The 72089-nt window shown below is 43.9% G+C and overlaps 4 protein-coding genes and 1 long non-coding RNA gene across 6 annotated transcripts in view; 2 read left to right on the top strand and 3 right to left on the bottom strand.

Annotated features, from left to right (window-relative positions):
* Positions 1-21984: 21984 nt before the first annotated feature.
* On the top strand, positions 21985-40980 carry LOC118234237 (mucin-5AC-like). The gene is made up of 2 exons (XM_035430646.1): positions 21985-23273; positions 40864-40980. Exons 1-2 carry the CDS (start codon positions 22023-22025, stop codon positions 40978-40980), a joined length of 1368 nt encoding a protein of 455 aa, XP_035286537.1. The 5' UTR covers positions 21985-22022.
* Positions 40981-41046: 66 nt separating this feature from the next.
* On the bottom strand, positions 41047-49075 carry LOC118234306 (endothelin-2-like). The gene is given in 7 exon segments (XM_035430750.1): positions 41047-41531; positions 41887-41979; positions 43147-43260; positions 43982-44084; positions 44086-44148; positions 45687-46002; positions 48447-49075. Coding segments are annotated over 6 exon segments (519 nt in total). The 5' UTR covers positions 45751-46002; positions 48447-49075; the 3' UTR covers positions 41047-41449.
* A 5296-nt stretch (positions 49076-54371) lies between these two features.
* On the bottom strand, positions 54372-62179 carry LOC118234300 (serine incorporator 1-like). 2 transcript variants are annotated; one of them, XR_004766644.1, is made up of 11 exons: positions 62023-62179; positions 60206-60367; positions 59666-59853; positions 58988-59067; positions 57292-57429; positions 56962-57131; positions 56038-56128; positions 55752-55902; positions 55110-55322; positions 54694-54885; positions 54372-54391 (listed from the first exon to the last, which is right to left on the bottom strand). XR_004766644.1 is itself a non-coding variant. In XM_035430741.1 (10 exons), exons 1-10 carry the CDS (start codon positions 62059-62061, stop codon positions 54747-54749), a joined length of 1371 nt encoding a protein of 456 aa, XP_035286632.1. In that variant the 5' UTR covers positions 62062-62179; the 3' UTR covers positions 54692-54746. The 2 variants fall into 2 exon arrangements, 1 of the variants encoding a protein (XP_035286632.1); XM_035430741.1 differs by lacking the exon at positions 54372-54391 and having other exon boundaries at positions 54692-54885.
* An 809-nt stretch (positions 62180-62988) lies between these two features.
* LOC118234308 overlaps positions 62989-72089 on the bottom strand; it is a 25162-nt gene continuing 16061 nt past the window's right edge. Inside the window, exons 4-5 of the long non-coding RNA XR_004766647.1 lie at positions 64131-64189; positions 62989-64021 (exon numbers count right to left, since the gene is read on the bottom strand). This is a non-coding gene — a long non-coding RNA (uncharacterized LOC118234308). The remainder of the gene's footprint in view (positions 64022-64130; positions 64190-72089) is intronic.
* The window catches only part of LOC118234305 (cAMP-dependent protein kinase inhibitor beta-like), an 18021-nt gene continuing 9927 nt past the window's right edge, over positions 63996-72089 (top strand). Inside the window, exon 1 of the mRNA XM_035430748.1 lies at positions 63996-64132. The gene's annotated coding sequence lies outside the window, so the exon portion shown is untranslated. The remainder of the gene's footprint in view (positions 64133-72089) is intronic.

Raw genomic sequence — 72089 nt, 5'->3', positions numbered from 1 at the left:
CTTTGTGTGGGACTTTTCTGAAATGGCAACAGTTCCCTACAGTCCAACCACTTCACAAACTCCAAAAATAACAACAAAATTGACATCCGGCACAGATACAGAAACAGATGCAAAGACACATTTTGTAACAGAACAAAATGACTTTGTGTGGGACTTTTCTGAAATGCCAACAGTTCCCTACAGTCAAACCACTTCACAAACTCCAAAAATGACAACAAAATTGACATCAGGCACAGATACAGCAACTGATGCAAAGACACATTTTGTAACAGAACAAAATGACTTTGTGTGGGACTTTTCTGAAATGGCAACAGTTCCCTACAGTCCAACCACTTCACAAACTCCAAAAATAACAACAAAATTGACATCCGGCACAGATACAGAAACAGATGCAAAGACACATTTTGTAACCGAACAAAATGACTTTGTGTGGGACTTTTCTGAAATGGCAACAGTTCCCTACAGTCCAACCACTTCACAAACTCCAAAAATGACAACAAAATTGACATCAGGCACAGATACAGAAACAGATGCAAAGACACATTTTGTAACAGAACAAAATGACTTTGTGTGGGACTTTTCTGAAATGGCAACAGTTCCCTACAGTCCAACCACTTCACAAACTCCAAAAATGAGAACAAAATTGACTTCAGCCACAGAAACAGCAACTGATGCAAAGACACATTTTGTAACAGAACAAAATGACTTTGTGTGGGAATTTTCAGAAATGGCAACAGTTCCCTACAGTCCAACCACTTCACAAACTCCAAAAATGACAACAAAATTGACATCAGGCACAGATACAGCAACTGATGCAAAGACACATTTTGTAACAGAACAAAATGACTTTGTGTGGGACTTTTCTGAAATGGCAACAGTTCCCTACAGTCCAACCACTTCACAAACTCCAAAAATAACAACAAAATTGACATCAGGCACAGATACAGCAACAGATGCAAAGACACATTTTGTAACAGAACAAAATGACTTTGTGTGGGACTTTTCTGAAATGGCAACAGTTCCCTACAGTCCAACCACTTCACAAACTCCAAAAATAACAACAAAATTGACATCCGGCACAGATACAGAAACAGATGCAAAGACACATTTTGTAACAGAACAAAATGACTTTGTGTGGGACTTTTCTGAAATGCCAACAGTTCCCTACAGTCAAACCACTTCACAAACTCCAAAAATGACAACAAAATTGACATCAGGCACAGATACAGCAACTGATGCAAAGACACATTTTGTAACAGAACAAAATGACTTTGTGTGGGACTTTTCTGAAATGGCAACAGTTCCCTACAGTCCAACCACTTCACAAACTCCAAAAATAACAACAAAATTGACATCCGGCACAGATACAGAAACAGATGCAAAGACACATTTTGTAACCGAACAAAATGACTTTGTGTGGGACTTTTTCTGAAATGGCAACAGTTCCCTACAGTCCAACCACTTCACAAACTCCAAAAATGACAACAAAATTGACATCAGGCACAGATACAGAAACAGATGCAAAGACACATTTTGTAACAGAACAAAATGACTTTGTGTGGGACTTTTCTGAAATGGCAACAGTTCCCTACAGTCCAACCACTTCACAAACTCCAAAAATAACAAAAAAATTGACATCAGGCACAGATACAGCAACAGATGCAAAGACACATTTTGTAACAGAACAAAATGACTTTGTGTGGGACTTTTCTGAAATGGCAACAGTGCCCTACAGTCCAACCACTTCACAAACTCCAAAAATAACAACAAAATTGACATCCGGCACAGATACAGAAACAGATGCAAAGACACATTTTGTAACAGAACAAAATGACTTTGTGTGGGACTTTTCTGAAATGCCAACAGTTCCCTACAGTCCAACCACTTCACAAACTCCAAAAATAACAACAAAATTGACACCAGGCACAGATACAGAAACAGATGCAAAGACACATTTTGTAACAGAACAAAATGACTTTGTGTGGGACTTTTCTGAAATGCCAACAGTTCCCTACAGTCCAACCACTTCACAAACTCCAAAAATAACAACACAATTGACACCAGGCACAGATACAGCAACTGATGCAAAGACACATTTTGTAACAGAAAAAAATGACTTTGTGTGGGAATTTTCTGAAATGCCAACTGTTCCCTACAGTCCAACTACATCACCTATGATTGTGAAGAGTACAAGAGCCGCAACGACCACATGGATATCCGGTAAAACTACAGGCCCCACTAAAAGAAATGATCAAACAACTACCGCAATAATCAGTACAGCAACAGAAACAAAAAGCACAACAATAGCTGGGACAACAAATCTTGTTTCCACTACAACAGCTGCAACAACTATGACAACTCCCTCAACTACAACAAATTCTATGACTACCATAAAAACCGTATCACCCTCATCTGTACCCACATCCACAGCCATTGACACAACCACTGCTAAAACCACTACAACTACTGGCCTATCTACAACACCGGAGGGAACAACAACTGCTGTAAGTACCAAAGGAGCACAATCAACAAGCAGAACTTTACCAGGGACAACATATCCTGCAACTAGTACAACAGTTGCAAGAACAATGACATCTCCACATCCTACAACTGATTCTGGAACCACAACAAGAACAGCATCAACCACATCAGTGCCCACCACTAGAGTATCATCGACAACAACTGCTTTTAGCACAACTACAACTGAACCGACTACAAGTCCTACCCAAACAAAAACAAGTGAAACAACAGGACCTTCTGTTAGCAGTACAGGAACTGCAATAACAACAATGACATCATCTGGGACAACAAATCCAGCATCCAGGATAACAGATACAACAACAAGTACACTTGCCCCACATACAACAGTATCTGAAACTACGACAACAATTGTGCCATCCACGTCTGTCGACACTACAACGACATCTTCCAGAAGGACAACTATTGGGAGAATGACTGCAGAAACAACCACAAGTCCTGCGCCCACCACAACATCTGAACTACCTACTACTGCTATAAGCAGTACAGCAACAGAAACAAAAAGCACAACATTACCTGGGACAACAAATCTAGCTTCCACAGCTGCAACAACTATGACAACTGCACCAACTACATCAAATACTATAACTATGACAAGAACCGTATCAACCACATCTGTACCCACATCCACAGCCATTGACACAACGACTGCAAAAACCACTACAACTACTGGCCTATCTACAACACTGGAAGGAACAACTACTGCTATAAGCAGTACAGCAACAAAAACAAAAAGCACAACATTACCTGGGACAACAAATTTGGCTTCCACAGCTGCAACAACTATGACAACTGTACCAACTACATCAAATTCTCTAACTACCACAAAAACCGTATCAACCACTACAACTACTGGCCTATCTACAACACTGGAAGGAACAACCACTGCTATAAGCAGTACAGCAACAAAAACAAAAAGCACAACATTAGCTGGGACAACAAATTTGGCTTCCACAGCTGCAACAACTATGACAACTGTACCAACTACATCAAATACTATAACTATGACAAGAACCGTATCAACCACATCTGTACCCACATCCACAGCCATTGACACAACGACTGCTAAAACCACTACAACTACTGGCCTATCTACAACACTGGAAAGAACAACCCCTGCTATAAGCAGTACAGCAACAGAAACAAAAAGCACAACATTAGCTGGGACAACAAATCTTGTTTCTACTACCACAGCTGCAACAACTATGACAACTCCCTCAACTACAACAAATTCTATAACTACCATCAAAATCGTATCACCCACATCTGTACCCACATCCACATCCATTGACACAACTACTGCTGAAACCACTACAACTACTGGGCTATCTACAACACCGGAAGGAACAACAACTGCTGTAAGTACTAAAGGAGCACAAACAACAAACAGAACTTTACCTGGGACAACATATCCTGCCACTACTACAACAGTTGCAGGAACAATGAAATCTCCACATCCAACAACTGATTCTGGAACCACAACAAGAGCAGCATCAACCACATTTGTGCCCACCACTAGAGCATCATCGACAACAACTGCTTTTAGCACAACTACAACTGAACCGACTACAAGTCCTACCCAAACTAACACAGGTGAAACAACAGCAGCTTCTGCTAGTAGTACAGGAACTGCAATAACAACAATGACATCATCTGGGACAACGAATCCTGCATCCAGTACAACAGATACAACAAGCACACTTGCCCCACATACAACAGTATCTGAAACTCCGACAACAATTGTGCCATCCACGTCTATCGCTACTACAACGACATCTTTCAGAAGCACAACCATTGGGACAATGACTGCTGAAACAACCACAACTCCTGCGCCAACCTCAACATCTGAACTACCTACTACTGCTATAAGCAGTACAGCAACAGAAACAAAAAGCACAACATTACCTGGGACAACAAATCTAGCTTCCACAGCTTCAACAACTATGACAACTGCACCAACTACATCAAATACTATAACTATGACAAGAACTGTATCAACCACATCTGTACCCACATCCACAGCCATTGACACAACGACTGCTAAAACCACAACAACTACTGGCCTATCTACAACACTGGAAGGAACAACTACTGCTATAAGCAGTACAGCAACAGAAACAAAAAGCACAACATTAGCTGGGACAACAAATCTTGTTTCCACTACCACAGCTGCAACAACTATGACAACTCCCTCAACTACAACAAATTCTATAACCACCATAAAAACCGTATCACCCACATCTGTACCCACATCCACAGCCATTGACACAACTACTGCTGAAACCACTACAACTACTGGGCTATCTACAACACCGGAGGGAACAACAACTGCTGTAAGTACTACAGGAGCACTATCAACAAGCAGAACTTTACCTGCAACAACATACCGTGCCACTACTACAACAGTTGCAAGAACAATGACATCTCCACATCCTACAACTGATTCTGGAACCACAACAAGAGCAGCATCAACCACATTTGTGCCCACCACTAGAGTATCATCGACAACAACTGCATTTAGCACAACTACAACTGAACCGACTACAAGTCCTACCCAAACTAACACAGGTGAAACAACAGCAGCTTCTGCTAGTAGTACAGGAACTGCAACAACAACAATGACATCATCTGGGACAACGAATCCTGCATCCAGTACAACAGATACAACAAGCACACTTGCCTCACATACAACAGTATCTGAAACTCTGACAACAATTGTGCCATCCACGTCTGTCGCTACTACAACGACATCTTTCAGAAGCACAACCATTGGGACAATGACTGCTGAAACAACCACAACTCCTGCGCCAACCTCAACATCTGAACTACCTACTACTGCTATAAGCAGTACAGCAACAGAAACAAAAAGCACAACATTACCTGGGACAACAAATCTAGCTTCCACAGCTTCAACAACTATGACAACTGCACCAACTACATCAAATACTATAACTATGACAAGAACCGTATCAACCACATCTGTACCCACATCCACAGCCATTGACACAACGACTGCTAAAACCACAACAACTACTGGCCTATCTACAACACTGGAAGGAACAACTACTGCTATAAGCAGTACAGCAACAGAAACAAAAAGCACAACATTAGCTGGGACAACAAATCTTGTTTCCACTACCACAGCTGCAACAACTATGACAACTCCCTCAACTACAACAAATTCTATAACCACCATAAAAACCGTATCACCCACATCTGTACCCTACATCCACAGCCATTGACACAACTACTGCTGAAACCACTACAACTACTGGGCTATCTACAACACCGGAGGGAACAACAACTGCTGTAAGTACTACAGGAGCACTATCAACAAGCAGAACTTTACCTGCGACAACATATCCTGCCACTACTACAACAGTTGCAAGAACAATGACATCTCCACATCCTACAACTGATTCTGGAACCACAACAAGAGCAGCATCAACCACATTTGTGCCCACCACTAGAGTATCATCGACAACAACTGCTTTTAGCACAACTACAACTGACCGACTACAAGTCCTACCCAAACTAACACAGGTGAAACAACAGCAGCTTCTGCTAGTAGTACAGGAACTGCAATAACAACAATGACATCATCTGGGACAACGAATCCTGCATCCAGTACAACAGATACAACAAGCACACTTGCCCCACATACAACAGTATCTGAAACTCTGACAACAATTGTGCCATCCACGTCTATCGCTACTACAACGACATCTTTCAGAAGCACAACCATTGGGACAATGACTGCTGAAACAACCACAACTCCTGCGCCAACTTCAACATCTGAACTACCTACTACTGCTATAAGCAGTACAGCAACAGAAACAAAAAGCACAACATTACCTGGGACAACAAATCTAGCTTCCACAGCTTCAACAACTATGACAACTGCACCAACTACATCAAATACTATAACTATGACAAGAACCGTATCAACCACATCTGTACCCACATCCACAGCCATTGACACAACGACTGCTAAAACCACAACAACTACTGGCCTATCTACAACACTGGAAGGAACAACTACTGCTATAAGCAGTACAGCAACAGAAACAAAAAGCACAACATTAGCTGGGACAACAAATCTTGTTTCCACTACCACAGCTGCAACAACTATGACAACTCCCTCAACTACAACAAATTCTATAACCACCATAAAAACCGTATCACCCACATCTGTACCCACATCCACAGCCATTGACACAACTACTGCTGAAACCACTACAACTACTGGGCTATCTACAACACCGGAGGGAACAACAACTGCTGTAAGTACTACAGGAGCACTATCAACAAGCAGAACTTTACCTGCGACAACATATCGTGCCACTACTACAACAGTTGCAAGAACAATGACATCTCCACATCCTACAACTGATTCTGGAACCACAACAAGAGCAGCATCAACCACATTTGTGCCCACCACTAGAGTATCATCGACAACAACTGCTTTTAGCACAACTACAACTGAACCGACTACAAGTCCTACCCAAACTAACACAGGTGAAACAACAGCAGCTTCTGCTAGTAGTACAGGAACTGCAATAACAACAATGACATCATCTGGGACAACGAATCCTGCATCCAGTACAACAGATACAACAAGCACACTTGCCTCACATACAACAGTATCTGAAACTCCGACAACAATTGTGCCATCCACGTCTGTCGCTACTACAACGACATCTTTCAGAAGCACAACCATTGGGACAATGACTGCTGAAACAACCACAACTCCTGCGCCAACCTCAACATCTGAACTACCTACTACTGCTATAAGCAGTACAGCAACAGAAACAAAAAGCACAACATTACCTGGGACAACAAATCTAGCTTCCACAGCTTCAACAACTATGACAACTGCACCAACTACATCAAATACTATAACTATGACAAGAACCGTATCAACCACATCTGTACCCACATCCACAGCCATTGACACAACGACTGCTAAAACCACAACAACTACTGGCCTATCTACAACACTGGAAGGAACAACTACTGCTATAAGCAGTACAGCAACAGAAACAAAAAGCACAACATTAGCTGGGACTACAAATCTTGTTTCCACTACCACAGCTGCAACAACTATGACAACTCCCTCAACTACAACAAATTCTATAACCACCATAAAAACCGTATCACCCACATCTGTACCCACATCCACAGCCATTGACACAACTACTGCTGAAACCACTACAACTACTGGGCTATCTACAACACCGGAGGGAACAACAACTGCTGTAAGTACTACAGGAAGCACTATCAACAAGCAGAACTTTACCTGCGACAACATATCCTGCCACTACTACAACAGTTGCAAGAACAATGACATCTCCACATCCTACAACTGATTCTGGAACCACAACAAGAGCAGCATCAACCACATTTGTGCCCACCACTAGAGTATCATCGACAACAACTGCTTTTAGCACAACTACAACTGAACAGACTACAAGTCCTACCCAAACTAACACAGGTGAAACAACAGCAGCTTCTGCTAGTAGTACAGGAACTGCAATAACAACAATGACATCATCTGGGACAACGAATCCTGCATCCAGTACAACAGATACAACAAGCACACTTGCCCCACATACAACAGTATCTGAAACTCTGACAACAATTGTGCCATCCACGTCTATCGCTACTACAACGACATCTTTCAGAAGCACAACCATTGGGACAATGACTGCTGAAACAACCACAACTCCTGCAGCCAACCTCAACATCTGAACTACCTACTACTGCTATAAGCAGTACAGCAACAGAAACAAAAAGCACAACATTACCTGGGACAACAAATCTAGCTTCCACAGCTTCAACAACTATGACAACTGCACCAACTACATCAAATACTATAACTATGACAAGAACCGTATCAACCACATCTGTACCCACATCCACAGCCATTGACACAACGACTGCTAAAACCACAACAACTACTGGCCTATCTACAACACTGGAAGGAACAACTACTGCTATAAGCAGTACAGCAACAGAAACAAAAAGCACAACATTAGCTGGGACAACAAATCTTGTTTCCACTACCACAGCTGCAACAACTATGACAACTCCCTCAACTACAACAAATTCTATAACCACCATAAAAACTGTATCACCCACATCTGTACCCACATCCACAGCCATTGACACAACTACTGCTGAAACCACTACAACTACTGGGCTATCTACAACACCGGAGGGAACAACAACTGCTGTAAGTACTACAGGAGCACTATCAACAAGCAGAACTTTACCTGCGACAACATATCCTGCCACTACTACAACAGTTGCAAGAACAATGACATCTCCACATCCTACAACTGATTCTGGAACCACAACAAGAGCAGCATCAACCACATTTGTGCCCACCACTAGAGTATCATCGACAACAACTGCTTTTAGCACAACTACAACTGAACCGACTACAAGTCCTACCCAAACTAACACAGGTGAAACAACAGCAGCTTCTGCTAGTAGTACAGGAACTGCAATAACAACAATGACATCATCTGGGACAACGAATCCTGCATCCAGTACAACAGATACAACGAGCACACTTGCCCCACATACAACAGTATCTGAAACTCCGACAACAATTGTGCCATCCACGTCTGTCGCTACTACAACAACATCTTTCAGAAGCACAACCATTGGGACAATGACTGCTGAAACAACCACAACTCCTGCGCCAACCTCAACATCTGAACTACCTACTACTGCTATAAGCAGTACAGCAACAGAAACAAAAAGCACAACATTACCTGGGACAACAAATCTAGTTTCCACAGCTTCAACAACTATGACAACTGCACAGACTACATCAAATACTATAACTATGACAAGAACTGTATCAACCACATCTGTACCCACATCCACAGCCATTGACACAACGACTGCTAAAACCACAACAACTACTGACCTATCTACAACACTGGAAGGAACAACTACTGCTATAAGCAGTACAGCAACAGAAACAAAAAGCACAACATTAGCTGGGACAACAAATCTTGTTTCCACTACCACAGCTGCAACAACTATGACAACTCCCTCAACTACAACAAATTCTATAACCACCATAAAAACCGTATCACCCACATCTGTACCCACATCCACAGCCATTGACACAACTACTGCTGAAACCACTACAACTACTGGGCTATCTACAACACCGGAGGGAACAACAACTGCTGTAAGTACTACAGGAGCACTATCAACAAGCAGAACTTTACCTGCGACAACATATCGTGCCACTACTACAACAGTTGCAAGAACAATGACATCTCCACATCCTACAACTGATTCTGGAACCACAACAAGAGCAGCATCAACCACATTTGTGCCCACCACTAGAGTATCATCGACAACAACTGCTTTTAGCACAACTACAACTGAACCGACTACAAGTCCTACCCAAACTAACACAGGTGAAACAACAGCAGCTTCTGCTAGTAGTACAGGAACTGCAATAACAACAATGACATCATCTGGGACAACGAATCCTGCATCCAGTACAACAGATACAACAAGCACACTTGCCTCCCATAAAACAATATCTGAAACTCCGACAACAATTGTGCCATCCACGTCTGTCGCTACTACAACGACATCTTTCAGAAGCACAACAATTGGGACAATGACTGCTGAAACAACCACAACTCCTGCGCCAACCTCAACATCTGAACTACCTACTACTGCTATAAGCAGTACAGCAACAGAAACAAAAAGCACAACATTACCTGGGACAACAAATCTAGCTTCCACAGCTTCAACAACTATGACAACTGCACCAACTACATCAAATACTATAACTATGACAAGAACTGTATCAACCACATCTGTACCCACATCCACAGCCATTGACACAACGACTGCTAAAACCACAACAACTACTGACCTATCTACAACACTGGAAGGAACAACTACTGCTATAAGCAGTACAGCAACAGAAACAAAAAGCACAACATTAGCTGGGACAACAAATCTTGTTTCCACTACCACAGCTGCAACAACTATGACAACTCCCTCAACTACAACAAATTCTATAACCACCATAAAAACCGTATCACCCACATCTGTACCCACATCCACAGCCATTGACACAACAACTGCTGAAACCACTACAACAACTGGGCTATCTACAACACCGGAGGGAACAACAACTGCTGTAAGTACTACAGGAGCACTATCAACAAGCAGAACTTTACCTGCGACAACATATCCTGCCACTACTACAACAGTTGCAAGAACAATGACATCTCCACATCCTACAACTGATTCTGGAACCACAACAAGAGCAGCATCAACCACATTTGTGCCCACCACTAGAGTATCATCGACGACAACTGCTTTTAGCACAACTACAACTGAACCGACTACAAGTCCTACCCAAACTAACACAGGTGAAACAACAGCAGCTTCTGCTAGTAGTACAGGAACTGCAACAACAACAATGACATCATCTGGGACAACGAATCCTGCATCCAGTACAACAGATACAACAAGCACACTTGCCTCACATACAACAGTATCTGAAACTCCGACAACAATTGTGCCATCCACGTCTGTCGCTACTACAACGACATCTTTCAGAAGCACAACCATTGGGACAATGACTGCTGAAACAACCACAACTCCTGCGCCAACCTCAACATCTGAACTACCTACTACTGCTATAAGCAGTACAGCAACAGAAACAAAAAGCACAACATTACCTGGGACAACAAATCTAGCTTCCACAGCTTCAACAACTATGACAACTGCACCAACTACATCAAATACTATAACTATGACAAGAACTGTATCAACCACATCTGTACCCACATCCACAGCCATTGACACAACGACTGCTAAAACCACAACAACTACTGGCCTATCTACAACACTGGAAGGAACAACTACTGCTATAAGCAGTACAGCAACAGAAACAAAAAGCACAACATTAGCTGGGACAACAAATCTTGTTTCCACTACCACAGCTGCAACAACTATGACAACTCCCTCAACTACAACAAATTCTATAACCACCATAAAAACCGTATCACCCACATCTGTACCCACATCCACAGCCATTGACACAACTACTGCTGAAACCACTACAACTACTGGGCTATCTACAACACCGGAGGGAACAACAACTGCTGTAAGTACTACAGGAGCACTATCAACAAGCAGAACTTTACCTGCGACAACATATCCTGCCACTACTACAACAGTTGCAAGAACAATGACATCTCCACAACCAACAACTGATTCTGGAACCACAACAAGAGCAGCATCAACCACATTTGTGCCCACCACTAGAGAATCATCGACAACAACTGCTTTTAGCACAACTACAACTGATCCGACTACAAGTCCTACCCAAACTAACACAGGTGAAACAACAGCAGCTTCTGCTAGTAGTACAGGAACTGCAATAACAACAATGAAATCATCTGGGACAATGAATCCTGCATCCAGTACAACAGATACAACAAGCACACTTGCCCCACATACAACAGTATCTGAAACTCCGACAACAATTGTGCCATCCACATCTGTCGCCACTACAACGACATCTTACAGAAGCACAACCATTGGGACAATGACTGCTGAAACAACCACAACTCCTGCGCCAACCTCAACATCTGAACTACCTACTACTGCTATAAGCAGTACAGCAACAGAAACAAAAAGCACAACATTACCTGGGACAACAAATCTAGCTTCCACAGCTTCAACAACTATGACAACTGCACCAACTACATCAAATACTATAACTATGACAAGAACCGTATCAACCACATCTGTACCCACATCCACAGCCATTGACACAACGACTGCTAAAACCACAACAACTACTGGCCTATCTACAACACTGGAAGGAACAACTACTGCTATAAGCAGTACAGCAACAGAAACAAAAAGCACAACATTAGCTGGGACAACAAATCTTGTTTCCACTACCACAGCTGCAACAACTATGACAACTCCCTCAACTACAACAAATTCTATAACCACCATAAAAACCGTATCACCCACATCTGTACCCACATCCACAGCCATTGACACAACTACTGCTGAAACCACTACAACTACTGGGCTATCTACAACACCGGAGGGAACAACAACTGCTGTAAGTACTACAGGAGCACTATCAACAAGCAGAACTTTACCTGCGACAACATATCGTGCCACTACTACAACAGTTGCAAGAACAATGACATCTCCACATCCTACAACTGATTCTGGAACCACAACAAGAGCAGCATCAACCACATTTGTGCCCACCACTAGAGTATCATCGACAACAACTGCTTTTAGCACAACTACAACTGAACCGACTACAAGTCCTACCCAAACTAACACAGGTGAAACAACAGCAGCTTCTGCTAGTAGTACAGGAACTGCAATAACAACAATGACATCATCTGGGACAACGAATCCTGCATCCAGTACAACAGATACAACAAGCACACTTGCCCCACATACAACAGTATCTGAAACTCCGACAACAATTGTGCCATCCACGTCTGTCGCTACTACAACGACATCTTTCAGAAGCACAACCATTGGGACAATGACTGCTGAAACAACCACAACTCCTGCGCCAACCTCAACATCTGAACTACCTACTACTGCTATAAGCAGTACAGCAACAGAAACAAAAAGCACAACATTACCTGGGACAAAAAATTTAGCTTCCACAGCTGCAACAACTATGACAACTGCACCAACTACATCAAATACTATAACTATGACAAGAACCGTATCAACCACATCTGTACCCACATCCACAGCCATTGACACAACGACTGCTAAAACCACAACAACTACTGGCCTATCTACAACACTGGAAGGAACAACTACTGCTATAAGCAGTACAGCAACAGAAACAAAAAGCACAACATTAGCTGGGACAACAAATCTTGTTTCCACTACAACAGCTGCAACAACTATGACAACTCCCTCAACTACAACAAATTTATAACCACCATAAAAACCGTATCACCCACATCTGTACCCACATCCACAGCCATTGACACAACTACTGCTGAAACCACTACAACTACTGGGCTGCCTACAATACCAGAGGGAACAACAACTGCTGTAAGTACTACAGGAGCACTATCAACAAGCAAAACTTTACCTGCGACAACATATCCTGCCACTACTACAACAGTTGCAAGAACAATGCTATCTCCACAACTAACAACTGATTCTGGAACCACAACAAGAGCAGCATCAACCACATTTGTGCCCACCACTAGAGTATCATCGACAACAACTGCTTTTAGCACAACTACAACTGATCCGACTACAAGTCCTACCCAAACTAACACAGGTGAAACAACAGCAGCTTCTGCTAGTAGTACAGGAACTGCAATAACAACAATGACATCATCTGGGACAATGAATCCTGCATCCAGTACAACAGATACAACAAGCAGACTTGCCCCACATACAACAGTATCTGAAACTCCGACAACAATTGTGCCATCCACATCTGTCGCCACTACAACGACATCTTTCAGAAGCACAACCATTGGGACAATGACTGCTGAAACAACCACAACTCCTGCGCCAACCTCAACATCTGAACTACCTACTACTGCTATAAGCAGTACAGCAACAGAAACAAAAAGCACAACATTACCTGGGACAAAAAATTTAGCTTCCACAGCTGCAACAACTATGACAACTGCACCAACTACATCAAATACTATAACTATGACAAGAACCGTATCAACCACATCTGTACCCACATCCACAGCCATTGACACAACGACTGCTAAAACCACAACAACTACTGGCCTATCTACAACACTGGAAGGAACAACTACTGCTATAAGCAGTACAGCAACAGAAACAAAAAGCACAACATTAGCTGGGACAACAAATCTTGTTTCCACTACAACAGCTGCAACAACTATGACAACTCCCTCAACTACAACAAATTCTATAACCACCATAAAAACCGTATCACCCACATCTGTACCCACATCCACAGCCATTGACACAACTACTGCTGAAACCACTACAACTACTGGGCTGTCTACAATACCGGAGGGAACAACAACTGCTGTAAGTACTACAGGAGCACTATCAACAAGCAGAACTTTACCTGCGACAACATATCCTGCCACTACTACAACAGTTGCAAGAACAATGATATCTCCACAACCAACAACTGATTCTGGAACCACAACAAGAGCAGCATCAACCACATTTGTGCCCACCACTAGAGTATCATCGACAACAACTGCTTTTAGCACAACTACAACTGATCCGACTACAAGTCCTACCCAAACTAACACAGGTGAAACAACAGCAGCTTCTGCTAGTAGTACAGGAACTGCAATAACAACAATGACATCATCTGGGACAACGAATCCTGCATCCAGTACAACAGATACAACAAGCACACTTGCCCCACATACAACAGTATCTGAAACTCCGACAACAATTGTGCCATCCACGTCTGTCGCCACTACAACGACATCTTACAGAAGCACAACCATTGGGACAATGACTGCTGAAACAACCACAACTCCTGCGCCAACCTCAACATCTGAACTACCTACTACTGCTATAAGCAGTACAGCAACAGAAACAAAAAGCACAACATTACCTGGGACAACAAATCTAGCTTCCACAGCTGCAACATCTATGACAACTGCACCAACTACATCAAATACTATAACTATGACAAGAACCGTATCAACCACATCTGTACCCACATCCACAGCCATTGACACAACGACTGCTAAAACCACAACAACTACTGGCCTATCTACAACACTGGAAGGAACAACTACTGCTATAAGCAGTACAGCAACAGAAACAAAAAGCACAACATTAGCTGGGACAACAAATCTTGTTTCCATTACCACAGCTGTAACAACTATGACAACTCCCTCAACTACAAAAAATTCTATAACTACCATAAAAACCATATCACCCACATCTGTACCCACATCCACAGCCATTGACACAACTACTGCTGAAACCACTACATCTACTGGGCTATCTACAACACCGGAGGGAACAACAACTGCTGTAAGTACTACAGGAGCACAATCAACAAGCAGAACTTTACCTGGGACAACATATCCTGCCACTACTACAACAGTTGCAAGAACAATGACATCTCCACATCCTACAACTGATTCTGGAACCACAAAGAAGAGCAGCATGAACCACAATTGTGCCCACCGCTAGAGTATCATCGACAACAACTGCTTTTAGCACAACTACAACTGAACCGACTACAAGTCCTACCCAAACTAACACAGGTAAAACAACAGCAGCTTCTGCTAGTAGTACAGGAACTGCAATAACAACAATGAAATCATCTGGGACAACGAATCGTGCATCCAGTACAACAGATAGAACAAGCACACTTGCCCCACATACAACAGTATCTGAAACTCCGACAACAATTGTGCCATCCACGTCTGTCGCCACTACAACGACATCTTACAGAAGCACAACCATTGGGACAATGACTGCTGAAACAACCACAACTCCTGCGCCAACCTCAACATCTGAACTACCTACTACTGCTATAAGCAGTACAGCAACAGAAACAAAAAGCACAACATTACCTGGGACAACAAATCTAGCTTCCACTGCTGCAACAACTATGACAACTGCACCAACTACATCAAATACTATAACTATGACAAGAACCGTATCAACCACATCTGTACTCACATCCACAGCCATTGACACAACGACTGCTAAAACCACTACAACTACTGGCCTATCTACAACACTGGAAGGAACAACTACTGCTATAAGCAGTACAGCAACAGAAACAAAAAGCACAACATTAGCTGGGACAACAAATCTTGTTTCCACTACCACAGCTGCAACAACTTTGACAACTCCCTCAACTACAACAAATTCTATAACTACCATAAAAACCATATCACCCACATCTGTACCCACATCCACAGCCATTGACACAACTACTGCTGAAACCACTACAACTACTGGGCTATCTACAACACCGGAGGGAACAACAACTGCTGTAAGTACTACAGGAGCACAAACAACAAGCAGAACTTTACCTGGGACAACATATCCTGCCACTACTACAACAGTTGCAAGAACAATGACATCTCCACATCCTACAACTGATTCTGGAACCACAACAAGAGCAGCATCAACCACATTTGTGCCCACCACTAGAGAATCATCGACAACAACTGCTTTTAGCACAACTACAACTGAACCGACTACAAGTCCAACCCAAACTAACACAGGTGAAACAACAGCAGCTTCTGCTAGTACTACAGAAACTGCAATAACAACAATGACATCATCTGGGACAATAAATCCTGCATCCAGTACAACAGATAGAACAAGCACATTTGCCCCACATACAACAGTATCTGAAACTCTGACAACAATTGTGCCATCCACGTCTGTCGCCACTACAACGACATCTTACAGAAGCACAACCATTGGGACAATGACTGCTGAAACAACCACAACTCCTGCGCCAACCTCAACATCTGAACGACCTGCTACTGCTATAAGCAGTACAGCAACAGAAACAAAAAGCACAACATTACCTAGGACAACAAATCTAGCTTCCACAGCTGCAACAACTATGACAACTGCACCAACTCCATCAAATACTATAACTATGACAAGAACTGTATCAACCACATCTGTACCCACATCCACAGCCATTGACACTACAACTACTGGCCTATCTACAACACTGGAAGGAACAACTACTGCTATAAGCAGTACAGCAACAGCAACAGAAACAAAAAGCACAACATTAGCTGGGACAACAAATCTTGTTTCCACTACCACAGCTGCAACAACTATGACAACTCCCTCAACTACAACAAATTCTATAACTACCATAAAAACCATATCACCCACATCTGTACCCACATCCACAGCCATTGACACAACTACTGCTGAAACCACTACAACTACTGGGCTATCTACAACACCGGAGGGAACAACAACTGCTGTAAGTACTACAGGAGCACAATCAACAAGCAGAACTTTACCTGGGACAACATATCCTGCCACTACTACAACAGTTGCAAGAACAATGACATCTCCACATCCTACAACTGATTCTGGAACCACAACAAGAGCAGCATCAACCACATTTGTGCCCACCACTAGAGTATCATCGACAACAACTGCTTTTAGCACAACTACAACTGAACCGACTACAAGTCCTACCCAAACTAACACAGGTGAAACAACAGCAGCTTCTGCTAGTAGTACAGGAACTGCAATAACAACAATGACATCATCTGGGACAACGAATCCTGCATCCAGTACAACAGATACAACAAGCACACTTGCCCCACATACAACAGTATCTGAAACTCCGACAACAATTGTGCCATCCACGTCTGTCGCTACTACAACGACATCTTTCAGAAGCACAACCATTGGGACAATGACTGCTGAAACAACCACAACTCCTGCGCCAACCTCAACATCTGAACTACCTACTACTGCTATAAGCAGTACAGCAACAGAAACAAAAAGCACAACATTACCTGGGACAAAAAATTTAGCTTCCACAGCTGCAACAACTATGACAACTGCACCAACTACATCAAATACTATAACTATGACAAGAACCGTATCAACCACATCTGTACCCACATCCACAGCCATTGACACAACGACTGCTAAAACCACAACAACTACTGGCCTATCTACAACACTGGAAGGAACAACTACTGCTATAAGCAGTACAGCAACAGAAACAAAAAGCACAACATTAGCTGGGACAACAAATCTTGTTTCCACTACAACAGCTGCAACAACTATGACAACTCCCTCAACTACAACAAATTTTATAACCACCATAAAAACCGTATCACCCACATCTGTACCCACATCCACAGCCATTGACACAACTACTGCTGAAACCACTACAACTACTGGGCTGCCTACAATACCAGAGGGAACAACAACTGCTGTAAGTACTACAGGAGCACTATCAACAAGCAAAACTTTACCTGCGACAACATATCCTGCCACTACTACAACAGTTGCAAGAACAATGCTATCTCCACAACTAACAACTGATTCTGGAACCACAACAAGAGCAGCATCAACCACATTTGTGCCCACCACTAGAGTATCATCGACAACAACTGCTTTTAGCACAACTACAACTGATCCGACTACAAGTCCTACCCAAACTAACACAGGTGAAACAACAGCAGCTTCTGCTAGTAGTACAGGAACTGCAATAACAACAATGACATCATCTGGGACAATGAATCCTGCATCCAGTACAACAGATACAACAAGCACACTTGCCCCACATACAACAGTATCTGAAACTCCGACAACAATTGTGCCATCCACATCTGTCGCCACTACAACGACATCTTTCAGAAGCACAACCATTGGGACAATGACTGCTGAAACAACCACAACTCCTGCGCCAACCTCAACATCTGAACTACCTACTACTGCTATAAGCAGTACAGCAACAGAAACAAAAAGCACAACATTACCTGGGACAAAAAATTTAGCTTCCACAGCTGCAACAACTATGACAACTGCACCAACTACATCAAATACTATAACTATGACAAGAACCGTATCAACCACATCTGTACCCACATCCACAGCCATTGACACAACGACTGCTAAAACCACAACAACTACTGGCCTATCTACAACACTGGAAGGAACAACTACTGCTATAAGCAGTACAGCAACAGAAACAAAAAGCACAACATTAGCTGGGACAACAAATCTTGTTTCCACTACAACAGCTGCAACAACTATGACAACTCCCTCAACTACAACAAATTCTATAACCACCATAAAAACCGTATCACCCACATCTGTACCCACATCCACAGCCATTGACACAACTACTGCTGAAACCACTACAACTACTGGGCTGTCTACAATACCGGAGGGAACAACAACTGCTGTAAGTACTACAGGAGCACTATCAACAAGCAGAACTTTACCTGCGACAACATATCCTGCCACTACTACAACAGTTGCAAGAACAATGATATCTCCACAACCAACAACTGATTCTGGAACCACAACAAGAGCAGCATCAACCACATTTGTGCCCACCACTAGAGTATCATCGACAACAACTGCTTTTAGCACAACTACAACTGATCCGACTACAAGTCCTACCCAAACTAACACAGGTGAAACAACAGCAGCTTCTGCTAGTAGTACAGGAACTGCAATAACAACAATGACATCATCTGGGACAACGAATCCTGCATCCAGTACAACAGATACAACAAGCACACTTGCCCCACATACAACAGTATCTGAAACTCCGACAACAATTGTGCCATCCACGTCTGTCGCCACTACAACGACATCTTACAGAAGCACAACCATTGGGACAATGACTGCTGAAACAACCACAACTCCTGCGCCAACCTCAACATCTGAACTACCTACTACTGCTATAAGCAGTACAGCAACAGAAACAAAAAGCACAACATTACCTGGGACAACAAATCTAGCTTCCACAGCTGCAACATCTATGACAACTGCACCAACTACATCAAATACTATAACTATGACAAGAACCGTATCAACCACATCTGTACCCACATCCACAGCCATTGACACAACGACTGCTAAAACCACAACAACTACTGGCCTATCTACAACACTGGAAGGAACAACTACTGCTATAAGCAGTACAGCAACAGAAACAAAAAGCACAACATTAGCTGGGACAACAAATCTTGTTTCCATTACCACAGCTGTAACAACTATGACAACTCCCTCAACTACAAAAAATTCTATAACTACCATAAAAACCATATCACCCACATCTGTACCCACATCCACAGCCATTGACACAACTACTGCTGAAACCACTACATCTACTGGGCTATCTACAACACCGGAGGGAACAACAACTGCTGTAAGTACTACAGGAGCACAATCAACAAGCAGAACTTTACCTGGGACAACATATCCTGCCACTACTACAACAGTTGCAAGAACAATGACATCTCCACATCCTACAACTGATTCTGGAACCACAAAGAAGAGCAGCATGAACCACAATTGTGCCCACCGCTAGAGTATCATCGACAACAACTGCTTTTAGCACAACTACAACTGAACCGACTACAAGTCCTACCCAAACTAACACAGGTAAAACAACAGCAGCTTCTGCTAGTAGTACAGGAACTGCAATAACAACAATGAAATCATCTGGGACAACGAATCGTGCATCCAGTACAACAGATAGAACAAGCACACTTGCCCCACATACAACAGTATCTGAAACTCCGACAACAATTGTGCCATCCACGTCTGTCGCCACTACAACGACATCTTACAGAAGCACAACCATTGGGACAATGACTGCTGAAACAACCACAACTCCTGCGCCAACCTCAACATCTGAACTACCTACTACTGCTATAAGCAGTACAGCAACAGAAACAAAAAGCACAACATTACCTGGGACAACAAATCTAGCTTCCACTGCTGCAACAACTATGACAACTGCACCAACTACATCAAATACTATAACTATGACAAGAACCGTATCAACCACATCTGTACTCACATCCACAGCCATTGACACAACGACTGCTAAAACCACTACAACTACTGGCCTATCTACAACACTGGAAGGAACAACTACTGCTATAAGCAGTACAGCAACAGAAACAAAAAGCACAACATTAGCTGGGACAACAAATCTTGTTTCCACTACCACAGCTGCAACAACTTTGACAACTCCCTCAACTACAACAAATTCTATAACTACCATAAAAACCATATCACCCACATCTGTACCCACATCCACAGCCATTGACACAACTACTGCTGAAACCACTACAACTACTGGGCTATCTACAACACCGGAGGGAACAACAACTGCTGTAAGTACTACAGGAGCACAAACAACAAGCAGAACTTTACCTGGGACAACATATCCTGCCACTACTACAACAGTTGCAAGAACAATGACATCTCCACATCCTACAACTGATTCTGGAACCACAACAAGAGCAGCATCAACCACATTTGTGCCCACCACTAGAGAATCATCGACAACAACTGCTTTTAGCACAACTACAACTGAACCGACTACAAGTCCAACCCAAACTAACACAGGTGAAACAACAGCAGCTTCTGCTAGTACTACAGAAACTGCAATAACAACAATGACATCATCTGGGACAATAAATCCTGCATCCAGTACAACAGATAGAACAAGCACATTTGCCCCACATACAACAGTATCTGAAACTCTGACAACAATTGTGCCATCCACGTCTGTCGCCACTACAACGACATCTTACAGAAGCACAACCATTGGGACAATGACTGCTGAAACAACCACAACTCCTGCGCCAACCTCAACATCTGAACGACCTGCTACTGCTATAAGCAGTACAGCAACAGAAACAAAAAGCACAACATTACCTAGGACAACAAATCTAGCTTCCACAGCTGCAACAACTATGACAACTGCACCAACTCCATCAAATACTATAACTATGACAAGAACTGTATCAACCACATCTGTACCCACATCCACAGCCATTGACACTACAACTACTGGCCTATCTACAACACTGGAAGGAACAACTACTGCTATAAGCAGTACAGCAACAGCAACAGAAACAAAAAGCACAACATTAGCTGGGACAACAAATCTTGTTTCCACTACCACAGCTGCAACAACTATGACAACTCCCTCAACTACAACAAATTCTATAACTACCATAAAAACCATATCACCCACATCTGTACCCACATCCACAGCCATTGACACAACTACTGCTGAAACCACTACAACTACTGGGCTATCTACAACACCGGAGGGAACAACAACTGCTGTAAGTACTACAGGAGCACAATCAACAAGCAGAACTTTACCTGGGACAACATATCCTGCCACTACTACAACAGTTGCAAGAACAATGACATCTCCACATCCTACAACTGATTCTGGAACCACAACAAGAGCAGCATCAACCACATTTGTGCCCACCACTAGAGTATCATCGACAACAACTGCTTTTAGCACAACTACAACTGAACCGACTACAAGTCCTACCCAAACTAACACAGGTGAAACAACAGCAGCTTCTGCTAGTAGTACAGGAACTGCAATAACAACAACGAAATCATCTGGGACAACGAATCCTGCATCCAGTACAACAGATAGAACAAGCCCACTTGCCCCGCATACAACAGTATCTGAAACTCCGACAACAATTGTGCCATCCACGTCTGTCGCCACTACAACGACATCTTACAGAAGCACAACCATTGGGACAATGACTGCTGAAACAACCACAACTCCTGCGCCAACCTCAACATCTGAACTACCTACTACTGCTATAAGCAGTACAGCAACAGAAACAAAAAGCACAACATTACCTAGGACAACAAATCTAGCTTCCACAGCTGCAACAACTATGACAACTGCACCAACTCCATCAAATACTATAACTATGACAAGAACTGTATCAACCACATCTGTACCCACATCCACAGCCATTGACACTACAACTACTGGCCTATCTACAACACTGGAAGGAACAACTACTGCTATAAGCAGTACAGCAACAGCAACAGAAACAAAAAGCACAACATTAGCTGGGACAACAAATCTTGTTTCCACTACCACAGCTGCAACAACTATGACAACTCCCTCAACTACAACAAATTCTATTACTACCATTAAAACCATATCACCCACATCTGTACCCACATCCACAGCCATTGACACAACTACTGCTGAAACCACTACAACTACTGGGCTATCTACAACACCGGAGGGAACAACAACTGCTGTAAGTACTACAGGAGCACAATCAACAAGCAGAACTTTACCTGGGACAACATATCCTGCCACTACTACAACAGTTGCAAGAACAATGACATCTCCACATCCTACAACTGATTCTGGAACCACAACAAGAGCAGCATCAACCACATTTGTGCCCACCACTAGAGAATCATCGACAACAACTGCTTTTAGCACAACTACAACTGAACCGACTACAAGTCCAACCCAAACTAACACAGGTGAAACAACAGCAGCTTCTGCTAGTACTACAGAAACTGCAATAACAACAATGACATCATCTGGGACAATAAATCCTGCATCCAGTACAACAGATAGAACAAGCACATTTGCCCCACATACAACAGTATCTGAAACTCTGACAACAATTGTGCCATCCACGTCTGTCGCCACTACAACGACATCTTACAGAAGCACAACCATTGGGACAATGACTGCTGAAACAACCACAACTCCTGCGCCAACCTCAACATCTGAACGACCTGCTACTGCTATAAGCAGTACAGCAACAGAAACAAAAAGCACAACATTACCTAGGACAACAAATCTAGCTTCCACAGCTGCAACAACTATGACAACTGCACCAACTCCATCAAATACTATAACTATGACAAGAACTGTATCAACCACATCTGTACCCACATCCACAGCCATTGACACTACAACTACTGGCCTATCTACAACACTGGAAGGAACAACTACTGCTATAAGCAGTACAGCAACAGCAACAGAAACAAAAAGCACAACATTAGCTGGGACAACAAATCTTGTTTCCACTACCACAGCTGCAACAACTATGACAACTCCCTCAACTACAACAAATTCTATAACTACCATAAAAACCATATCACCCACATCTGTACCCACATCCACAGCCATTGACACAACTACTGCTGAAACCACTACAACTACTGGGCTATCTACAACACCGGAGGGAACAACAACTGCTGTAAGTACTACAGGAGCACAATCAACAAGCAGAACTTTACCTGGGACAACATATCCTGCCACTACTACAACAGTTGCAAGAACAATGACATCTCCACATCCTACAACTGATTCTGGAACCACAACAAGAGCAGCATCAACCACATTTGTGCCCACCACTAGAGTATCATCGACAACAACTGCTTTTAGCATAACTACAACTGAACCGACTACAAGTCCTACCCAAACTAAAACACGGAAAACAACAGCAGCTTCTGCTAGTAGTACAGGAACTGCAATAACAACAACGAAATCATCTGGGACAACGAATCCTGCATCCAGTACAACAGATACAACAAGCACACTTGCCCCGCATACAACAGTATCTGAAACTCCGACAACAATTGTGCCATCCACGTCTGTCGCCACTACAACGACATCTTACAGAAGCAAAACCATTGGGACAATGACTGCTGAAACAACCACAACTCCTGCGCCAACCTCAACATCTGAACTACCTACTACTGCTATAAGCAGTACAGCAACAGAAACAAAAAGCACAACATTACCTGGGACAACAAATCTAGCTTCCACAGCTGCAACAACTATGACAACTGCACCAACTACATCAAATACTATAACTATGACAAGAACCGTATCAACCACATCTGTACCCACATCCACAGCCATTGACACAACGACTGCTAAAACCACAACAACTACTGGCCTATCTACAACACTGGAAGGAACAACTACTGCTATAAGCAGTACAGCAACAGAAACAAAAAGCACAACATTAGCTGGGACAACAAATCTTGTTTCCACTACCACAGCTGCAACAACTATGAGGACTCCCTGAACTACAACAAATTCTATAACTACCATAAAAACCGTATCACCCACATCTGCACCCACATCCACAGACATTGACACAACGACTGCTGAAACCACTACAACTACTGGGCTATCTACAACACTGGAGGGAACAACTACTGCTATAAGCAGTACAGCAACAGAAACAAAAAGCACAACATTACCTGGGACAACAAATCTAGCTTCCAAAGCTGCAACAACTATGACAACTGCACCAACTACACCAAATTTTATAACTACCACAAAAACCATATGAACCACATCTGTACCCACATCCACAAGCATTGACACAACGACTGCTAAATCCACTACATCTACTGGGCTATCTACAACACCGGAACGAACAACTAATGCTGTATGCAGTACAGCAACAGATACAAAGAGCACAACATTACCTGGGACAACAAATCTTGCCTCTACTCCAACTGCTGCAACAGCTACGACAACTACAACAGATTCTAAAACTACTGCAAAAACCTTATCAACCATATCTGTACCCACATCCACAGATTTTGTCAGAATTACCGTTTTATAATCTATGACATTTGCCCATTTTACAACACATTCTGGAATGACAAGAACAGCATCAACCTCATCTTTTCCCATCGTGCGTGTCAGGCACATTCCTTGCCATTTTGCACTAGGTATTCTATTGGGGGTCCAGGCTTGAATATATCTGAGGCTGCTTTGTGACAATTCTCTCTTTAAAAAATCATTAACTGTATACAAATAACCATGAATTGAATTGAACTGAATAACTGATAGCTTTGGTAGTTTTCACTGGGGCTTTTTTCAAGATAAAATATGTTTTTTAGAACTACAAGGCCAATATAATCTCTCCTCAAACTGAAATGAAAAGTATGATGATCTGACCGATGGCCCGCATCACACAAAATGTTTATCACATTTTTAACACACTGTTTTAAAATCAGCATACCTGTTTAATCAGTTGCTACTGTGGCCATGAATTATGTTTTCACAAATTTGTCCAGTTACTTTTATGTCTCTCATTGTTGACTAGAGGTTTTGTTTGCAATGCCTGTTCTGTGTGATGTAACATCTTTCCTTCATCACATTTACATATCAAATCATTGGTTTTTGTCCTCCATGACATAATCAAGTCTTACACATTTAATTTCACTGGCCAACATTGTTCAGTCATTCCAACTTACTGAAAATCTACTTCCTGCCATGTAGTCAGACAGAATGTCGGCATAGTTAAGGGAGCGCCTCCAAGCAAGTTTACACATTTGAAGGTTAATGGCAGTCCCACGGGAGGCTAGAGTGGGGTGTTGTTAGCACAGTTCATTTTGGTGTCAAACTTCATTAATCTATTTTTATTGGTATTAGTTAAAATATTAGATTATTATTATTATTATTATTATTATTATTATTATTATTTGGATTAAGTAATAATCAATTTTGCTTTATCTTACCTGTCATTTCATGGTAATTGTTGTTGTACAAGTAATGTAGGTGGGGCCTGGCTATTTAAGTAGCTCAGTTAGCAGTGACAGAAGGAGAGACTAGTGAGAGGTAGTAGGGCTACGTTCAACTGCAGCATTGAACTGCCCAGGCTGTGAAAGCCCTTTGAAAGTTAGACCAGTCTGTGCCTATTTTGTCAGTCTTTGTTTATGTTTTTCTCCATTTTTGTTTTCTAATTTTATTTGAACTCTTTGGGGTCTTTATTTGGGGTTTATTTCATTCACATTTTTTGATCTCCCTCAGTTTTTTAAATTAATTAACTAATTATTTTTTTTGCTATTAACACTGTAAATAGCTTTCACTATCTGTACTTGCTTGTGAATAAATCCAGTTTAACATCATCTGTTGGCATCTCGAGTCTTCCTGCAATCCCCCTTGACTGTGTGACAGGTTATAGCTATCAAAATACCATTAAGGAGGGCAAATGAGTGTGCTGTATTGAAGCCAGAGGAAAGAGACTCTGCTGTCATCACTGTCCCCACATAACATCCCTTGGTCTGCAGATACTGCTGGATTGTTCTCATCTCCTCATTTTCACTCAGAAACTTATTTTTATGATTGGTGTTATTCTCACTCGCTCACTCAGTGTTGTGACACACTTGAAGAAATATTAGAAGATTTAACTGTTGCAGCAGTTTATTTATTAGTCAGACTAGTTGCCTTTTGCTTTTCAGATGATCGAACAACTCGGATAACTAAACCGAGATATTGGTTATTGCACTTGACTTATTGATAGCGTTTTTGTTAAATAGCTGCCAGGTGATGATTCCCAGCTTCTGTTAAATCAATGTTATGTTCAACTCTAACAGTGTTTGTGTAAATCCAAGAATCCAAAAGGGATCAATCTGCTCTATCAGTGTAAAATTCACTGCAGTTCAGACCAAATCACAGGTTCCCTTATTGCATTTCTAGTATAAATCAGGATACTGGGATGATTTAAATACTGACCCCCCCCCCCCCCCCCCCCCCATTTAGCAGATACCCCTCTGCAAACCAATGAATGTATCACTGATGTTTAACAATCAATTTATGAGTCATTCTACTTAAAGCCATATCAAGGCTGCGGCATTAACATCAAAAAGCTGAGGCATAAACATCAAGTATCTTATCTTAATAGTAATGAAACTGTGGAACGATCTTATCAGAAAGTGGCTTTTAATGGCCTTAGCAACAATGGAATGGTATCACCAAGTGCCATTTTGTAACCTTAGCAACAATGGAACTAACTGAATGACTCTGTAGAATGTAAATACATTCAAAAATGTATTAAAACTAACCACGAGAGGGAGCCAGCTGCCTACGGATAGTGTAGAACAAAAGCTATTACAATGTACGACTGTTATTGTCAACACAGTGTTGCATTCCACTGAACTTAGGCCAATTGTTTAAGAGCTTGTTTAATTAATGAAGATAAGATAAGAAAACTTTATTGTCCATTACATTTACATGAAATGGAAATTTGCCTGTGGCATTCTGGCAACACAGTGTACAACAGACAGAAAGAAGCTGCTATAATTTTTCTGACTTTTAAAGCTCATTATACCAAGGTTTTTTTTTTTTTTTTACCACCTATGGACTGCAACAATGAGTTCTCAGGCCAAAAAATATCAGGAGAGCCCCCCGTATTTTTTGTAACAGATTAAAAATAATTACACTCCATATCCTGGGCCCCTTTCAGGCTCAGACCTGGGACAATGTGTTCCAGTTGCCCCCGCACTAGAAAATGGATGGATGAATGGATGGATAAATAGGTTTTATTTGACAAAAATGGATCATTCCTAAAAAACATTTTTTTAAATGTTTGCATGCTGCACAACGTTGCTTTTTTGTGAAATATTTAAACACGAACGATGAAAATCCACTCATTTAAGTTTGTTAGAGTTCAATGTTTATTATAATTGAACCCAGAAAAAGAGGTTTGAATAGAAAAAAAAACAGATAATTTCAAAGAAAAAATAACAATTTTCATTGTCGCCCATTGTTGCTGTATGGCAAAATATCATAATGTGGGCAGTAGAGCGTGGAGAAAGAGAGGAAGGCCTTGATGTATCACTGATTACTGTCCGCGGAACTCCAGCGGATACAGTGCAAGATGTGAACCACTAGTTATCCACAAAAACAGGAAGGCCAAGTTAAAGTTTGCACCTAAATGAGCCTGCAATGTTTAAAAAAAAAAAAGGTCCTGTGGACAGATGAGACCCAGATTGACTTGTGTAAGAGTGAGGGCAATAGCAAAGTGGGGAGGCCTAAATGGACTACCCAAGATCCAAAGCACCCCCCCCCCTCATCTGTGAAACACGGGGGTGGGGGTGTTACGGTTTGGGCACGCATGGCTGCCACAGGTACTTGCTCACTTCTCTTCAGTGATGATGTCACTGCTGATAGCAGCAGCAGAATGAATTATGAAGTGTACAGAAGCATCCTATCTGCTCAGGTTCAAGTGAACGGCTCCAAACTCATTGGACGGTGCTTCCCGCATCTCAAAGCCAAAAACAGGAAAATCTTTGAGTGCCCTAGTCAGCCGCTCGATCTCAATCCAACTCAAAACGTGTATCATAAGCTGAAGAGAATCACTGAAAAAGGGTTATGATTGAACCAAAAAGAGTTAGTTTCTGAATTAAACAAATGGGCATTGTTTTATCACTACTGTAAAGCAGTACAATGTAGGAAACTGATCTGCGTTTGAATGGAGTGTACCAAACCTGACAGAAATGATGGGCTCCCGAAAATTAGATGCCGTATATTGTTTGGGAAGGCAATATTGAAAAAGGTAATGCTCTAATGATTGCCACTAGTTTACATTCTAATTAAAGTTTATAGCTGAAAAAGAGAGTTACCTATTTATCATTTCCCTCTCAAAGTCAGGAATATTTCAGAATTCCAAACAATTTATATTCCGGATGTGTATTTAAAATGAGTTCTCAATCACAGGGGGAAAAACTTTTAATAAAATAAAAAGAGTTGAGTTGATTCTAAATTTTTAGAATTTAGATGTTCTACAACAATTATTTCTATATTTTCTTTTCTTTTTCCGTGGAACTCCAGGCGTTGGTTTTCTCTTATTTTCGTACAATTTTTTGAAACACTTCCTGAACGACTTGCAATTTAGACTGCAATTTAAAAAAAACAAAAAAAAAAAAACAATTCCATATCTATGCCAGTCGTGATAAGAGCACTATGGAGCCATTCCGTCGGTATTCACCGAGGGCTCGAAAAGATTTATGGGCCCTTTGTCTGGTGGGCACAGAGAAACAAAGCCAGGCGCTTCGGCCGCGAGAGTAACGCCGAGAAACGCGATCATTGTTTACGCAAACGCTCGCCTCCCGTGGCACCAGCGCTGGCATTTGGCGGGGGGGGGGGGGGGGCGGTGGGGTGGGTGATTGGGGGGACGGGGGGTGGTGGGGGAGGGGGCAAATCTCTGTTGTTAAACTGACAGGGAGGAAAAAGTAAAAAAAATGTGAAATTTCTGGGAGTGCTGTTCCACCCGCTCGGCCCGCTGGCTTCCTCGCCGAGATACGGAGACCTATTCTAGGCCGTCTCCAGCGACTGGCTGTGACCCCGCCCTGCTCAACGCCCCCCCCCCCCCCCCCCCAAAGCGCCCGAAAGAGCGGTGAGGGCAGCACGTAGGAGCGGGCGCGGGCGGCTCTATTATTAGACTTCGATTGTCTGCTGGCGGCAAGGGATACCGGGTAACATTTTTTTGGGCGGGTCCATCAGCGAAGGAGTAGGCTGGGGACACACTTGTGGCAGGTTAGGCCACATACCTGCGCTATGCTGGTGCGGCAGGACGGGGAAATGGTCCGTTTGGTGACACAATGTGACAAGCTGTTTTGCAAAAACCGCACGTCGCCATCCCATTTTTTTGGTCTTCTTTGAAGATATTTGAAAAGCTATCCGAATCAAGGCCGTGAGTCGCTGTTTCTTTTAGGGGTGATTTTAAAATGCACCACGTGCGTGATCAAGCACCGTCCACAGTGCAAGAATTTACCCACCTGTGAAAAGCATAACAGATACCTGTAACGTGGGCAGTTGCCAGTCAGACCCCCCACAGGGGTGTAGTATCCCACCTCCGCACAAAGTAAAATGTCTAGTGTTCATTGAACTCTAACAGAGTCCATACGAGTTCACTCTGCCCATAGTGGACTCATATAAACGCTGTAAGAGATTGGTTGATTTAACACTGAGCATTTTACTCTGTTGGTAGCTTTTGAGAGGTCACAGGGAAGGGCGTGTTCTTCTGACCGGGCATCGCTGCATGTAACTCAGGATAGTCCTCATTTCTCGCCCAGTTCACAGTGGAGAAACGTCGACCCTGAAACTGATGGAAAGCTGACGAAATTGTTTTTCACCGGTTCTGTTTGCATCCTGACGTTCGACACGACAGTGAATGGTGAACCTTCAGAACGGACCTGTTCTCTTCTCGAAACAGAGCACCGCCCGAATATGGTAAATGAAGAATATCGCTTACTCGGTTACCATTCCACAATGGTTTTTGAAACACTAATAACTTTCATGTTATTAGTATTTTAAGAAGGCTGAGCTAATTATTATCCCAACAGAATGGTGCAGTGCACTATGGGATTCAAGCAGTCATTGCAGTACTAAACATGACTACTCTCATTTGCATAACATTAATATGTCCCAAACATTATTATGCCCTGAAATGAGGGGGACTATATAAAAGTGCTGTTATTTCTACATAGTGAAACCAAATTGTTTTTGTTTTTTTTGAATCTGCACTTTAATCACATGTAAATTGTTTGATTACAAATATCAACAATTGTGGAGCGCAGAGCCAAATTAAAAAAAAAAATGTATTTGTGCCAAACATTATGGAGCTCACTGAATTTTCGGGAAGAGATTTTTTTGTACTCAAGATCACATCTGTCCAGGTGACCGTCTCAAAAAAGATGGTTCAGTTCTTTGAATTTATTTTTACCTATGCTGCTCAATTTACCCGATGACTGGAAGTTCAGTTGGAAGGGCTTTCTCCAGTTAGTAGGCTTTAAGGACGATTCGCATTAAATATGCAAACACAAGTGCTGCTGGGTAACAGAGTGGTTTTATTTTTACAATAACCCGGCAATGGAGTGTGCCAGTTCTCACCTTAGTGGGCAGTGTGCTTGCGTGATTGACAGTGCACTGCTGTTTCCCTGCAGTTTGCCTCAGGAAAAATACAAACATGCAACTACAATTCGCATTCTTCTGAGATATAAGGAGGAACAGTGGCTGTTATGCATTTGTGTTTAGGGTTTTGGGAAATGGAGCATAATTTCAAGAAATGTGTCTTGGCAATAAAAAAAAACTGTAAACGAAAATGAAAGTTTGACTTTTTTCCTAGTTTCTGTTGATACTGTGGATGTTTTCTTGATGTCTTGGAAGCTACGTGTCTACTGTGAATCACAGTTTTGATATATGTGAGAAAGAAAACCAGTGTGCGCAAACCCAAATATAGACCATTTAAAAAACCTGGCTACACTTGGTTGAAAAAAGGTTAAAGTTTTCTAGCCAATTGGGACATAGCCAGGCTATATCCCAATTGGCTAGAAATTTTTTCGGCATGGCGGGGGAAGGTCTATGACCGAGACCCCTACATCCGTGTTCACCTCCTCCAGACCATGGAGGAGGCTTGTTTAGATATTACAGTTGAGGCTTGCTAGGGGTGGATAAGGCATGCAAGGGGTTTTTCCCCCCTGCTGCCTGGCTGGGGCTAATATTGTCTGTGATGTTGATGAGAATCTCTGGCCTGACCCAGACCAGAGACAGGAAACTGAGGCAGAATAAATGTGATTTCTTTCTTTATGTACAAACAGTTTTTTTTTCATTGGTTTATTTTGGTAAATACATGGAAATTATTTTACTGTATTCTACGTTCTTTATGTATCAGTTGCATATTTTTACAGAACATTTACTTTTTCACTCAATTTCAGTTCATTTTACTGCAGTACATTGATGAAGTAAATTTTTTTGCAAATTTATACATGTGTTGTGTCTTTATATTGTGTTCAACATGTAAAGAGGTTGTTCTAGCGGAAAACCATAAGCACCATTATTCATTGCAGTTACAGGTTATTACGGTAGTGTATTGAATTGATCTCACCAGTGTGTAATGGCTATTTTGTAGTGTATGTGTATTTGATGGCTTTTGTGTGATGTCTGAAGGCAAAGTTTGGTTTAGATGTAAGATTACATGGTTTTGAGTGGAGAGTTTGGTTTTGACATGGAAGTTTGAAGTTTGTGAAGATGATTGTGCAGTTATGCATTTGTGTTTAGAGTTTTGGGAAATGGAGCATAATTTCAAGAAATGTGTCTTGGCAAACAAAAGAAAACTGTAAACGAAAGTGAAAGTTTGACTTTTGTCCTATTTTCTGTTGATACTGTGGATGTTTTCTAGGATGTTTTGGCAGCTACGTGTCTACTGTGAATCACAGTTTTGATATATGTGAGAAAGAAGACCAGTGCGCACAAGCCCAAATATAGACCATTTAGAAAACCTGGCTACACTTGGTTGAAAAAAAGTTAAAGTTTTCTAGCCAATTGGGACATAGCCAGGCTATATCCGGGTAAATTGGAGGTACCCTGAGCTAACCTAGTCCGTTTATGTCAAAACCTCTCAACCTAGATTTTCACCCCTCTGGACGTCTAAATACCGTCTAGATTTGGGCGTGTGCTCACTGGAAATTGCAAAGTCATCGCTGAAACCGAATGGTTGTTAGTGTGTAACCCGTTCGCTTCTAATTCTTCTGAACCCTCTGAGTCAATCAGTCAGCGATGATTCCCAGGGGTTCTGCAGACAGACCGACTCACGTGCTTAATCAAAACACAGAATTAACCGATAGCTTCAGCAGACAATAAAGATGCTTCGGTCTCTATTGCACCAAATAGTACTTCGGTGCATTTCAAATACATCATTGCAGTTCAAGTAAAAGAGAGATTCTTTTTTTTTTCTTTTTTCTTTTTTGCCATTTGTAATCATCATGTCAATGTGGTCTAGACAATGATTTACTGAAAACTGAGCAAACAGGCACACACAAGTAGAAGTGGATTTCTAAACTGAGTGTGACTAGTCATGTTATAGCTGAATGGTTCATTAAAAAAAACATTTCCTTTTGGAAAATGACCAAGGCAAAGAAAAAAAAAAATTTCACAATTTTTATCTAATGATCAAATTCTCAAACAAAGGGTCCTTTAAGGGGTGGCCAGGGCGCCCACAGAAGGTTAAAAATAGAAACTTACTGTGTTCAGAACTATCAGCAATGAGGAGTAAACTTCCACAGAATGGGAGGAGAGTGTGTGTGTATGTGTGTGCGCGTATGTGTGTGTGTGTGTGTGTGCGTGAGTGTGTGCGTGTGTGTGTGTATGTGTGTGTGGTTGTGTATGTGTGTGTGTGTGCATGTGTGTGTGCGTGTGTGAGTATGTGTGTGCATGTGTGTGTGTGGTTGTGTATGTGTGTGTGTGTGCATGTGTGTGTGCGTGTGTGAGTATGTGTGTGCATGTGTGTGTGTGCGTGCGTGTGTGTGTGTGCGTGTGTACGTGTGTGTGCGTGTGTGTGTATGTGTGTGTAATCAGATGTGTGCTGAGGCCCATCCTTTCAATGCATGTAGTCTTCTGAATGCCTTCTTCTAATTCCCAGCTGTGTGTTCCCTATGTCCAGTCTTTAAGTTAGCAGTGCTCTTCTCTATCCATCTTCTTCAACAACAAAAATGTACAGTAAATGTTTAGTGTAAAATCAACACTCATCCTTATATCCTGTGTGGACTCATATAAACTGTTAGAGTAGACTAACACTGAATCCCACTGAAGTCCATATGAAACAATACTTAGTAGATTTAAGCCTCCTTTAGCACATCAAAGCACTTTATAATAGAATGCCGGTGTAAAAAACTGGGTCTTGAGACAGCGTTAAAAAAATGAAAAAAAAAGAGTCAATGTCTCTGACACTGGAAAAAAGCGTCACCTCAGGAATGATAGCTGTCTGCTTGCCGCAGGCTCCCGGTTGAGTTTGGGGTTTTCGAATTCACGTGTGCCTGAAGTTCACGATGACAGAAATGTCAGGCCCTTTCCACTCCGTTAATTACGACTTTGGCTCAAAGGACAAAGGACGCGATCGATGACGGTGCACCGTCACTGGAAACATCGTTTTTGGAAGTTCTGCGCAAGCACGGTTCATCTGATTGACAGCTTAACTAGACACCTAAGCTGCCTTGAGTATGTGCTGAGTACTTTCTTTATCCTCTGCTGAGAAGCCTTCTCAGGAATCGCTGAACTCTGGTATCGAAATTAACTGCTTTTATTTTTTTTTCAAACATTTTTTCCCCCCGCCTTCTGGTCATGTTGGCAGGCTCATCTACACCAGGCAAGACCAACAGAGCGCAGAAAAGCATTTGAATCCAAAACAAATACGTATTTGACCTCTCTCCTGGAATCAGAGCATAATTAGCCCTGGTTTCCTCACACCCTGCACCAGTGTTCGTTGCTTCTACATCATGTGTGATTCTGTGGCCCCAGAGATCTTTCGCCTAGCTTTCCCCCCACCCAAAACCCCCCTCCCCATCACCCACGCCGATCCATCCCCTCTATCCGCAGCCCGTATGGATACAGGATCCTGATCCTGTTCGTTTGAGGGGAACAAGGCCCAGAGTCTTATTTTCCTTTTTTGATTGTTTTTTTTTTTTTTTTTTAAACAGGATAGCCTCTTCCCACACAGCAACATGGAAAAAGGGATAAGAGGCTATTTTTGCTTTGAATGGAGGGTTAAAAAAAAGACCACCTCTGGGGAAAACTTGCCGAAAATAAACACAGCGGCATTTTTTGTAATATAATAATATATATATAACAACAAAGTTCTGAATATTTAGGGAGACACTTAATCAGCATGCGATGCAAAAACGCCTAAAACCTGCTACAAAATATTTTTTCTCACAAAATAAGAACACGTTTTGAATCAAATTTTCTTCATTCTTCTTTCTGTATAATCCTATGAGAAAAGATACTATTTAAAAGGGACTCTTCACCTCAAATTCTCATTTCACCATTCTTCTGAATATGAAACTGAAAGATGACATTTTTTGTAGTTTTGATATGAGGTCAGGTCTGGGTTAAAAAAAACCCAGATGATTCAGGTTGTCTCTGCTCACAAGTACTAGTTCAAATAAAGCCCAAATGATCACTTGTGAGATTTAAATCTTGCTTGAACATGTGGTCTGTTTGGGACAATTCATTCTCCTCTTGGTTTAAAATGGATTTCCCTCCGTGGGTTTAGTGTTGAAAAAATCTGGTGTAACACGTCTTCAGAGATAAGATACATGCAAAAATATACTCAAACTGGATTTGTCAGTTCTGACAGAAGGCAACTATAATTTCAGAATGGATTCTTTGTGCCTGATTGAGTACGTTCTGCTACTGTACCAGTGCTAATGTTGGAAGCCTAGTCATTGTGTGAATACACAACAAGGTCTATGTTTCTAAAGTCTCCAGTGTGAAGCAGGGCATGCAATAGAGAGGGCAGCAGTTCGTTGCAGGACCACGTGAGTTGTTAAAATAATTTTATTATAACCCTGGTCATTGGAATATTAATTTGCCTGAAGAAAGAAATTAACAGAAATAACTCACTGAAACACATTTGCTTTTCCTTGTCTTAGGAAAACAGACCTTCAAGAACCAACAGTTGTAACAAATAAATAACAGAAGAATGAAAAAATATGCATTCATTGAGCGTTCAGCTGGAAATAAAGCCAGCAGTTATGAAGCAGAACCAGGGCATAGAGAAACAATGAATCAGGCCAAGGGAAGTATTTCCTGTTGATAACACTTCGGGTCAACAGCATTCTTAAAGATGATGTGCTTTTCTGAATTAAACACCTTCCCCCCTTATCAGCCATTAATGCGAAAGTCGTCAGGGTTCAGCAACTACCCATTATGGAGAGAAGCAGCCATGCAATGGTCCATTTCCAAGAAGAATTTAAAGTATTGCCGCTATTGCACATGACCTGGTATGACTGACTAAAGAAAGATTTCCAGAAAACTCTGGAGATTAAATGCTGTTTTTATTCTGTCTGTCATTTGCCTGTGGCATTGAAGACCAGAATGCTAGTAGATCATGAGACACTTCATGCAGGAAATAAATTATCTTTGATTGTATCTTGGCTGCCAATCAAAACAAGCAAACCACATGAACGACAAACAAATAAACCAGTGGTTCCAAGCTGTACGCCCCAGAGTTTTCAATATGGGTACAAATTTGGATACAAATTTCTCACATCTTTGGTCCCGCCCACCGCCCCACTCCAGTCCACTCCGCTTCTTGAGCATATCAAAACAATGTCGTTGGCAACGGGGCTGAAAACAATGACCACACACGATCTCAACAAGGAGGAGGAAGAAATGTCGAATAAGTTACTGAATGCAAGGTCCCCTGCATTGCCAGACCAAAGGCTCGGCATGACTGCGGGGGGCTGGAATGGAGACTGCAGGTCATGCCAGGGCTCCTATCGTGCACTTCCCGTCTGAAAAGGGCATGTGCACACTGGTTGCGAAAAGTAGGGTTCTGCTGGTGAGACGCCTTGTGCAATACGTAGGCGCATTGTTAAATATTGCGTTATTCACTTGTGTGATGCCTTATAGCACATTAAGAAGAAAAAAACAACAACAAAAAAACCCATTATGCCAAAAACCAAAAAGGTAATAAACCAGGTTTTTGATACTTTAAAGAGGATATAAGCTGGCATTTCCTGGTCTGCCATCAAAGGTACTGTATTAATGGGGCATTTTTGGGGATTTCAGCGCCTTATCTGGTACTTTGTATCTGCTCATACTCTCTCTAAACAGCACCCAGTGTCTCTACTGAGAGCTTGTTTTTCTTATGTCTGCATTGGGGCATGCCTATCTAGGCTGTTCCATAACCACAGTCATTCCTACCCCTCACAAGCCCGTACAGCTATCTCCATATCCACCGGACAAAATCTTCACAAGAATTTCAATCTAAACACATGAAGACATTTAGTTATTCTTAGCTTTCACAAAACCCTGTATTTAGCGTGTTGGATTTCAGTCAGTTGTCATGGCCTTGTAATTGTTGAACAGAATGTGTAATGCGTTAAGCTGTATTTTGTGAGACCTTGATGTTCCAGTTGGGGTGCTCAAAGGAGGGTTTGAGAACTGGTAATACAGCCATAAGGTGACGCATTGGAATATTGGGGTGGTGTAAAAGATAAATGCACTTACCTGGGATTGCTTTAGGAAATGTCAAACTGAATAAATTATGTATGGATTATACACAGCAACGATACACTACCAGACAGGGTGGGTTGTTTCCAGACCTGGGTCAACCTGGGTCTTACCTTGTTTTGGATTCAAATACTTTTCTACACTTTGCTGATCTTGTCTGGTGTATTGGAGCCAATGAAATACTCTCAAAAAGTGCAAATCCCGCCTTCCGGTCAGATTGGCAGGCTCAATTACATCAGGCAAGATCAATAGAGCACAGAAAAGTATCTGAATCCTAAACAAATACGTATTTGACCCAGGTCTAGTTGTTTTCCACTGTATTGTACATATCGTTGAAGGTTTGTTTATTTCAGTTTACAGTGTATACTTATCAAACCTATGGAACAGGATTGTGGAGATAATGTCAAAAGATTACCATTTTACCCAAGAGACAAAAGCACGTCTCTCACGCAGCTGTACAAAAAAAATAAAGGAATTAATACGCATACGCACGTACACTCATGCCGACACTCACTCTCACACACAAACACACGCGCACACACGCACTCACATGCAATAACACACATAAACACGCACATTTGCACACATACCGTACACATTCATTCGTGGAGCAGTGCACCTTTAGGGACAGAACGAAAACAAACCCGAGACAATTTGGTCATTAATCACCCCATTATCAGCCCCCCATCAAAGGCGTATGGGTTCCCTCATTACAGCACCAAGAGCCCCCCGTCCCGCCGTTTCCCCAACGTTTTTCCTTTCTCTTCTTTTCGGCAGGAACGCGTCAGGAATGCTGAAACGGCATCCTGTTTTTCGCCCGATAGCCCCCGTCGGAGAGCTCTGAGAATGCGAGATTGCGGGGACCTTTTGATGCGGGCATACTGGACAGCACAGCGCTGACAGGAAGCAGGCACGCAGGAATGTCCCCTGCTTCTGAATGACCTCATCCTTCAACGTTTTCCTGGGGGACAGCGGCGAAAAAACACTCGCCTGGTTTTCTTAAAGGGGGGGTTGGACATTTATGTCTGTCTTCACAAAAAAAGGAAACTGGGCTTGTGGATGCAGTGACAAAGTTTATAATGTGCTATAATGTGATCTACTGTACGCACAAGGTCATTCACCAAATAAATACATTGTTTAACTCTGAGCTTAATTTTCCTAAGACGTTCCACTTTTCCACAGAAACAAAAAGTGCATAGTTGAATTTACCTGACACTTATCACTCAAGTTTCCCTGGCAAGGCTGATTGTTAAATGTTTAGTATGTAAATACAAATGCTTTTCGTGGGGTTCCCCTTCTCGGACATGGACATAACTTGGACTCAGTGGACACAGATACGGGTAGAGCTGGGATAAAATTTAACGGTAGCGACTGACAAGAATTTGCAGTTTACAGTAATGGCAACAGCGATTCCTGAAATGAAACCCTGTGTTCTCAGAAACACCCCCCCACCCCTAGCAAAAATGCTAGGTCGACAAAAGAGGTTGCATACCTGAAGAAAAGTATACCGTGAGAAGTTAACACCTGATTTTTTCGTAAAAACATTCAAAAGAGGTGCATGTAAACAGTCACAGGCTTGGTGTATGTAAATAGGGGTACACACTGTCCCCAGTCTGTTGATGTTCTTCCTCATGTGGTTTAAAAAAATGCACACATCTGATTTTACGTACACTTGTGAGGACTTAGCATTTTGGTTCTCTTCTGAGGTGTTGAAATCCTCAGGCTGGGACCACCACCACTGGGATTAATGGAAATGGAACAATGTCATCTGATACCGACGTATTTTGGCCTGAAATGTATGTAGCTATGATTTGTTTTTAGGTGAAAAGAAAACATTGAACTGACAAAATCTGTGAGTTGTAGGCAATTGAGTTTGATGTGTGTGAACAGATGCATTAAATGTTAAGCAAACCACACAAGACAATCATAACGCAATAATTTAATTTATTGATAAACAGCATAAAAAAATTGTCACAAATATGTCTTTTTGACAAATATACAACTAATACAAACATAAGTTAACATAACATAATGTAGAAAAATAAATATTAATATAAACATAAATTAAAGAGCACTGGAATGAGACGAGGATAAATAAACCAGACGAGACTGAAGAAAATCGCTTTGAGCTGCCTTGTTGCTTCCCCTGTGTAGTGACAGCAACATCAAATAAACAACTTAAGCAAACCACGCCAAAATACGTTTGCGTCCCGACAGACTTCGCATGCATGTGCAGATTCATTCGGTAAAACAAACATGGCTGCTTACGAAAATAGTTTTTCTTCTGACTGTAATAAGGATCATCCTTGCATTTTCTTAAATGCCATTGGGTAATTATTGTTAAGCCAGAAAAAAACGCCTTTTGTTGGGAAAAAAAAAAAGAAAAAAAACCTCGGTTTTTAAAAAATGTTGGCACCGCTGAAATATGACGGCGAACAGAAAAATGATCTTAAAAATATTACAATATGTAATAATATTTAATCTGTTTATTTTATGTTCTGACTGTTGTGTGTTTACAGCTGCTCACTAACAAAAAACCTCACGTGAACCAGCTTCAATCGCAGATTAAATCTAATGACTTTCGAGGTTGACTTCCTGTGCCAGTGTGCCTTCTGTAACCCTTCGCCCGTAACACAGACCAGAGAGGACCTTGGACCTCGAGGGGGCAGCGTGTACTGAGGACGCTGCCCCCTCGAACCCAGCTATTCGCACACAGCCGGCAGGACTCCCCACTGGGGATCCGGCTCTCTCCTCTGATACAGAGGAACTGAAGTAAAGAGCATTCTGAAAAAAAGCCCTGTGCTGGAACTCAGCCGATTCCAACAACAGGGGAAAAAAAAGGTGCTTGACAGTTAAATAAATAATCACACAGAGACACAGAACCTCGGCTAGTTTCGTCAGCGCAAGTCTGGACGCCAGAAACAGCGCAGCCGTAATGCAGCATAAACCCGCTGCCCTTCGCGTATCATGCTTAGATCACCCTGAGCCACAGCGTTCGATGCCAGTGCAGCTCGCGCATCGAACACCTCGATAATAAAGTCGACCGTCTTCGCAAAGATGTGTTCGCAGGTATGGGCGGGCTGAGGCTCTGAAGCTCTCCGTGCGGAAAGCTGCAGAATAATTACGTTCTTCGGCGCCGTGGATAAAAGGCGAAGCCTCAAATCCCCAGCAATGCAGCTTGTCTGCATTTCCTCCTCTGCTATTTTTAACTTGACGTCAAAGTAGCTGTGAGGGGGAATGTCTTCACCTGTCACCTTTATGCACGTCTATGCCAGGTCCAGATTCGTGGGAACTGGCAGTGCAGTCTGTAATGGGGGATGCCCCCCCCCCCCCCATTCATGACACCCCAGTTCCTCCGTTAAAAAAAATTCCAGTTTGGGACAGGCCAGTCTGTCCTCCAGTCTGCCGCCTGTCCCATTTGATGAGGATGCCCCCTCCTCCTTCCAGAGGGAGGCACTTCTCTCGACCTCTGCCCGGCGACCTCCTCCTCCTCCTTCCCCGGGACGTTTTTGATCGGATGCCCGCTCTTTTTCGGCTCTGCCTCCTCTCTCTCTGAGCTGGTTACCGGCCAGGGGCCCCGGAACGTTTTCTCTTGGGGGCCACAGCCCGCTCCAGGGCCTGCATATTGGCCTGGACCGCCTCCCTGAGGAAAACAGCACAACCTCCGTTAGACCTCCGTGCACACACACACACACACACACACGCTTGCATATGCACGCACACACACTCTCACATGTACACACACACGCACACACACACACACGCACACACACACACACTTCCATATGCATACACACACTCTCTCTCACACACACACACACACACACACACACACACGCTTTCGTATGCACGCACACACTCTTACACACACACACACACACACGCACAGGCTCACACGTCTCACGTTCACGCGCACGTGCTCACACATGCCCGCACACACCCACCACACATGCGCGCACGCACACGCACACGGCTTCTAACCTGTCTCCTGCTCTTACCTGAGAGAGGTCAGCAGTTTAGCATTGGTTCTGTCCGTGTGGCGACTGGACCGCGTGGACGGGTCGACCCGCGCCAGTTGGGGATTCTCAGAGCTGTGAAACAAAGCGCACGAACACGGAGAGGTCAGAGGCGTGTGTGTGTGTGTGTGTGTGTGTGTGAGGTGTGAGGCTGCTGCCGCTCTTTGGAAGGAGCTGAAATGCAGGGAGAGACCAAGCAGGGTCCCCACACCACCCCCTCCCTAGTCTCTCCCCTAGCACCTCCTCCACAGACCTCCCACAAGTGTACGTCTGCATTTTAAATGAAGGTGAGTGGAACTGGCTGTCGTTCGGGGTGGGGGGGGGGGGTTTACGGCCAATTTGGCGGACCCCCTCGTCGAAGCCTTTCGATATCCGCAGGTGCTGCAGTTGTCTCAGAGTGAGGCAAGCACGGTACTGTTTCCAGGGCGACCAGTGTAGGTAAACAGGCTGTTTCCCAGGCTGGGTGGTTCACAGGCAGAGCTGGCAGAAGTGCAGCTCATCACAACAGAATTCGTTTGAGGAATTTAAGTCGCTGCCCAGGATTACCAGAGCAGGTTCAGGGCTGGGACTTCCCAGGGCCCTCGGGCTGTTCAGCGAACACCTCATGGCCAAAACATTTGATTAAAATACCGTCCTGATTTAGAATCCCACAGCCATTCCTCTCTCATCAGAAGGTGGAAAGAGAGAGAAAAGAAGAGAAAACAGTTCCCCGTTCACCTGTCTATGAACTTACATACAGTCTGAGAGTAATGATTCAGTCTGTGAGCACTGACACAAGCTCACTGACAGTCTGTGAGTAATGATTCTGTCTGTGAGCACTGACACAGGCTCACATACAGTCTGAGAGTAATGATTCTGTCTGTGAGCACTGACACAGGCTCACTGATAGTCTGTGCAGTAATGATTCAGTCTGTGAGCACTGACACAGGCTCACTGACAGTCTGTGCAGTAATGATTCTGTCTGTGAGCACTGACACGGGCTCACTGACAGTCTGTGCAGTAATGATTCTGTCTGTGAGCACTGACACAGGCTCACTGATAATCTGTGAGTAATTATTCTGTCTGTGAGCACTGACACAAGCTCACTGACAGTCTGTGAGTAATGATTCTGTCTGTGAGCACTGACACAGGCTCACTGACAATCTGTGAGTGACAATTCTGACTGAGCAGTAGTACTGACTAAAAGGGTAAAGCGGTAAGATGGCGTCGGGGAGGTCAGCCAGACCAGCAGGGGGGGCTCACCTGTGGTGGCAGAAGCCTGTGCAGGTGCGGTCCGCGGGGCTGGAGCACGCACATCGGTCCGTGGAGCGTCGGCGGCGGGACAGGGGGCTGCCCAGCCCGTACGGGACGGTCTTACTGTCAGGAGAACGGGGGGGGGGGGGAGATCAGATCACTGGGGAAAACAAGCCTGAGGACAACATAACACCACACCACCTGATAGCGATCTGCGCAGCATGGAGGTGGGGGCTGTGTGGCACAGTGTTTGAGCAGCAGGGCTTGCCAGTTTGAGTCCGAGGTGGGGTTGCAATCTTACATTACATTTATTTGGCAGACGCTTTTATCCAAAGCAACATACAACAGTGCATGGTCACGGACAGCTACAAAACACAGGTTCAATAAGGTACGATACTTATTTCGTACAGCTATTTCTAGCCAAGAACACAGTTTAGTTCACACAGTGAACACTATTCTGACCTAACCTCTGCCAAGCCAAGTAGGCAGAAGAACAAGCTACAATATTAGGACAAATACAAATTACTCTTCAGCAAGGGGCTTGAAAGAGTACTAAAATACTCAGTTAATCAGCCAGTTAAACCAGCATTAAACCAATAAATTAATCAACTAAACAAACTGTAAACAGCAATAACGCAATACAAGCTTATAGACAGGCAACAGAGGATTTATATGTTTTCTACAAGCCATTGAATATGATTTGTACACAGTAATGTTCAGCGTTTATTAAACATTTACAGTGCGGTTCAGTTCTGATCTACAGGGAGATGCCACAATTTCTCCTTGTGAATCCTGTGCCCCAAACCCCTGCATAAAGCTGTGTCCCGCACCGCAGTAGGCTCACCTTGGCGTGTTGACCCATATGATGTCGAGGTGGCAGAAGTAGATGCACTCCCTGTCCAGCCAGTTGCTGCAGGAGCAGCGCTTGGTCCGTACCCGCGGGGGGGGGGGGCGGGGAGGAGGGCCGGGGGGGGCCCTGGTCGGAGTTCCGCGACGCGGGCAGCCCCGATCCTGGCAACAAAAAAAAAAAACAGGGCAAAAATGAGGACGGTGAACCGAAATGCACCAGATTCAACAAAGCGACCGCAGAGATCGGACAGCGGTGTAGCATAGCGGGTAAGGAACTGGCGTTGTAACCGGAAGGTCATGGGTTCGATTCCTGGGTAGGGCACACTGCCGATGTGGCCTTGAGCAAAGGCACTTAACCTGCATTGCCTCAGTATATGTCCAGCTGTATAATGTAAATGCTACTATGTAAAAAGTTGAGTAAAAAGTCGTACTGGGCATGAGCGTCCGCTAAACGCCTGTAACGTAATGGGATTACAGTGGCGAAAGCTGGCAGGCAGGACCGTCTGGGATCTCCCCCTCGGCTGCTGTTCACGCATCGTAAGCGGTTCTGCAATCGCGGACCTCATCAGCGCTCGCCGAGGGGCGTGCGTCGAGCGCGGGGAACACACCGCACGACTGCTGGCGGCCAGCGACGCATCAGGGGAAATGTGCCTGAAGCACTGATGCACAGAGATTACCAAGAATATTCCGGGCCTGTCTCACCCAGTGAGAGAGAGAGATAGAGAGAGAGGGAGAGAGAGAGAGGGAGGGGAGAGAGAGAGACAGAGATAGAGAGGCCAATGCCTGAGACAAGAATGTGCGCTGAATTCCTGCGGAGTGATTGTGTCTCACCTCAGCTGTCAGACAGGTGAGTAATCCCCTGTGCTGTAAACTGAGCGTCACATACAGAGAAGCCTCTCAGCTTGGCGAGAAGTGACAGCACAAATGTGGCGTCTATCGATCTCTCTCCCTCCCTCCCTCCCCCGCAGCCCTTTTCCCACCCTGTGTGTTTACATCGGCGTTTCCCAACCCTTTTTCCTTCGCGGCGCACTTTCCAAATTTACAGAATCTCATGGCAACACCACTCTCAGAAACATAAAAAAATAAACACCCTGCAGCCCCCCTCCACACACGGACGCATGCACGCACGCACACGTTCTTTTGGGGTTTTAATTAAACGATATGCATTTTAATGACATTTACTTTGGCTTTTGTGAATGGGATTTGTTCATTTAAGTTTTTTAAATTCATTTGAACATTAAAATTTTTTTTAAAGGATTTTTCACACGGCACGCCTGACCTCGCCTGACGGCACACCAGAGTGCCGCGGCACACAGGTTGGGAAACGCCGGTTTACATGTGCAGTTTGCGGCACTAAAAAGCCGAGGAAACAGACCCACAAGGGTTCCTTCCCACGGCTGTGCGGCTGTGTGTCCACATCGGGACTGGTCCACGGGACCCAGCCCGCTAGCCTCCCATGAAGGTTCGTTCATAGCTACACGCCTCAACGTGACTGCCGATACCTCCCATGACTTTAAAAAAACTTCCTTTGACAATGTCAAAAGAATCGGTAAATATGCGTAATATATGCATATAATATGCATATTTTTAAGAACATATATGAATGAAAACTAGTGCAACAGACAGACGTGCATTCACATTAACAAAATGAAGTGTGTACAGCTGTGTACACCGCGTTCAGAGATCCAGTCGGGACTCACCTTCGGGTAGAAGCACGCAGAGCGTGACGCACAGGGCCAGGAGCGTGTGCAGTGCCAGATCCATTACAGGTGTCTCCAGCGTGGTAATATCCCAGAGTGCACAGGTGCAGAGAGACAGCGGCTCCGGCTAGCGGCTGAGCTGACAGGTGTTGGTCCAGACCTCAGCTGCCAGCCTGCTACTTATACCGCTCCTCTCTGTGACATCACCGAAGGCCACGCCCCCTCCTCCAGCCGCGTCAGCACTCTACTATTCAAGCAGAGACTTTGTTTCCTTCAGGCATTCCAGAGAGCCTAGTCTGTCACCCCCCGCCACCCCCTCCAAAAAAAAAAAGAAAAAAAAGGAAACAGTCAGTGGGACACAGTAAAGAACAGGGGGAGAAGTTTGATTGTATTGTCTCTATTTCTGCCACCTGACAAATACAGGAACTAAAACCAAGATTCGGAAAGGTCTGCTTCTTTTCAAGACTTATCGATGGGGGGGGGGGAAAGAGTAGGTGGGAGTGAAATGTCATCATGGACAATGAAGAGACATAGTGGATCATTCCCTAATTTTGCCTGCGCCGTGGCTCGGGCCCAGAGGACAGTGATGTCACAGGCGGCAGGAGTATCCGGCAGGCGACGCCGTCACACAGGGAGAGGAGGGCACAAGCGCGCCCACGCTCTGATAACGCCTGGTGAATCCTCCCTAGGCATCCGCCCCCAGCCGGCGCCTTTACACCCCCGGTGACCTCACTGTGGTCTGGGCAAGGCAAGAGGAGCCCACATCCGTGAGTCCGCATCTTCACGGACAGTCCAGCACCGGTGGGGCCCGTCATAAATGCACAGCGCCTCCTCGGACGGCGCTTTGAGTTTTGGGACCGTCGCCGTCCGGAGGGCAGGGGTTCCGCTGAGCCAATCCCGCGTTCCGCTCCCCGCTGAGAAGGCCAGCATTTCGGTTAACCGATGCAAACGGAGTCCAGCGTCAGCGCTGAGTGGTGATATTAGAGTGGGCCTCTGCAAAATTATGCAAAGTCCTCATGGATCACATGCCCCGGTGTTTTCTACATTAATTAACACACTATGCATCCAGTGCACTGTAAAATACACCACCTGCATCTTGTCGGCTGTTCATTATTCACAATATTACTAACCTCGTTAATATGCAACATTCAACCCGTCCTCATCTGCAGATAATATTACAGATGATGTTAGAAAGTTACGCAGTTAATAACAGCAAATGTGATGTTGTAGTGCAATTAGCATTCTTTATTTTGTAAGCCACTGGGACTGATGTTGACTCAGTTGACAGTCACATTCAGTCCTGATTAATCAGTGCGTTTTGCAATCTTCTCTTAAGTTCTTTCCATCCGTTAAAAATAAAATCCCCACTGTATGTCGTATTACTGCTGACACAATGACACAATAGCATTATCCAGAACATCAGACGCTGGCCCCTGCCCTTAAGCTTTTTTTTGTACTTAGTCGATGGAATAAAAACAACGGCATTTGATTACAGGAACAAAAATGTTTTGGAACACGGAGAGCACGCGCTGGCGAGGAAATGCCGCAGTGATGTCATTGTCCGCCGAAAACAATGGAATTTCAGGAACCCTTGACTCCTGGAAATGTCTTCTGAGTTGACTCGAACAAATATTTGTCCAGTGGGGCACACTGGCGGTGTGGACTGTGTCACAGTCATGACGCGGGGCAGACAGCGCGAGGAAGAATGGAGTTACTCGGCCATCAGAGGGCAAAAAAAAAAAATGCCCCCATTTTTATCCATTTCCTTTTCGGCCTTGCATTACCGGACAAAGGAATGCGGGACGGACGCGGCGACACAAACAACACGGCGATACGGAAAAATTCCTCAGGAATGTCACAGTCCGGAGGAATGCGTTAATCGCTTTGAACTTTGAAACCAAGGTGCTTCATATCCTCAGAGAGAGAGAGAGAGAGAGAGAGAGAGCGACGCTACTGCAGTGAGGTAAACGCCAGATGATTCATTGCAACAAAACATTTCTTAAACTTGGCCCCCATCCAGGCTTGGAACCAACACTTTAAAAGGAAATTCAGATGCCCTCGCCCCCCCCCTGAGCCCCTAAGGCCTGTGAACTTGGGACAAATGTCAGAAATTCTTCCGCAGCTATGCGTAACATATTCACATAAGAATTTTTGCACGGTGACATTGTGATTGCTGAATTGCATTGATGCCATTTGTATCTTTTTTTAGTTCCTGTAAACATTTTTTACTGCCGTGCGTCCTGTTTATGCATCATGTTTGTGTGACCGGTACTTAATTCGGCTGTCAATCATCACAGAATAAATTAATCCAACGACTTCGCTAGCTGCTGCTCGGCTAAACACTCTGATTGGACCGAGCCTTTAAGTAAATAACAACTTTGTAGCTCAGCCCGTATTGGGCATACGTCCCTGATTACTTGATGGTCTCTTCACCTTCTGAGCTTTAGCAGGTCAAGGGTGGGGGGTGTAGGCAACGTGGGGTTCCTCTTGGCCCGTTAGTATCATCTTACGGGAAATAAGGGAACATTAGAAAGGACTGTAATGTGCAGGACACGGGATTACTGCTGTGGTGGTGCCTACACTGTACCAACCCCAGATTGCTAGTATTATTAGTATATTTGTATTTGCAGTCATCCTAATATTGTAGCTTGCACTTCCCCTAAGTTTGACTTAGCATAATTTAGGTCAGAATAATGTGTGAACTGTGCGAACCGAACTGTGTTTTTGTCTATGAATAGCTGTACGACATGAGTATTGTACCTTATCGAACCCGCGATTTGGAATTCCAATGACCTTGATGCGCACTTCTGTACGTCGTTCTGGATAAAAGCGTCTGCCAAATAAACATAATGTAATGCAAATTAGTCATCGCTTTGCCTCGGAATGTATAGGCAAAGTGGCGAAACGATTACCGATTGAGACGTGTGCACACCTGGCACTGAAACCCTTTCTTCTCGCTCATTCCATAGGGTTGAGTGTGTCCATGAGACAGGCGGGAACATAAGCAGGCCTTTGAGAATGGGCAGACATCGGTCTCCACTGATGGCTGGTAGCATAGGGGCAAAGAGAAACAAAAACAAACAACACTCCTCACATTTTTTTCAGAAAGGAAACTTTCCGCGATCATTACTAAAAAAAACATCTACATATTAGGTAATGTTTTGGCCTTGGCTCAGGGGTTCCAGAAAAACCCACTCCTCAGTCTTAGTGCAAGGGCTGTTTGGTACTCTTGCACTATCATGTTTCCAGGGTAATAGGCCACCTGTGCCCACAATCATTATTAGAGTTGTAAAGATTGTGAGATATGATTACTGCGATACAGTGTATCACCATACCGTCCTTTCTGGCTTGCTTTCAGTACAACCATAAAGGAATGCATTCTTCTTCACCTTTCATCTTTTTAAATTTTTTTCTTTTTTTTGCGTCCATTTTACAATCTACACAGATTTGCTCTTGTGTCACAGCTCTGGCAGGGATGGAACTCTCTGGAACACTTTGACTGGGTTTCACACACCTTGAAGTTTGTCCATCCATATGTGATACTGAATGGCGATTGGTGAAGCTTTCTCCTGGTGCGTTCTCGAATCAAACTTGTCCAGGTTTTATTCGTTTATGTAACCTTCAATGAAACTGGGAAGATCTACAGAGAATTCTTCTCTCTTTTAGATATGTTCTAGGTGCTGATAGGAATATGTGGCTAAAAAATTGTAGATTGATGACCACATAGCCATATGGAGAAATGTTGTTCCAACAACATCCCAGTGTGGGATTTCAGCCAGGAAACCAAGCTTTCTTCCTACCAATTTTCTCTTCTAATTGCAAATATAGACCCATCACTACATGCCGTTGGTGTATTTCAGATCATTTCAGTTTGGAAAGGCACAAAGCTAGCACAGGCATGCTCCAAAATGTGACACACCATACAACAGAATATTTTCAACTCTGCTACTGATGCCACCGAGGCAGCTGAATAAGGAAGATACCAGGAGCCCAATCAACCGTGAAGATGTGACCATGTGACCCCGACCCTGTCGCTCGGGGTGATGCTATTGGTCAGTGGTCCCTCTAAGGTGTAAGATCACAAATACGTGATTAAAATGTTCTAAACATAACATCCTAATTCTGATGTTATAAACACTACTGGGAACTATAAGCAATGGAGTTCCAGAACACTGATTTAAAATTTAGAAAAAGCATTTAAAAACCCACTCTTGCCAAGCGCCACAGGATTTTCAGTGACCACAATAAGGACCACACAGTGACTTTTAATTTGAAAGGCAGTACCACGATGTCCCTGTCACTTAGGACACTGGAGAATAATGTACTACTTGACCCTTAGGTAAACACCGTATATATTTTACAGTAGGTAGCTCAAAAAGGCAAAAGTACAAACAATCTGTAAAACACTCATCCAACAAAAAGGCAAAAAGACAAATATTTATCAAAGAGAAACTACCAAAAGTTGAAAACCTGTTCAAATGTTCAAACTACGGACAGTACTCAAGAAGTGCAAATAGAATGCAACAAAACAGGTCCAGAACCTGAAATAAGGTCCTTTTAAACACCTTGTTATCTCAATCAAATATTTTTTCTCTCTCTCTCCAGATTGGTCACAGGCCGGCCAATCAGAGCTGCACTTGGTCAGGAGGCGGCTGTGGTTGGTGAAGGGTGACGCCAGCGCCACCAGCAGGGAGATCATTAATGGCAGGACACATTTTCCCCCAGGCGGCTGGAGGGAGAACTCTCTAGGGGGGACCTGTTAAACAATATCAACTTCAACATGAGCAACTTTTGGCGAGAGATTCCGGACCCATCGTGCCAAAGCCCTGAGTTTCTGAGTCTCAGGATTGGGAGACAAATTGAGAACCAGTCAGTCTGGGTCTTTAATTAATCCCGTTCAACGGGAAGAACCCAATGCTGCCAGATTCCCCTTTATCCAAAGCCTGAAAGAACTACGACACCATTTGACCCTTTAATTTCTTAAATCAACACACTGCATGTCCCATATCTATATTTTTCTGCTGGCCAAATAGTAGCGTTTAAATCATCACGCGTTACAATACATCTGTATTACATTCTCTGTGCAACTTCTGTATTCCATCCTGTACACCACGTGTACATTCCATGCGCAACATCTGCATTCCACCCTTGGACATAGCAACAAATCTAACTTATCAGCATCAAGCCCCTTAAAGTTATGTTTATACTAAAATTCTTACATCCCCACTTACATATTTATAATATTGCACTGGGGCAGTTTGAACAAACAAATGACACAAATTGAGGGTACTTTCATAATTATGCTTTTCGTGTGAAAGTCATTCGACTGAAATGGTCTTTACACTCTCATTGGAGTAATGGAAATAACCTCATTGAGCCCAATTAAAAAGTTTTTTTTTGTTGGTTTTTTTTTTTGTCGTCAGTTTAATTTCCTGTCTTGTCTTTTAAGCATGCCCCACAGGTAGGGATGACACAGGTAAATGCCTTACCAGACTGCATGTACATCACTAGTCTAATTTACTGCTGAAAGATTTTCTGACCTTTCATTTTGGTTTTAATATTTAAATAAAATCATTTAAATTAACTCTAATTATCTATAATGGTTCATAATTACTTGAACCATGAAATATTACAGTGGAAATTAAAGGGCGATGGGATCATGTTTGCTGAAAGGCAAAAATAGCTCAACAGTGACACCTGATGGAAATTTTTTAAAAGGTTTAAAAAAAAGAGATGGTGAAATGTTCTTTGGTTTCGGAAAAAGAGCGATAGAACATGTCATCTCATGTCAAACCGCATTAATAACTACAAGTCAAACACAACCAGTCACTTACCAGTCACTCTGCAGTCACTTACATTATGACTCTCCTTTGTGAGATATTCCACTGAGTATGGGTTTTCAATATTTCTTGATCCAGGGACCCCACCCAGGCTCAAAGGCATCCAGAGGACCCCTATAAAAATGTTTTATGGATGTTTTTCTGGATTAAGAGTCAGATCTGAATGTAACAGGCCATAGAATGTTCTGGATTAAGAGCGGGATCTAAATGTAACAGGCCATAGAATGTTCTGCCACCAGACCCCTGCAACTCATTCAGAATGCTGCGGCTCGTCTGGTCTTCAACCTCTTCAGACACTCCCACGTCACTCCCCTGCTCACTACCCTCCACTGGCTGCCTGTTACAGCTCGCATCAACTATGCGGTTGTTCCCTGCACTTAGACCGGTACTTCTCTCTAGGGGTTTCGTCATACTTGTTCCTGGTTATGGTTATTACATTACAGGCATTTGGTTTGGTTATACACTTTGTTGGTTTGGTTATACACTTTGTTGTACGTCGCTCTGGATAAGAGCGTCTGCCAAATGCCTGTAATGTAATGTAATGTAATGATTAAGAGCCAGATCTAAATGTAACAGGCCATAGAATGTTCTGCTTAAAACAATAGCAACTGAATCCACAGTTTAGGCAGAGGCATCTTTAAATTAAACAGACCTCATCTTCTTACCTTATCAGTGGCTGAATATTCAAGACTCAACAAGACTACTGTGCAGTTAATTCATGATAATATTCGATTCAAGAGTCTACTCATGACATGTGTGTGGAATTGCATCTGGATTAATTTGACATTTGAATATTAAAAAATATTGTTTTCATCCAAGTACTGTAGAATATTACAGTTATTTATACTTAAATGCAAATAAATATATATTAAAATTTCACTTTCAGGCAGGAAAATATCAATAAATGTCAATTAATTATTTAAGCAGGGTTCCTTAAACTCTTGTTAATAAATACTGATGAAAAATAATAAAACCACATATTTCTTTAATTTCTGCTCATTATATCAAGCATTCAGGCCACTGACCCAAGGAATCTATTTGTAAGTTACACTATGGTTGTAGATTTGAATAATCAGATATTCAGAGTGTCCAACAGTCAAGATGGATTATTTGATGTTGATCTCACTGAACTTGTCCAAAACGAGCTCGTCAGAAAGGTGCCGTGTCTTTAATCCAAACAATGTGAATGTACTTTTACATGTTTGGTGCGTGTTGATATCGTACGAGGCTCTCTACACACAGCAGCATGTATCTGAAAAGGACACGCCTCAAGAAGACTGCAGGTTCAAATGCAAAACACTGTGTATAGCCCTATTTGCACGGGACTAGTATTACCTGGGGACCTCTAGTAACTTGTAATAATTGCGGAGGTCGTCTGTGATCTTAATCCCGTGTGAATCTGCCATGTCCGTAATTTGTAAAGTAAAAATTACCTACCATATTTCGCCAAACACAGAGGTCATGTGATAATATTAGTCCCCTGCGAATCGGCATCTCTGTGATTTGGGGTCGTACTTTACTGTTACGCAGAGCAGAGCCTTGACATCTTCAATCATATCCGGGGGGATAATGTCAGTAAATTCGAGTGAAATACAGACTTCGCTTTTCCCGTGCGAACGCACCGCAGGAAACACAGACGTTGGGGGGTCATTTCTAAATCACATGAGGTCCCCGGGTAATACTAGTCCCGTGAGAATATGGCTTAAGTCGCTCTGGATAAGAGTGTCTGCTAAATGCTCGTAATGTAATGTAATGTAATTCTAAGTAGTTTCACCACATGTACATGAACGTAAATTTGAACTTTATCACTTGGCTTCATTTGCTCATCACAACTGACCATGTTTACACAGGCACACGATCACTAGATCAGGATCCCTTTATCACCATTGATTAGCCTCAAAATTAAGCAAAAAAAAATTCAGCCCAAAAGAAAGTATTGGACAAACACAGAATACGATTTATTGTCTGTGATCTAAAAAAAATTAACAGGAACAATTTTCAATTTCGAAACAAATGAAAATACGAAAGCATAAAAAATACAGCCCATAATCAACAAACCCAATGTTATTTACTGTATTTAGTGTGAAAAATACAGGAATGGATTAATATACTGATCTGTACATAGATCTATACCTCGTTCTACTGAATTAAGAAACGCACAGTCGATTATGATCTCAATGGCATTGCTTACATAATGCACCTAGTAAGAAGCTGGAAATATTAAAATAAGGCTTTCTGTTGAACATTTGAACAGACTACCTACCACAACTAATTACACATTAAACACGATTGTCCACTTAAGCTGCAAAAACCTCTAATCTGTTTCTTGTTAGCTCAAAAACTAACTTTATGAGGAAGCAAATAATTCAGTGTTAATGAAGTCTCATTCTGCCAATGCTAGGTGACAATTTGTGGCTAATTTGTGGAAACAGAACTGAACATTTTTATTCATATATATACACTATGTAGCTAGTATGGATTTAAGACCCAGTGTCTTCTAGCACTGACATTAATATCAACCCTCAGCATTGTGTCAGTTGAGGCTAGCCCATGGTAACCATTCAGACGCCATTTTGTTTCACAATTGCTGTTCAATTGTTTATTAAAATGTGATTCAATTAAAATGTAATTTTTAGAGTATTAAAGTTATAATTGACTAAATTGCTCTCGTTTTAGCCATCAGAGGACAGTAGTGTCCGGTTAAAACTTCAGTGTTGTACACAAATAAAGAAAAGTGATTAAGAAAAAAACGAATCTTTCCCTATTGACAAAAACACGGCGTCAGGTCAGGGTTTGTTCCATATCCTTCAAACCCACCAGATCGTGCACGCACACACGCACGCACACACACACACACACACACACCTACTCATTCATGTATGTGGGCAGTGGGCACACTCAGATATACACACACTCAAGAATGTGCATGTGTACACAGGTACACACACACACGCGCACACACTTATTCATGTATGTATTCATGCATGCCTATTCCTCTTAGTTTTGACTTCTTATGTTATTTATTTTATTTTATTTTTGTAAAGTGCCCTGGGATGTATGCATAAAGAGCACTACATAAGAGCTTATTGTATTGTATTGTATTGTATTGTATGTGGGCAATGGGCACACTCAGATATACACACACTCAAGTATGCGCGCGTGCGCACACACACACACACACACACACACACACACACACACACACACACACGGTGCGTGCTTAGCTGAAGTCTCGGTCTGGCAGGATGAGCGGGGCCAGCAGGGTCCAGAGGTAGATCAGCAGGCCTAACCAGCTGGAGGAGATCTTCACCCACACCGCCGGCATGCAGCTCTGCATCGCCTGGTACTCCGCGTCCGGACTGCGGGGGAGGAGAACACCTCGGTATCCCACAATCCCCATGTTTGGGAAATAATGTGATAGTGTTTCGGATATACACACACGCACGCACGCACACACACACACACACACGCACACACACACACACACACTCAAGAAGAGCTTTCTTATCGCTCACACCGTGCACCAGCACCACAAGTTGGCGAGACCAGACCGGCTGGGGAGTCAGGGAGTCAGGATACTCACTGGTACCAGTTTGTGAGGGTCATCATGATGTAGAGGGAGGCCAGGAAGAGGCAGAAGTGGAAGAAGGAGTAGCTGTAGGTGACGCCGTCCTCCTCGTTGTCCACGGCGCGCCGCACCCCGTCCTCCGACGGCCCCGCCTCCACGGCCGTCAGCCCCTGGCTCTCCTCCGTCTGCATCAGTCTGTTCACCTGGGCGTTGTTGGACGAGCGGATGCTGGAGGAGGGGCAAGCACAGCAAGCAGGTGGGACTGGCTGTCGCTCCGGCCCATCGGATGTCTCGTTTTTAGATTACCCTTTGCCTTCGAGAAACAGACAATATAACTTGATCCGGCAAAACGTGCTCGGCGCGACCGTAGGAACGCTGTCTCTTCTCTCTCTGCCTTCTTCACCCATGGACGCAAAGTGCTTTGGCCATTTCCGTTTTTAGGAACAAAATGCGAACCGCAAAGCTGACCAATCAGAGGCAGACGCGGCCTTGCTGATGGTGACCGTGACTGAGCTCCAATGCTGCCACCGCCCACCCCCCACCCCCCACCCCCCACCCCCCAGGTCAAACATTTTGCCAAGGAGTCGTCTGCGACCACGCCCGGCTGGTTTCATAACATCCCGCAGTGGAGAGCAACCACCTCCTGGCGGGCGTTACCTGGCGTAGAGGGTGCAGAAAAGGAAGATGATCAATCCCACAATGCCTTGCGCATCCCACCACTGAATCTCTCCCGGGGCAACGGTAGGGGCCGGGGTGGTGCTGCTGGAGTTGAACACTAAGCTGAGAAGGCTGGGGTTGCACTTCCGATCTGGGGGGGGGGGGGTGGTGGAGCAGAGGTCAGGAAAAATGAATCTGTCAAGTGAAGGGGGCTATATGTGTACAGTAAAGGAACCCAGGGCTCAATTTTAGAGGTTTAAAGATGCTAAAAGTTTGTGGCACTTACTAGGGTTGTTGGACATGGCAGACCAGGTGACGTACATGGTGTACAGACTAATGAGGGAGGACTGCAACAAGCCAGACTGTGGCTGAGCTTCCTGTAACACAGGAAGTTAACCCACTGTTAACACACACACACAGACACACAAACAAAAGTAGGTCTCCATGGCCCTCTCCAGCCACTTTGCACATAAATAGATTATGTGCAAAGTCCATTAGCTCATAGGATTATGTCCATTAGCTCACAGAGATAAAGGCAAGAGTGTCCAGCCGACTAGCGGCACCCTTGTTGAAGCTCTGGGGTGGGACCTCTTCACGTGTAGCGGACGTTTACACACTCACCGAGGTCTCACACCTTTACGCAAGCACACACAACAACATACACACCAGAAGCGCACACACGCACGCACAAAAAATGTACATACACACAAACGCAAACGTATGCATAAATACACAGAGACACCTACATACGTGGCCTGCTCGACCACAGGAGAGTTGATGCAAGATGTTGGCTAATCAGGATTCCCACTCTATCCAGGACATTGTACAGTATGTGACCTACACCTGTAACATACATTGTGATCGTGGGAGATGGGGAGATTATGATTGTGGACCGGGTGGGGGGAGGGGGGGGGTGATGGAATGTGATTGCGCAATGGGGAAGGGGGAGGGGGGGGATTGCACATTTTCCATGATGGGAAAACTGCATTAAAAAATCCAGGTTTTCCAGGATGTGTCGGAATCCTGGGTAATATAATAACACTATCTGAAGGAAAATATTTGAGTTATGATTCAATATTCTCCCAACATCACACTGCAAGAGATCCTCAGTTTACTGATTTTCAAGCTACTTTCAACATGACGTGGATGGAGAGGGTGAGCGAGAGGGGGAGACAGGAACAGGAAATAAGGGGAGCAGAACGTGTCGCACCTGCACTTTGGGCAGGATGGAGATGACGGAGACGACGACGCAGAAGATGAGGTTCAGGCTGATGAAGACCTTGTGCTCGGTGCAGTCGTCGGCTTGGGTGTAAAACAGGTAGAACAGCACCATGGCAACAAACGCCAGGGCATAGTTGAGAATGGTGAAGAAGAGCAAGCCTGTGACGGACAGAACGAGAGAAAGAGAGGCCGTTTACTTTCGAAATTTTGAAGGAAAAGAGCGAGCCCGGGCACATTTGGCACGGGCGTTCGATATCGATAACCAGACAGCACGTGGTGCCGTCGTGTGACTGGCTCACAGCGCGAGCCAATCACGTACCTGCAAACCAGCACTTCCTGTTGCCCTCCTCAGCTCTTCCTACCCAGGCCTCGTTCCAGGAGTGGGCAAAGTCAACGAGGAGGATGAGCTGGATGAGGATGAAGATGAAGGAGCCCACCATACCAAAGTAGAACCACACTGAGGAGGAGAGAAGAAAGACAAATGGCTTCTCTGTGTGTAGTCTTTCCTCCAATAAAATTAAAGCTTGCGGAAGGACTCTGTATGAGATATAATTTCCATAAACCTGATTATGAAGCCAAGATGGATTTCAAATTTGCTTGTTTTATTCCGTCTGTGTGGTAATTAAACTGGAATTTTAGCAATTTAAAAACACGTATGTTTTAGATCTGGGAGGGTGGGTTGCTTAGCAGCAGCTGATGATGTCAGAGCCTCTGTAATTGGATGAGAGCAGAAGCTTCACACCTTTCTGCAGAGGTAGCCAGACCTGCGTCTATCTGATATATAAATACAGTTTGGAGTTTGCTCTTGCTTAACACTTCATAGTTTAAACGGCAATTTCCAACCATCTTTCTCTTTCTGAAGATTGGGGGTTTGACCACAGAAAAGCACAACCGCACTCTTACCCTACATTTTGCAATATCTATGCAGCTTGAAATGGCTTATAAAGAAACAAATTGGAACTGGAAACAAATTTATTTTACACTTCATTTAGCATAGATAAAGATAGATAAAGTACAAGCAAAAATAATCGACCTCCTTTTAACAAAACAGCTGAACTATACCAGCCTGCAATTCATTTCCAAACATGAGCGTGAGGCCACATCCTATTTTATCACACTGCACTGGATGTCTCACATTCTGATGTTCCCATTGGCACATTTATTGCAGGTGTGCTCTGTGTGGTGGTTAGGACATTGCTCACACATCAGCTGTGATATTCGCAGAGAATTACACCACACTCGACACCTTCCTGTTTCACCAGTCTTGTTATTTATTTATTTATTTATTTAAACAAGCAGGTATTTGAACTCTTCGAACCGTCCAAATTTAATATTTAATAAAATCTGTGAAAAGCACTCGGTTGCATTCATTGCTACTCGCTACATTACCGAACTCCTTAAAGTGGACATGCCCTACATGCCAGCCAGATCCCTCCGTTCTGCTACCTCAGGACGCCTGGCACCTCCCCTCTTCGCACCTGCTCTTCCAGAACACGTCTCCTGTCTGTTCTGGCCCCACATGGTGGAATGACCTCCCCGTGGAGGTCAGAACAGCTGAGACACTGACCCATTTCAAGCGATGACTGAAGACTTCTTCAGGCTGCACCTCTCCCCATCCCTCCCTACCTCCCTGTAATCTCTTAAATGACTGTAAGCTTAGGGTTGTAACTAGGTACCTGTTTCGTAGGTGACTTAGTTAATGCACCTGTCTTAACTACTGCTTGTATTTTTGCATAGATTGCGTTGTTGCTGTTCTCGTTTGTGTTAGTATTAATCAGTTTAACCTTCAGGGTCCAAGTTGAACTATGCGGTTGTTCCCTGCACTTGGACCGGTACTTCTCTCTAGGGGTTTCGTCATACTTGTTCCTGGTTATGGTTTTACACTTTGTTGTACGTCGCTCTGGATAAGAGCGTCTGCCAAATGCCTGTAATGTAATGTAATGATGTCTGGCTAGTTGTTCAGCAGGGGACAGTGCAAGACCACTGAATATGTGCTCCAGGGGTCTGGGCAGTACCTGTGTTGAAGATCCCATCAGGGATAAAGAAGGCCCCGACTGTAATTCCCACCAGAATCATGAACTTGAAGAACCAGAACCTGAGGAGCAGAACACTGCGGGTTACACAGCAGGACACAGAGGCACACACCTGAAAGAACCAGGCACACATCCTCCATTCCCCCCACCGTAAGGCGGTGCCCGAAAACAAAAGTTACCATGGCAATTTGATTATGACGGCTGCTGCCGGGCAACAGTGCTTCCATTCCAGAATCTTGTAGCTCACACTGTATTTTTACAGATATGACTGCTGATTGGTTACTCAGGCTACTGATTAATTCCTAATTAGGCACGGTAGAATTAACTCATGGGGCATAAAGGGTCTAGCGTATCCAAAGTCTGTGAGCCAGTCTTACTTATTTTCACAAGGGACTAAGACTATTGCATACGGCATTTCTACACAACTCTTTGGTTTAAGGGGGGAATTTTGTATAATAACAAATGATGAATCTGGGAGTAGGCCGCATATGTGCAACAGATGCAACCCCTCATTTGACCAGGAACTTGACCAGGACCAGGACCCGTGCGGCGGGGGAAACGTTAAAATCCGACGCCTCTTCCGCGACCGGCGGAGAGAGCGACGGCGAGGCGCGCGCGGTTCGGCAGGAAGTGGCCGGCGGCGGCGGCGGCGGAACTGACCCGTTCTGGATGTGGGCGCGGGGGTCCTTGCTACTGCGCACTCGGATCATGAGGAGGCAGAACAGGAAGAAGAAGCAGGCCAGGGCGAAGCACATGCGGTAGACGGACTTGTAGCCCACGATGATGTCACAGTTCACCTTGTTCTCGATCACCCATATGGAGGTGCCGCCCTTGCAAAAGCCCGGTATCTGAAACGTGCACGCACACACACAACACAACACAACACAACTCAACACAGGGATGGATATCAAGGCCTGCGCTGCACTATGGCGATATTCACACCCTAACTCTGTCACAGGGTCTGCTGGTTTTTGTTTTCAACCCCAAAATCAGCACCAAATTGAAACCCAAGACACCAGGTGAGTTGAGTTAACTGTGTAATCAACTGCTCTAATTGATTCATGAAGTGCAGAGTCACTATGAAAACCAGCAGACCCTGTAGCTCTCCAGGACCAGGGTTGGAGACCACCGGTATAAAGTGTGTGTGTGTGTGTGCGGGGGAGAGGGGGGGTCAGTGCCCCCAGGGGGGCCGGCTGGTACCTTGTTCAGTTGCGTCTCCATGCCGGGCAGGATCATTATGATGGACACGGCGGTGCCCAGGAGCAGGAAGAGGGAGAAGACCAGTCGCGTCACCGTGGAGTTGTTGGTGGACGGGCAGCAGCCGGACAGGAGGCAGGGGGCGGAGCCACACAGACACGAGGCCTGGTTGGACGGTGAATGAGAGAACGACAGTATGCGAGGAAGAGAGTAAAAATAGGGAGAGATGGAAAGTGAAAGTGAGAACAGCAACAACAAAAAAGAGAGGGGGAGAGATGGCAGTGGAACAAAAATGAAGGGAAGTGAAGAGGATCAAGAACAGGTGAAGTGGGATAAAAGAAAAGAGGGGTGAAAAAACAACAGTGGTGAGAAAGAAGGGAGACAGAGGGAGAAATTAGGGCAACCCTGCCAATGAGTTGTGGGGGGGAGAGGGGGAGAGGTCAAGAGCAGGGGATGTGCTATTCATCACACAAGCTCATTCAAATGTGTGCACTGTCCACTACGGTTATCCTGTTTCCCTTCAAGTGAACAAAACGTTTTCAAAAAGTGAAAATAGCACAGGGCCTGGCAAACCTATACCCAACCCCCAACCCCCCCCCCCCCCCCCCCCCCCAACCCCCCCCCCAACCCCCATCTGTGTCCCACTTGGATCAGGTCCAAACTGAGCAGCGGGGGCCCCCAGCATCATACCGAAGCTCCGGCCACATTGTGAGGTTCAATCCAACAGGACAATCCACCGAGCTTCAGCTAGTTCCTCACCAGCTGGACTTATCGCGACCACAGAATGCAGTGTTTTCAGATACTGTAGCCTACCACACAATCGTTCACAGTAAAATACTGTTGAAATGGCAGTAGCATTACTCAGATTTATACCCGACGAAACGCCTGACGTCGCCTTGTATTCTTCATCTGTGTGCTTTAGGGGAGGGGTTTAAAAATTCTAAGTTGCAATGCGCTATTTTAATGCAGAGTATATTCATGCAGAGCTACGATTTCTGTAATCTCTCAACTTTACAGCAAGATGAGAGAAAGTAGAATCCCCAACTTAAGTTTTACTCGATAAATATGTCAGTTCAACAAACCAGGAAGGCGCCTAGTAGAATACAGGTAAAACTGGTGTGGCATAACTTGTAAAAAAAAAAAAAATGGAATCGTGAGCACTTTGCAAAGTAGGACAAGGAGAAAAACTCTGCCATAATTGTCTAAATCTACGATAATCCTATCGACGAATAAACACGGCCTGTGGTGCGATGCTTAAAATTATTTTAACTGAATTATGTCATTAAAATACGCGTCTGTACTGAAATTTTAGGCAACAAGCTTATATTTCAACAGCTCCATTCCAACATTTTCAAAATCCGACGCACACTCAGCCTTTGAAAATTAGTTGCATTTCGAGTCGAGATCGAATTTGCGAGGATTTCGTAGGTAATTTAATCTTGTAGGTCAGATCACAAATTGTTAATAGCCTCTTATACACGTCTGTCCACCATACAAATGCGTGATTTCCCGAGATACACAGCAACAGTCCAAGTAGGCTATCTTTAAGTCAAGAAGAAGTGAAGTCAATAATTTTGTTCTTATTTTATACTGGGAAGCAGGTGGCTATGGAGTTGTTGAACTTTTTCGCACAATTCGGCCGCAGTTTGAAAATAATACCAAATGCAGCCAATTAACCAACTGATACATGTTGCTGACTTCGGGGACTGTTCACATATAATCGAAATACGTTTCACTGAGTCTAAGTAACCTCCGTTGCTAAGTGGATACGTTGATACGAAATATACGCAGAATTAATGCCATCTTTAGCCTATACTCACACAGCTGGCCAGCGAACACAATGCCATACAAGCGCCCATCTTCTTGTTTTAAAAGTAACTTTCAGAAGAAAAATTGCTGGAAAGAAAGTCGTAAACACGGAAACGCACTTGGTTTCTTCCGTGTGCTATGACCAGGCCACACCTCCACAGAGAATTCCACAGATATTCCGTACACAAAACTATTCGTTTTAGGGGTAGGCTAGCTACTTCTTAATGACTACTGTCTTTTCCTCGCATTGCGAGACTACGTAAGGTGTTTCTGTCATAATTTTGGATGATTTTGTTTTACAAAGCATGGCACACGTGTGTTTCAACAAAACAAACAGTGAAAGCATGACCTCTTATCTTTAATTAACATGAAAAGGAAACTGGCCAGTAATACGTCTCTTGCTTTTTCCCAAGGCGGGCAGGCAGGACTGCCGCTGTGGGCTATGGGTGGCAAATTGTGGTCACTCACTCACTCATGGACGTTAAGTCGGACGCAAGCGCAGGAGTTGCTTCGTTTAGTAGGACGCATGCGCAGGTGGTGCCAGCTAAAATATGTCTGCGGACGTGAGTTGCGCTATCATTGCGCTAATGTTGAGAAACATCACCGTTTCTAGGGTCACTTCTACCAGTCAAAATACATCAATAATTCTTACTTAATTGCCAGAAGAACTGAAAAGGTGTCCAATTAAATCAGATGAATTAAACATATTATCTTTGGCCCCAGACCTTTTGTTGTTGTTGTTGTAATTTTGGTCTTCCTTCTGCCAGGTTTTGGGCTTGGTGTCTGAATTTCCATTCTTGTTGTAGACTACCATACACTTCAAAACCAGTAAAGTTTTTTTTTTTAAAACAGAGAACAAAAATGAATAAGGATGCAAAAAACGAATAAGCACAAAACAGGGGTGAATAAGGATATCAGAAAAACACCATAGCTGTAGCCTATATACAGAAGAAGCTCAAAAAAGAGAAAATCAAAAGTGAAAAAGTGAACTTTTTTTTATTTCGACAATTGAAGATTTATTAATTTTCCGTTGGCCAAAAAACGAATTATTGATGAATGATTGTGTAAATTATAATTATGTGAAGGTCATAACCCCAAACAAACACAGGACATGGAAAGATGGGAAACAAAATTTCAGAAATCACGTGAACAAAATCACATTGCATTATGTTTCAATGTTGTTTGAACTGATTCCTGATAAATGACATCATGGATAATATTAGAATTGATATAGTGATATAGGATATGGTGGTGAGTTTTTATAAACAGCCATCAAAAATCAAAATATGCTATTTAGACCTTCACTGGCAAGTGTTTAATTAGGCCTACGCATTAAAAAAAATATATATCGTTCATGGATAAATTGCTACCAATTGTGAAATCTGCACACACGCAATAGCCTATATATTTACACAGCGTCATACAGGTCATACGCTCTGACTGCAGTACAGGAATACATAGGTTACCGCCAATGAAGAGCTGAGTTGTTTAGGATAACATGAAGCAAAAATATACACTTTCAAAAGAATCACGGGTTATCATTACTGTTTTCTGCAACAAAAAACAACGTCTGAAAACACTACATTGTTTACATCCTCAACGCACTGCATGTATGCCTCGCTATTTACATGCTTCTACAACCTGTTGATAGTCATCAGTAGTACACATGAAAAGGCAAGCCGCCATAATCTTCTTGGAAATACTGGAGCAATGTTTGCAGCATTTTCTCGAGGGCAAACGGGACGAAATACAAGCGTTTGCTTATTTATTGTCATAGAACTCCAAAAGTTTATCTTCTAAAAAGTCAATGTTTTGGATGTATGGGGTCATTTTTGTCACGTCTGTCAGGGTTCTTGCAATGAAAGGCATTGTCGGGCTGTCGTACTCCCCTTCTTGGTTTGACTTTGGTACCGTCCCCTCTCTGGTACCCTTTTCGTGCACTGTACAACTACAAGTAAGCGCAGCCATCGAGGACGAAGATGCCGTGGACTGTTTTTGGGTATTGTGCGCCTGTTGGTTAAACGAAAAAAACGGAGAGTAAATATTTTGTTTCAAGAAATGACAACAGCTTAAAATAAAACCACACCGGGTTCTCTGGCTTTTGATTTCGTTTACTTACTGGTAAGTGTACTCCTGTTTGCTAATCGCTGTGTGGAACATCAATGGGAACGTCTTGCCCTGTGTTTTCAGAGAAAAAAAATCAGCGAAGTCGTATTTGTGTACAAGAAATACGCAGAACAGCGTTGTTTTTAAGATCGTCTTGGGACATGTAGTTTATGTTAAATGAACAATGCATAAAAATACGATGCTCTATAACAGAATTTAACGTGTTAATATGACTTAGTAGTTGGTGATGTTACGTGCTGTAGTTTTTCATGTAAAGGTCCCAAATAATCTACAGTTATTGAATATGCATTTATTAAACGTGACAGTAAATTATTTATTGTTAATTCAAATCATGTCTAAATAACTAAAAGGTTTATAGCTTTGATACAGGTGGATGAATGGGACATGGTTTTCATTTCGACTACATAGCTTTTTGTTCACTATCTGAACAATGAGCTGTGGTTACTTTAGTTTCAGGACTGGACAATTCACTACCAGGTTCTTTCTGTAAACTGCCAAGTGCTATAGGACTGCACCGTAACACACTTCAATCATATCCTCTGAAGAGGTCGATATGGTTTACAAACAGCTTTGTGAAGCAGTGAAATGATAAACCGTAGAGACTGAAATGTCACAGTATTTGTAATCGTTTAACTTTTTCCGTAGTTCAGAGCAGTGGAGCGCGAAATCCGTGTCAGTCCCCAGCAGCAATTTTCCAATCCGCACCGAGGCAATAAAGATTTTAAAAAAGCGTACGCGTAGGGAAAAACAGGCTGTACTATCGCGTGTGCTGAACACGGGACTGGTCCTGGCCACGAAATTTGGTCAAGGTTGAAGGGTGGGGGTGGGTCCAGGTCCCGCGTGGTCGTCGACGCTTCGAACTGCTTCCAGCTCGAGACCGCCAGGATATAAAACATCACAGTCGTCCTGGCGCCACGAGCTGTGACTTGTGCTCCCCCCAAAATATTGGAACCAGCTATATAGTTCTTTGTTCAAAAAGTGACACAAATGTCAAGAGGATGAAAAGAGGGAAAAACCTAACCCCACGGTATTGACAGCCGTCTCCATCAAAACGTCTCCTCTGAGGTGTGATAGAATTGTAAATGAATTTAAGACCCAGGGATGCTGGTTGTTGTCCAATCAATTCCAGACAAGACCAGGTCAAAACCCAGTATATGGCTGGACCTAACACACGTGATCCAGCCGACCAATGGTGTAACTTCATCACTCACTCAGTCACTCAGTCACAGACATTCGCGTTTGTAGGGCTGGCCCGCTGTTGCGGTCCAGCCAAAAAGCAGCAGAGAACAGTTTTACCCAAACTTATTGAGCCCAGGATTAACTTAATGATTGATGATATTTTCTGTGACCTGACCAACTAAACATATGTTTAAAAATTGATTTAAAATGTTTTTGCCATATAGGCTACACTCTAGGTCAATCTGCCGTGAGTGGGACCACAACAAAGAGAGGAGGACTTATGGTGAAATCAGAAGATAAATGTAGTAGAGTAGCTATGAAACTGACATTAAAACCACAAGGATGCAATTTTTTATCCTGAGACACTAATCCCTGTGCCTTAAGAGCAAAAAGGGATTTTAATGGCAGAATATAGATTTGTGATATGAAATTATCGTCACAGATTCCCATGTCCTTGAATTGTGAGTGAAAAAAACCCAAATGAATTTCCAGGGAAAAACCAGATGTAGCAGAACTGAATTACAGAGACAATTCTGTTAAAACTCTGTTGTTTACGAAAAGTTCCAATATTACAGTTGACAGCCCTCAAAGTTCCTGAATCTGAACCGCTGCGGTACGTATCTGTTGTTTGTTTTAATATTCTATAAAATGGAATCTCTTTTCAATAAATCACCATGGATAGAGGTGCCGATGAAAGATAATGAATAGTAAATAAAGATTCTGATAATTATAACTACGAAATTCAACGGTCTACATCAATATGGTGCTTGTCCTCTACAGTCAAAACCAATGGGGAACAGGCTCCTGTCCCCATCTAGGAAGTCAGGCTTTGACCACTCCAACGAACCAATCACAAAGCCAGTTTTTTGGAAACAACTCGGTTGCACTGGTCCTACGAAAGTCCCAGAATGCAGCGCTGCGCCCATGCGCTGCTGTGATGCCTGCCGCGACCGATGGCTTGTGACAGCCCCGCCCCCTCAGCCGCTATGCAAGCAGACAGGTCCTGACGGCGATGCTACGTCTGTCTGCCCCGGACCCACTGACGGTGGCGTTCTCTTCCCCTTTGGGGAAGCTCTGTTACCACGGAGCTGCATCTACAGTTCGCTGCTAGGCTCAGCGCGCTCAGCTTTGGCTTTGTTGTCGTTTCCTTTCCGGAACGTTGGTTTCTTTGGCAGGGGCGACTTAAACTGCGCTAGCGGACATACAGTAGATACGAGTGGAAAAAAAAGTATTTTATTTTAATATATTTAATATCTGCGATAGATTGGCGGCCTGTCCAGGGTGTATTCCTGCCTCTCGCCCAATGCACGCTGGGAGTATTCCTGCCTCTCGCCCAATGCACGCTGGGATAGGCTCCAGCACCCTCCCCCCCCCCGCGACCCTGCTCAGGATAAGCGGGTATAGATAATGGATGGATGGATGGATGGATATTTAATATGTTATTTAATTTATAAAAAAATATGTATAAGTATAATAGCAGAATGAGTCACCTCATCCTTGTAAATGGCAAGAACGCTGTACCTGGGATCTCGAGGGTATAACCTCAAAATAACCATAGTCAACACTAGATTACGTCCTGTTTCATATTGAATCATCATAGAGAATTTTTTTTTTCTTTCGCTCCTGTCTTTATTTACCTCCCTCATCACACGTTAAGCGGCGATGGCCGCCGGCGGATGGGGCTCCCGCGAACATTAGTCTGCTGAGCCGCACGTGAAAGTGACTCATTTCTCAGCGAAGCCCGACCTGTGAAATGGAGTGCTAAAAAGCGCTGTGCCCGACATCACTTCCTCTGGAGGAGAGCGGATGCTCGTCTCGCTAAAAACAGGTGGCGCACAATCAGACCTGCGTCTAACTGTTCCTGTCTTAGCATACGCCGGCGCTGGCAGTGCGGGAGGTGAAACGGGCCTCGAAGCTCTGTGGTTATGTTTTCGGGTCCCGGCTGGGGTTCGGTTCCCTAGAGCCGGCTACCTATCGTATTATACGTACAAAAAAAAAAAAAGTAATCTGTGAAAGTTGCTCTGGGTTTAGAGTGTCTACTACGCGCTGAGGCGCTATCTTAACACGTCTAAAAATAGGCATTGAACCTCTCGGCGCTGCCTGTTTTAGCGATCCGTATCTCACGAACGCCGGTCGAGCCGAATAAAAGGGTTCCCTGTGGCTGATTCGCGGCGTTAAAGTCAAAAGGCGTCCCGTCTCTCTCTCCGTATCTCCTGCAGGGTCCACGACGGCCCGTCGTCTCTCTCGGTCCCCGTCCCGTGCGATTCGCACAAAAGCTGAAAGACGGGGGCGAAGAGATACAGGTGATTGCGTTTTTCTGCAATGGCAGGGTCGGCACGGTGGTGCAGTGGGTAGCGCTGTCGCCTCGCAGCAAGAAGGTCGCGGGTTCGAATCTCGGCTTGGGGCCTTTCTGTACGGAGTTTGCATGTTCTCCCCGTGTCCGTGTGGGTTTCCTCCGGGTACTCCGGTTTCCTCCCACAGTCCAAAGACATACAGGTAGGCTAATTGGAGACCCTAAATTTCCCATAGGTATGAGTGTGTGGGTGAATGGTGTGTGTGCTTCAGCACCCCCCGCGACCCTGCTCATGATAAACGGGTATAGATAATGGATGGACCCTGCTCCAGGATAAGTGGGTATAGATAATGGATGGACCCTGCTCCAGGATAAACGGGTATAGATAATGGATGGACCCTGCTCATGATAAACGGGTATAGATAATGGATGGATGGATGGAGCGATGGCCCCAGTCGTTACAGGCATTCGGGTGAGAGGGCGCTTCAGAGCGGCAGTCTGCGGGAGCGCGTCCCGGCGACGGCGGTGGCGGTGGGAGTCGCGTTGTCCCGCGGCCGAGAGAGAGCTCATTTTCCGACGCCCACCCTTCGACGCGGCGTCAGCGTCACCGCGAGCGGGTGGCAGAGAAAAGACGGCGGGCGAAGCGCCAATGGCGGACACCGTCGCTCGCTCGGATCGGAGGTTTCCAGGGGGCGGACTGTTGTAAATCACCACCGCGGAAAGCACTTGGGTGGTGGTGAAATATCGAGTGAGTGAATGCCACAGTCTCCCGGTGTAGAACTGCGCCCAACAGGCAGGGGGCAGCAGAGCGCCTGCCGTACCCAAATTCATCTGCATTCGTCCTCTCGCCATGTTAATCCCCCCATCATCTGCTTTCCCCTTACATCGCCCCGTCCATCACTCCATCTGTCTTCTCTTCATCACATACCTCCCTCTGCCTCATCTCTCCCTTTATCCTAAGCTCTTATGTACACAGCTCTCTCCTCCCCCTCTCTCTTTCTCTCTCTCTCTCTCTCTCTCTCTCTCTCACTCACTCACACACACACTCACATTCGGCTCCAGATATCCCTGTGTATGTATTTTTCACTGAATAACCCGTCTTGCCGTATATATTTGTCCCCGTGGTTTTACATGTGGGGTGTGGAAATTGAAAATGATAGAGAGTTGGTAGCTGAGGGTCAAGCGACGGGGAAGAGAAAGCCATTAAAGAGCAGTATGCGTTCCCTCCACCGAGATGGGAGGGGAATGGTTCGCACAGCACGGTCTCAGAGAGGTTTTCCGAGAAGGGGAATTAAATTAAATGCCCTCTTCCCGTTGACCCGGTGGGTAAGGGACTGATAGGTTTCCCACACACTCTCAGACCTGTGGAGACATCCCCTTCCACACCCCCCCCCCCCCCCCCAAACCTGGCGCACCAGTGCTGACCCACTGCGGTTGCCAGGGGCAATGACCTAGGGGATAGCTTTACCCATAATCCCCTTCTAAGGAACCCCAAGAGCAATGCCGTCACTCAGAGGGGCAGATTACTGCTGGTGAGGTCGATGAATTTGTTTTTTTTCGCCGTCTCGGACATGAGAAGGTTTCTGAACCGCAAATGACACAAAATAGTCTGTGAATTGGCAATTAACCTTGCAGTGACTCACCTGAGAGGGGTTTGGAGAGCCCTTCACAGTTTGCAACCACTCGTTTTGAACATCACGACCTGGCACGCTTCCTTTCATTATGGCTCTTTCTTTTCTTACGGCTTATGCAATGCACCCGTACATACAAATATGACGTGTTTGTATATGTAGATTTGCATCCAATGACTGCTTGAAGTCTGCGACCCATAGACATCACCAGGTGTTGAGTATCTTCTCTGGTGATGCTGTGCCAGGCCTGTACTGCAGCCATCTTCAGCTCCTGTTTGTTTCCCGGGCTTACGTTTTCACTGAAGCATATGGAACGCATGTTCATTTGGATTCAGGTGAATGACATGGCCAGTCAAGAATCTTTACGGTTTTAAAATGGAGAAACTCCTTTGTTGCTTTAGCAGTACGTTTGGGATTCGTATCTTGCAGTAGGAAGAAGCACCATCCAATGAATCTTTAGAGGCGTTTGGTTGAACTTGAGCAGATAAGATGCTTCTGTAGACTTTACATTCTGCTGCTGCTATCAGTAGTTACATCATCACTGAAGACAAGTGAGCAAGTATCTGTGGCAGCCATGCGTGCCCAAACCGTAACACCCCCACCCCCGTGTTTCACAGATGAGGGGGGGTGCTTTGGATCTTGGGCAGTTCCTTTTGGCCCCCACACTTCACTCTTGTCATCACTGTGATACAAGTGAATCTTTGTCTCATCTGTCCACAAAACCTTTTTTCTGGAACTCTGTGGAACTCTTTTAGGTGTTGCTTAGCAAACTGTAACCTTTCCGTCCTGTTTTTTTGAGGCTAACAAATCTTGCAGTGTAGCCTCTGTGATTCTGTTTGTGAAATCTTCTATGGTCTATAAATGCTGAGACGCATCCAGGCCTGCCTCCTGAAGAGTGTTTCTGATTTGTAGGACAACTGTTCGGGCTGTTGCTTCATCACGGTGAGAAATATTAGAAAATTTCACCATAAAAAAAACAGAATACAGGACGGTGCGACAACCCCTTTGCGCAGATGCCAAATCTCGCCCATTTAGGGGGCGTTCCATTTAAGGCTTTATAGCTCCAGATGTGAGCATCGCAGAGACGTGGAACATTAGATTTGTTTATATTCATAATTTAGCTAGAAATAAAGTGCCGCAAATGCAATTATCTTGGCGAAAATACAAAAACGAAGTTGTTCTCCTTCAATTTCAAATGAAATACTGAGATCTCGCGCTCTCTCTCTCTCTCTCTCACACACACACACACACACACACATGCATTCACTATACTACACCTCTGCTCCATTCACTATACTACACCTCTTCCACATTCACTATGCTACACCACTGCCCCATTCACTATACTACATCTCTGCCCCATTCACTATGCTACACCTCTGCCCCATTCGCTATACTACACCTCTGCTCCATTCACTATACTACACCTCTGCTCTATTCACTATACTACACCTCTGCTCCATTCACTATACTACACCTCTGGCCCATTCACTATACTACACCTCTGCCCCATTCACTATACTACACCTCTGCCCCATTCACTATACTATACCTCTGGCCCACTCACTATACTACACCTCTGGCCCATTTGCTACACTGCATCTCTTTTTATTTGACAGCATACGCTTCAAGGCTTATAGCTGACACAGAGTAAAAACCAACTGGTTTGCATGCATTCGCTTGTTTGGTCACCGGTGTGTCCTTACTCCCTGAGATTGTTGCCAGGTATTTTTCATATGTCACAGATTAAAATAGTGGCGTCTCCATGGGAACTAGCAATATTGCCGACAAACGTTTTTATGGCCACAAAGAGGAAGACGGAGAGCCGATGTGCTATAAATGGATGTAAACGGGGAAAGCAGCCATTGTGTTTCCTCACGTTTTCCTCACGCTGCTTTGTCCAGAGTCATTATTTTGTAGCTGTATGAGGGCCAATCTCCTATACAGGACTGCTACTGCATGCCCCCATATTTATGTGAAGCACATTTGACTGAGCATGCTCAGAAGCCTTATGTTCATGTAGAGCCAGTCTCTCATCTTTATTAGGGCGCAGAGCAGTGTCCGTGTGGTCACCAACATCTCTGGTGCACACTGTCTGTAGTGCATAGTCAAATCGCTTTAGTGCAACCCGGTCGTTTGGGTTTTACAGATCTTACAGCTGTTCTTAAGTCTCTGTGGTGCTGCTCTACCACACATTTGGAGCATAAGACGTATGTGCCGTGTGCAAAGGTAATGTTCAGTGTGTATAAGAAGTGTGACATTTGATCTGTGAACAGGCAGATGTTTGTGTTGGTCCATTAGATTGCAGAGATGACACCAGGCTGAGATATAGCAATTGTGAGTTGCTGTACAGTAAATGTGCCTTGTTATCAGTATAAAAGTACGACACATAGCATCTGTTTAACATTTTGTAATATGCACGTGTTCCGTGACTGGCTGTGTAATTACACTTTTCTGTTTTCCGTTATGAGCATCTGGTCTGTCTCTTCATCAATCCAGATATAATGTTTAATTGAAAAACAGCTGGAAGGCTCTAATCTTAGGTTGGAGCTCCTGACGTATGTTGGTGATGACAAATCTATCGCTGTGCCACAGACTCCTGACATTTGATCATATTTCCTGTAGGATTACCTGAGAGCCTTTCCTTAAAGCCTAACCAAACTAACACATCCCTCACATAGCAACCCACACACATCCCTCTTATAGAAACCCACACACATCCCTCTCATAGCAACCCACACACATCCCTCTTATAGAAACCCACACACATCCCTCTCATAGCAACCCACACACATCCCTCACATAGCAACCCACACACATCCCTCTCACAGCAACCCACACACATCCC

This window comes from Anguilla anguilla, chromosome 8 (assembly GCF_013347855.1).
Source record: "Anguilla anguilla isolate fAngAng1 chromosome 8, fAngAng1.pri, whole genome shotgun sequence".
Taxonomy (NCBI): Eukaryota; Metazoa; Chordata; class Actinopteri; order Anguilliformes; family Anguillidae; genus Anguilla; species Anguilla anguilla.
Note: the sequence above shows the minus strand (reverse complement) of the source record. Positions and strands in the feature narration are given on the sequence as shown.

Bases quoted from the DNA above. Each gene is read 5' to 3' on its own strand.
- LOC118234237 (XM_035430646.1), top strand. From the start codon at position 22,023: ATGACAACTGCACCAACTCCATCAAATACTATAACTATGACAAGAACT. The intron at 23,274-40,863 runs GTACCCACATCC...TATCATGCTTAG, and splicing joins AAACCATATCACCCACATCT to ATCACCCTGAGCCACAGCGT.
- LOC118234300 (XM_035430741.1), bottom strand. From the start codon at position 62,061: ATGGGCGCTTGTATGGCATTGTGTTCGCTGGCCAGCTGT. The intron at 55,903-56,037 runs GTAAGTGCCACA...CCCCCCCCCCAG, and splicing joins TGCCATGTCCAACAACCCTA to ATCGGAAGTGCAACCCCAGC. The intron at 54,886-55,109 runs GTGAGTATCCTG...CCTCCCCCGCAG, and splicing joins ACCCTCACAAACTGGTACCA to TCCGGACGCGGAGTACCAGG.